The sequence below is a fragment of the Vicia villosa genome, linkage group LG7 (genome assembly GCF_029867415.1).
Source record: "Vicia villosa cultivar HV-30 ecotype Madison, WI linkage group LG7, Vvil1.0, whole genome shotgun sequence".
NCBI lineage: Eukaryota > Viridiplantae > Streptophyta > Magnoliopsida > Fabales > Fabaceae > Vicia > Vicia villosa.
The window spans coordinates 110,311,820-110,383,908 of NC_081186.1; the positions used below are offsets into that span (position 1 = coordinate 110,311,820).

At 32.0% G+C, this 72,089-nt stretch overlaps 2 protein-coding genes across 2 annotated transcripts; one reads left to right on the top strand and one right to left on the bottom strand.

Annotated features, from left to right (window-relative positions):
• Window positions 1-35,598: 35,598 nt before the first annotated feature.
• LOC131619985 (uncharacterized) lies at window positions 35,599-40,573 on the bottom strand. Its single transcript, XM_058891016.1, has 5 exons — window positions 39,994-40,573; window positions 39,872-39,922; window positions 36,459-36,663; window positions 35,872-36,035; window positions 35,599-35,780 (listed from the first exon to the last, which is right to left on the bottom strand). Exons 1-5 carry the CDS (start codon window positions 40,571-40,573, stop codon window positions 35,599-35,601), a joined length of 1,182 nt encoding a protein of 393 aa, XP_058746999.1.
• A 27,829-nt stretch (window positions 40,574-68,402) lies between these two features.
• LOC131618262 (AAA-ATPase At2g46620) lies at window positions 68,403-70,302 on the top strand. The gene has a single exon (XM_058889526.1). The coding sequence runs from the start codon at window positions 68,643-68,645 to the stop codon at window positions 70,080-70,082; it is 1,440 nt and encodes a 479-aa protein (XP_058745509.1). The 5' UTR covers window positions 68,403-68,642; the 3' UTR covers window positions 70,083-70,302.
• The last annotated feature ends 1,787 nt before the right edge of the window (window positions 70,303-72,089 follow it).

The following is a 72,089-nucleotide window of genomic DNA, read 5'->3' on the forward strand; positions in this document are numbered from 1 at the left end:
GTAATGTTTTACAAACAATTTTATTCAACAAATTATCAACACTCTGATTGCTTTCAAACAAGAACTTCATTAATTCAACATGATACATTACAATAGGACACTCTGTTTGGACACTCTGTTTGCTTTCAAACAAGAACAAGAACTTCATTACTTCAACATACTACATTACAATTGGACAATAAATACATTTAACTTTGCACACTGTGTGTTACATGAATCATGAAGAAAAAACACATAGCAACAAGTACAACAATAAGAAACTTCAGCTTCTTCCTTAAATCATCAAGCTGTTTCTTCAAATCTTCCATCTTCTTTGTTAAATCTTTCTCCATTTTCCTCATCACATAAACAACTTCTCTGTCCATGACATTTGCTTCTCTTTCGCCACAAAGCTCATCATCCCAATGAAATAGGTTACAATCATCTTCCCTCCTCCAAAACTTACACTTCCAATACTTTCTTCCAGGATTTGCAGCCGATTTTGAAACAAACATCTTCATGGACATGTTATGGTCGCATTTAGGAGTAACCTTGTTGTTTGAAGAATTGCACGAATAAGAACAAACTGGGTAACTCATTCTTGCATATTGGATGAAGAATTAGATGAAGAAGAAGTATTACAAGAACAAACCGCGCGGATGAAGATAAATTAAAAAAACGGGACTAGAACTAATGGAAGAAAAAGAACGATGGAGAAGAAGGTGAATGTAACATAGATTTAGGGTTTCCAAGGAAGAAGAAGACATTTATGTGTTAACACTGAAGGGCATTTTTGTCTTTCTACCCTATCTAATACACATGTGGCATTTAAGTTCTGAAAAAAAATTAAAAAAACGTGACAGATCAGCATTTTTAATGATGTGGCATGGAAAAGGTTTTAAGATGAATTATTTTAAAATGTTGAGGGAATTCTTGCAACTTTTTTTTTGCAGGGGGTTTTTCAAATGCGCCCTATATGGCAGGGGGCAAAATAGGTATTAACCCTATTAAATATATTGGAGTATTATAAGACAATATTTGATGGGCTTGTATTGTGTTGGTTGAAGTAAGAGTGGGAGGTGTGAATATTAGGCCAAATAAAATAATAGTATTATTTGGTTAAAGTTGAATAAAAGAAAAGAATACTTTTTGGCAGCAGAACAGAAAATAAGTGTTTGTGGAGAAGAGAAAGATACGTGGAGTTGCAGAGAAGAGGTTCCGAAAATTGACCGTGGAAAGTTGCAAAAAGTGAGAAGAGGAAAATGGTTGGAAGCTATGGCGAAGCTAGGATTCGATCGGAGAATTATAGAGTGGCCTCCAATCCAAGGTAATGGTGGGGTTCAAATTCTATAATCGGGATTATGATAAATGATATGTGGGATTTCGGGTTGCTGGAATTACTACTCTGCGTTTGGTGTTGGTTGTTGTCTGTGTTTGGTGTTGTTTGTTGTCTGTGTTTAGTGTTGTTTGTTGTGATGCTCTTGAAATTGATAAGAAATTGGTTCTGTCAATAAAATGTTTTTGCAAAAGAAAATTGTTCTGTGTTGATTTAGCATGAATTGATGTTATGTAATAATGAATGTTGTGTTAATGGGTCTGATGAAATTATGAATCGATTGAATTTTGGAACTAGTAGAAGAAAAAGAAGAAGGAGGTTAATTTTCTGGGAAGAAGGAACATGTGGCGGGGCCCACTGTTGAAAGTATTTTTGGATAAATATTTTCGGTATATATCGTATTCACAGAGATTGGTTTAATGTTACTGCCGTTCTATAGTTGTTTATTTTGAGTGAGAAAAGTAGTTGAATTTGTTGTGTGATTATAACTATGCTATTAAATCTAAATAATAATTTAAATGCAAATTATGAAAGTTTGTTAACGATTAAAGAGATATGTTGAGCTTTAGGGTTCATCAACCTATTCCTATACAAGTTGTTAATTAAATCACAATTGAACAATCATTTGAATTATTATCTTCACTTATCCTCAAATATGATTCCATGTCTACAAACCAAATTAGATAGACTTTTACCGTTATGAGACTCGATCTCTCCAAATATCAATATCGGTAATAGTAATAAAGAACGATAATTATGAAAACCCAATCACAATTCCATCTCTGCAAATTGAGATTGAATCAATATAGTAACCTAGGGCAAAAGTTAGACTCTTTTCTTTCGATCAAAGACTCCATAATGATTTAAGATAAAAACAAGGTTTCTTATTGATAATAAATTCAAACAATTGTTCATAGGAATTGATCAACGGTATTGTATATTCATAGGCTAACTACTACCTCAAACTCAACAGGAGGAATTTAGCTCTCCATAGACATGAAGAACACACAAGAATCAATGGAGGAATTCATCTTCATCAATGGAATGTCTTCAATTGGTTAAGAGTCCACCTTCAATTGTTGTTCTTAGCTTCAGGATCAGATTGCTCTCCTAATTTCGCTCACAGAAAGTCTTTCCAAAAGTCCTCTCCTTATGAGGATTAGGGCTTTTATTTATAGCCTTTTTTCTTTATAACGCAATCACCGCGGCGCGTCACGGGCTGGCGAGGCGCGAACCCAAGTCAGAAGGTCTCGCGCGTCTCGCCTATGATTGGCGCGGCTCGCCACTTGCTTTAGCCCAATTCTTTATGATTCCTCTTCTTCAGAGCTTCTACGCTTGCGTGTTCCTTCGTCTTTGCTCCTTAACCTCAATATCTGCACAAATAACACCCAAAGTGACACAAGTCGTTCTACAATTAACATCGAACCTCGAAAGTTCAATTCTAACTATAAAATCCTTAAAAATCACAAGATACATTCACTTTTAGCTCAAAAGGTAGTTAATGTAACACATGAAAACACCATTTATTCACTCCTAACACCCACCAAGCTAAGGGGTAGGCGCCCCATAAGCCCAGGTTGGGCGCCCCAGATGAACAAGGGGGTGGGGTGGGCGCCTCTACCAATAGCCTCTACCAAGATGTTATGACGACCTTGGTTTGTTTAACAAGATCATCCTACAACACATGAATATTTATCTTTACCAAATTGATTTAAATAAAATAAATATTGTTGAAAAAAGTATCTACATACAATCCTTTGAGCCACTTCGCGCGTAGCATCTGATGTGTACTTTCCGTCTTTTCTTTGGCGTGCCCTCTTCTATTTCTCGTGTCGTCATGGTGGAGATGGAGTGTGATCAAGACTTATAGAACCTCCCAGCTCTTTTCCTCCATTTGTTTTCTTTTTTCTTCAATCAAATTTTTTTCAAGTCTTTGATATCCTCCACGAGACAATGTGGATAGATATTTCTAGCTCGATTTTCCTTTACTTTTTTACTCTCTTCCAAGACTTGGGAGTGTTGCGAGACTCTACAAATTTCTCCCAAGTAGCTTTGTCAATAAATGAATATACCTCGTATGGAGGCTGTTCTTTATTTTCTCCATTTGTAATATAATCATGGGTGAGTTGTGTCTTAAACTCACTCCAACGCCCACCATAATAAGCAAGCATTTTCTTTTTCACGTACTTATCATTTGGAGTAACAATGAACACATCCTATGTTTACACAATAGAGATGTTATTAGTATTGCACAAAAAATATACTTGTAAAACAAATGATAGAATACAAAAATAAATACCGTAATATCGGTCCATAGGTCGTTCTTGAAAGAGTTTTGATGAATATCAACTTGAAAATCGCTTAAGATTTTTTGCGAAATGACGAACTGACGTTTGAGTGTTGATAGGTAAATGAAAAGTTAGAAACTAGATATAGTAGTACTTTGAAGTATTTCCTGCAAAATAAGTGTCATGTCGGTTTTACACAAAAACGATTATTAAAAATATGAAATATAAAAAAAAAAACTTCATAGCGCCATATTTTGAGAATTCATTTCTAAGATATACCACGTCGGTTATTTCAAAAAACCGAGGAGTTTAAGTATATCAAATAAAATATTAAAATAATATTTTGAAATTAGTATTATGAAATTCTTAATGCAAAATATTTTACTTCTCAGTTGGAACAAATAAAAAATAAAAATAAAAAGCTTCATTGAAAAGGCGCCAAGTAAAAAATATCTATTAAACAATTGAAAAAAAAAATGCAGCAACTAAATGTCGAAGCGAGATTCTTTATTGCTAACTTATCTCAGTTTTACTAAATAATCGAGGCCTACAAATTTTTATTAGAAAAAATGAAACATGACACTTCCCAAAACTTATTCCCTCATTTTTTTTTCATCGTTCGAGATGTAAATTTTGTCGTAAAAACGTTATTTGTTATACTGCCACACTGCCATCACACTCATTATTTTTGGCTCTTAAAGTTGAAACGCACAACCATATTATTATGATTTTGATTATTCCTCATGCAATTCCAACGTACGACCACATAATTATGATTTTGTTTCAAACAACAAAATCCAAGTCAAGAAATAGTTCGGTGCATTGCATACCACAAGTTCATTGCCACAAGTTCATACAAAATATATCACTCAAAGACTATTATAAAACGGAAAGTAAAGAGGTGGTGCAGTGCAGTGCATACCACAAGTTCATACATGGATTCAATTTGTGAGTTTTCAGTATGTCAAACATCGAAAAAAAACTACATGATAGCTATATCAATGATGTTCTAGAATAATTGAAATGAGAATTGTGGAAGCTAATATATCACTATGATAAGTACAGTGACATGAGATAAGTTTAAACAAAAAACTATTTGAGATGCATTCTTTGATTATGAAATTTGTTGTGTGGTTATAATCACCATAGCTTCTAATTAAAGTACTGATCCTCGTCATAGGGGTGGGAATAGGCTAGGCTAGGCTTTATAAGGCCTGGGCCTGGCCTACGATAAACTTACAAGGCCTGAGCCTGGCCTATGGCCTACTATAGGCTCGTTTTTTCAGCCTGGCCTGACCTTTTTAAAAGCCTGGCCTGGCCTGAAAGCCTATTTAAAAGCCTCTTTCTTATTAATGTTTTCAATTAATTCATATTACTTAAGAAGTCTTATAGGTCGCATATATATGAACATTTAGACCGACCTATTTAGCATTTTTTCTAATATATATGCATATATAGACCAATCTATTTAACATTTTTTCTAATATATATGCATATATAGGCTAACCTATTTAAACTAATTTTAATATATATATGAAAATATAGGTCGGCCTACAAGGCTTTATAGGCTTTTTTAATAGCCTAGGCCTGGCCTATTTTATTAAATAGGCTTTTAAAAAAGCCCAAGCCTAGCCTTTTTATTAAATAGGCCTGGTCTGGCCTGGCCTTAAGTAGGCTAGGCTATAGGCCCCTGTAGGCCGGCCTGGCCTATTCCCACCCCTAATCCTCGAGTATGGTCTATTGCACACAAAGCGACATCGAGTTGGTGCTTTCTTAAAAGAAATTTATGAGAGTAGTGATAAATTGTTAACACCACCCTAAATGTGTGCTTCTTTGTTTCCTTCTTCCTCTTTTCTTGACAATCAATGTTCATTACTTTTTAGATTTGTCATAATCTTTCAATCACTTTTTGTATTTCATATACCAGCACTAATGCAATATAAAATACCAGCACTTTTCGTATTTCATAATCAACTTAAAAGGATTGATTCCAACAACAGTAAAATGGTTATAATGTTATTATTGGCAGGTAACTATATCATGACTATTCATTGCATGTAGTTGAACATTTTGATCTTATATTGTGTTTTTAGGATTGTACCAATTCTGCACTTAGTGTAAAAATTGGCTTGTCATATTCAGCCCAACTTATTTAAAAAAAAAGTTCACGGTCGCGCTGTGATCGCATTAAATCTTTTGCGATTTTGGTCGGTACAGGTGTTTCGATATTGATTGTGGTTATTATGGAGTGAATTAACCACAATTTATACTTTAACATAAAATTATGATAATGTGCTAATACAATTTTGTCGTAGGCGTTTTGTAATTGCGGACCGTTTTTGAAAACCCTGATCTTCATTTATGTCTCCAATTTAGCATCAAAAGTTATTCTTTTGAAATTCCTTCTAGTTCAAGTTACTTTTCAACTAGAAAAACAAACCAAAGAGAACTAGCACTTGAATCAAACATTTTCAATTTTTTCAAAAACGAATTGAATCAAAATTATTAATTTGATATATCGGTTCGGAATTCTAAGCAATATCAAATTGTTAGATGATAGTTTTTTTCAAATCGAACAATTTGTTAAAAAATCAAACAATTATACTTTTTTCAATTTTTTAAATAGAAAATTTAAACTTGTTTTAAGTTTTTTTTTTTTTAATTTTTTATTCGATTCAATTTTAGTTTAGGGAACATTGTTGCTGGTGATGTTGTATCAGTTGAGTTTAATAATGATGCAATAAAACTCTGGCATATGCATATAGAGTTATGCAAGTATTGTATACTTGAGAAACAGTGTCATGTTCAGTTCAAGACTGGAGAGGAAAAACATAAGAAATTTTACTATTTTAGACTATGTACATTCAGATGCATGGGGGACTACCAAAGATGTTTCCATGGGTGGTTACAGGTATTTTCTGACATTCACAATGATTTTTTTCGCAAGGTTTGAGTGTATTTCTTGAAACACAAATCTGAAGTCTTTACCATATTCAAGTTGTCGAAGGTAAGGGTAGAGAATAAAACATGCAAAAAAATCAAGTATTTGAGATCAGATAATGGGACACAGTACACAGGTTTGAATTTTAAGAGGTTTTATGAAGAACATAGTATTCAAACACATGTTTTAGTTTGCAAGACATCATAACAAAATGGTATGGCAGAGAGAATGAATAGGTACTTAACTGAAAGGGCAAGATGTCTTTAGTTAAATGCTAGACAATCAAAAAGTTTTTGGACAGAGGCAGTTATCATGACGTGTTATCTTATCAATAAATCACCACGAGTTTCATTGAAGTGGAAGGCTGCATAAGAGGTATGGACATGTAATCATGTCTATCTTGATAATTTAAGGATTTTTTAGTGTCCGGCTTATGTGCATATATCCAATGAAGATCGATTCAGCAAATATTTTATTTTTGATGAGAAGTTAATGTTAAAGATGGTACTCAACAAATATTTTATTTTTGATGAGAAGTTAAAGTTGAAGCAGTCAGTTGAAACATATGTATCAACATCTAAAGAACTAACCTCCATGAAACAGGTGATTCAGGTGGATGTTGATCCGCCACCAATGGATAATTTGTAGATAGTGTCTACACAACAGGAGGAACCAGACTCTGATACTGAAACTGACCATGAACCTGAATTTTTAGGTGGAGTACAAGATTATATTCTAGTATGTGACATAGAGCACCGTTCAACCAAACCACCAGAAAGATACAGGTATGAAGACTTCGCAACCTATGCCCTTCTTACTAGTTATGGAGACCATTCAACTTTTCGAGAAGCTATAACTATCTAAGAGAAAGATAAGTGGATGGGTGCGATGGTGGATAAGATGGGGTCCTTAAGAAAAAGCAGACATGGGAGCTTGTTCAGCTTCCTAAGGGAAAATGGGACATCGATTGTAAGTGAGTGTTCAAGAGAAAACCAACATGAATAGAACAAGAATGGGAAAAGTTTAAGGCTTGTTTTTTAGCAAAGGGGTAATCACAACAGAAGAGGATTTATTTTGATAAGATTTTTCTCTGGTCATCAGACAAACTTCTATCAGGGTAGTATTAGCCTTGATAGTCAGCTAAGACATGCATTTAGAGCATATGGATGTGAAAACAATATTTCTACATGATAATATAGATGATCAAATTTACATGGAGCATCTAGAGGGGTTCAAGGTTACTGGATATGGCAGACTAGTTTGTAAATTGAAGAGGTTTTTGTATAAACAGTCTCCAAGGCAATGGTATAAGCACTTTGATTTAGATATGCTTAAGATTGAATATTAAAGGTGTGAGTGTGACTGCTATGTCTATGTTAGGAGCCTTGATGATGGCTATTTTATTTTTCTATTCTTGTATGCTGACAATATGATGATTTCTGCTAATCATTTAGATGATGTAAAAGAACTGAAAATCATTTTTGGAAAGAAGTTTGGCATGAAAGACTTAGGCGCCACTAAGATTCTTGATATGGAAATTCACAGAGATAAGAGTGCTAGAAAAGTACGACTCTCTCAAAAAAAAAAATATTTTAAAAAGGTGTTAGACAAGTTTGGCATGAGTAATTCGAAAGTTGTGAGAACACCACTGGCGAATCACTTTAAACTCTCATTGTGATAGTCAGAGTGCCATTTATTTGACAGACAATCAAGTGTATCATGCCAAGACAAAACATATTGATGTGAGGTTTCACAATATCAAAGATTTACTTGCATCTGAAGAAATATTTCTTGAAAATGTTCATACTTCAAGGAATGCAGCCGAAATGTTGAACAAGTGAGTCATCAGTAACAAGTTTAGACATTGCTTGGACTTGTTACATGTTTCTCAGTGTTATGTAGAAGGTGTATCTCTCTAGTTGTAGGGATGAATCGTCATGCAAGAAGTCTTCATAGGGATTCAATATTCGTCAAGATGGAAATTGTTGAGTATGTCTTATATATTGTTGAAATAATTATTTATAGTTTGAGAGTATAACTCATATTGTTGAGATAATTAAGAGTAGAGATAAGTGTTTGTTGAAGGAACTTATATATTGTAACACTATAATACAATCAATTCATATGACATAAATAAAATAAACTATAGTTATTCTATAATCATAAAGGTATGCACCATAAGTCAAACTGTGTTAACAAAACTAGATCGTGTCAATTATCTTTTTACTTTTCTTTTATCTTTAATCTTCTATACTATTTCCTGTTATAACATCCCACCTAAATACTAGTTGAACATTGTCCATAGCATGCACCTAGATAGAATGTCCGTCCTCTTTGATTTAAAGAAGATTACATATTCATTCTAAAAAAGTTAGAGTTTGTATCAATCTTGCACTAAAAAAAAGTAAATGAAATGATTATTAGAATCACCTTAACTAACTTGAGCGAATTAAAAATAAAATGGTTAAATATACGATGCCCCCTGCCAATAGGGCGAGTTTTGATTTTGCCCCCTGAAGTTTTTTTTTTGTAAACCACCCCCTATAAAACAAAGATTCTGTTTTCAGAAGCCCCTATCCCTTGTGGAAGAATCGAACCCACAACCCCTTTGTTAGATTTATTGCCCGTTTCCACTAGACTGATTAGTCTTTTATGTTTTATAATGAAACTGAAGTATATAAGTATATTATGTGTAATAAGTTATATATATATATATATATATATATAATAATAAGTTTTATATATATATATATATATATATATATATATTAACGTTAACATATTTTTAATATATAATATAAGTTTATATATATGTTTTAATGTAATAACATTTTATAAACTAATAATTAACGTTTTATACTATAAGTTTTATATTAACTAATTAATAATATATACTGTAAGTTTTATATATACTATAAGTTTTATATTAACTAATAAATAGTATATACTGTAAGTTAATAATATATACTACATTTATAAAATAACAAAATTTTATAAATTAATATTTTATAAAGTAACATTTTTATAAACTACATTTATTCATGTTCTAACGCATTTTATAAATTAACATTTATTTTGTTTTATACTAAATTTTTTTATATTAACGTTAATTTATATATTTTTTTTATAAATGAACAAATAAATAAATTTTTGAATATCATTTAAAAACAAACATTTTTATAAAATACATTTTATTCATTTTTACAAACATTTAACGTTAATATATATATGTGTTATAATATGAAGTTATAATACATATGAGACTAACATTAGTATATTGGAAACTAACATTTTGAAATTAACATTAGTATGTATATTAATATGTACTAAATTATATATATTGGAAACTGACCTTAATATATTGGAATATTAATTTAATATAATATTAATTTTATTAAATAATACTATGAAATAATACATTAACGTTTTTTTCAAAAACATTAATATATTAACGTTTTTTTTATAATATATTAATGTTTTTATAATACATTAATGTTTTTTTAATTATATATTAACGTTTTTTTATAATATATTAATAATGTTTTTAATATGTATAATTATTGTTTAGTTTTTTTAATTATTAATTATTGTTCAGTTTTTTAATTATTAATTATTGTTAGTTTATATTTATATATTATATAAAATATTAATTAGGGTTAGTTTATAAAAATGATAGCTAAAACGTAAGTAATATGCAACTACCAGGCATCCTTCAAATTAACGTTATATTAAATTGGTTGGAGATGTCAATAAAACGTAAGTAATATATATTAAATTGGTTGAAGCAAATTAACGTTATATTATATATTAAATTGTGTTTGAAACGAAAAAAAATCAAAAAGATGTAACAGTTCAGTTGGTGGAAGATGGATGATGGCAACATGCAAGGACCAGGTTCGATTTCTGGGTTTGATAGATTTTTTGAATGATTTTTGCTTATTAAACATAGTAAGCAAGTCCAGTCAGCCAAACAAGAAATTCAACTGCCCAGTCAGCAAAATCTCCCACGTCCAGTCAGCCAAACAAGGGATAGGGTTCGATTCCTGGGTTTGACAGATTTTTTTGACAGATTTTTTGAATGATTTTTGCTTATTAAACATAGTAAGCAAGTCCAGTCAGCCAAACAAGAAATTCAACTGCCCAGTCAGCAAAATCTCCCACGTCCAGTCAGCCAAACAAGGGATAGGGTTCGATTCCTGGGTTTGACAGATTTTTTGAATGATTTTTGCTTATTAAACATAGTAAGCAAGTCCAGTCAGCCAAACAAGAAATTCAACTGCCCAGTCAGCAAAATCTCCCACGTCCAGTCAGCCAAACAAGGGATAGGGTTCGATTCCTGGGTTTGACAGATTTTTTGAATGATTTTTGCTTATTAAACATAGTAAGCAAGTCCAGTCAGCCAAACAAGAAATTCAACTGCCCAGTCAGCAAAATCTCCCACGTCCAGTCAGCCAAACAAGAGATAGGGGCTTCTGAAAACAGAATCTTTGTTTTATAGGAGACGATTTACAAAAAAAAAACTTCAGGGGGGCAAAATCAAAACTCGCCATAGTGGCAGGGGGGCATCGTATATTTAACCCAAAATAAAAGGTAAATTTGATGTCCTGTTGCTTGATTTATGCTGGTCAACAACAAATAAAAGACAATTATTTATTTGAAGATCTAGACAAAGTTATAGGTGACGACAATGACCATATTCAAGCATATGTAGTGAAGACAAACAATACCATCCAAAGTTGAATGCTATGAACAAAGCAAATGAATTAAACCTATAATCACCTAAAGTTTGATGCAACAAAATAACCACCTCCAATACTTGCAACACACAACCACTTAATTATGATTCTGTTTCAAACAACAAAATCCAAGTCAAGAGATAGTGCAAACAACAAGCAATGGTATCATACAAAATATGTCACTCAAAGACTATTCTTATAAAATGGGAAGTCAAGAGGTAGTGTAGTGCACTGCATACCACAAGTTCAGACATGTCATTCAATATGTGGTTTTTCAGTGTCTGTCAAACTTTGAGGGTAATGGAAATGAGTAAATAAACAGACCAATATAGAAGAAAAAATAATATCAGAAACTAATGTATCTCGGAAAACTGAGAGAACCACCCATGCCATAGTTGTTTAATTAATGTGGTTTGGTCATGTGAACTACTTGTTATCTAAATGATCTAATTTTTTTTTATCATATATAGTAGTTATTGTTGACTTTATTTATGTCTTATGACTTTGAATAAATTATAGGGTTACAAGCCATATATATATAATACTAAGGTTCAATTTATCTAAACACCTAATCCCCAAATTTCCTTAAAAAACAATTATCTCTATCCATAATTATCTCAATAATATGAGTTATACTTTCAACAACCGATAATTACCTAAACAGCTCATAATCATTTCAACAATAAGTGTCATACAGGCGTGTCGCGGTATCCTTTAAGAATAGGCATGTCGCGGTGTCCGACACTTGTATGACACTCGTACGACACGTGACGGAGAAGTCTGACAAGTGTCAGAAAAGTCAGACAAGTGTCACCTAAAAAATAGATTTTTTCATTGTTTCGACACTCTTCAAATCGGTGTCGGACACTCATATGACACTCATACAACACTTGTAGAACAATTCCAACAAGTTTTTCCAAAAGTTAAAATACTTTTCAACATACCTTACACATCTTTTGTACATGTATTGAAACAATATTATCAATGAAAAATTAAAGACCTTAATTTTTATTAGAATATTTTTAACTATTTTAATAATAGATAGATAAATAAAACTTAAATATTATCATATATGTAGCTGTGTCGATTTCCTATGTTTTTGATATTATCGATGTTGGAGTGTCCGTGTCGTGTCGTGTCGCAGTGTCCGTGTCAGAGTCCGTGCTTCATAGATCATACTCAACAGTTTGACACGTTTAAATCATGGTCAAATAGAAACCTCATAAAATATTTGTCATGATTAAACGAAAATAAAATTAAAACTTTTTTAATTAATCATATTTCAACCATGATTAACCTATATTCTATCATACTATATTCTATAGTTTCTCTAAAAAAAAAAACACGTATGACATCTAGCTAAAATATCACCCAAAAAAGTCTGTCATCAAGCTAAAATATCATTGTGATAAATAAGTTTACACAAAATTTTCTAAATATCTCCATAAATTAACTGTTACTTTTCATAAAGATCAAGACAGTGAGATTTGTTCCGCATAGGACAAGGAATTTGTTTAACCGTCCACTATTTGAGAAGCACTCTTTCTTTATGAAATTTGTTGTGTAGTAATGACGATACTTCAAATTAAAGTTTTGATCCTCGAGTATGGTCTATTGCAGACACAAAACGATATGGAATTGGTGTTTTCTTCTTTAAAAGAAATTTATGTGAGTAGTGATAAATTTTTAATTATTTGATTTGACCACCTTATTTGTGTGCCTCTTTGTTTCCTTCTTACCCTTTCCTTGACAAACAATGCCGATCAATGTTCATTACCTTTTATGTCATAATCTTTCAATCATATTTTGTATTTCATAATAAACCTAAAAGGATTTATTCCAACAACAGTAAAATGGTTATAATGTTATTATCGTGGCAGATAACTACAAGATGAATAGTCATTGCATATAGTTGAATTTGTTAACAAAATTACTTGATAATCTATAGCTAGATTACTATCATGAATTTGTTAACAATGTTATATTTGATATATTTTGGTAAACCAGATTATTTGTAAAAAGAGATGTTTGTGAATTTATTGACTAGCCACATGAGAACGGATCGTCACTTAGGCCAACAGATGTTTTGGTGTATAGTTAAGTAGGATGGAAACATGCATATATGAATTTGGATGGAGTTTTTCCATAGGTGGTACTAAGGACTTCAAGTTTTACTACGGGACAAACATTTCTCGAAGTTGCTTCAAGTAATGCAAGGATATGTTTGGGTGAGGATATGTTTGGGTTAGAGTCATATCTCTGATTTGTGGTGTGTGATGTTGAAGAATTAGTTAGAGACCATAATTATAGAAGGTTTGGAGCAATTTGATCCCAAGATTTCTTATCTTGTGTCAGTGTATGTTTCTGAGATACACTACCGAAATCATCTCTTGTTTTTTTTTTTAAACAAAAAGGGTGTTTTCGAAGATGTATATCCGAAACATTTTCTGATGGTTTTTTTAAGCAATTCGAAAATGTATTTCCGAATTATGCATAACTAGAAACATAAATTAATTAGGCAGAATCAGCACCATGGAAACGTGAAAATAATTAAATCGGTAAAAGTAAGCAGCGGTAAAATGTTGAATAGATATATTATATATGTATTGAATCATATAGAACTTACATTATGCACGACAATACATACAAAAAATTGTTCGATTACATTCTAAAATATACCAAACGAATTGTCATTGCTTAAATTTGAAACTGATTCTTTCTTCGACTTCTTCATATTTGATTCTCTCTCAATCTCCGTCAACTTCGTGAATTGTTCCATTCTTTCCAAAGAGTGATCTGGTCAACTTTCCGCCTCTTTTGTGGAATGTGTTGTCCATTCCACTGACGTAGCCGGAATAGGACAACCCGATTTCAAATAAACCTGAACAAAATGTAGCGATCTAAGATACCCAATACAAATGATGCGGTCATATGGGTCTTAAAGTGGGCGACCCCGAAGTGGGAAAAATGTCTCCGAAAAATCATATCTCGTCAGATCGACACACACCATGTCTTCTGCACTTGCTATAAGATGGCCCATTTCAGGGAAACACATCCATTTTTCAAGTGGTGCGGAACTAGTAACACATGGAACAAAAGCATTGTGAATTTCATCGAATCCTTCCTTATTCCCATATAGTTGTGTGTAAGCTTCCCTATACACCGTCAACTCCGAAATAAGTGTTTGTCGCACATGAGTATGGTCAAGCATACACAACTTTCTCTTTCACCTGATCAAGAATAGTAGATTCCACGTATTTTAGAAAGTTTGGATACTTGACACACAAGATCCTGAAATGTACAACATTCTCAACATACAACTCTTCTGTAGAAGAATTTATAATATTTGCCCATGCATCCATTATATTCTCCACCACAACATTAGATTTGAGCATGTTTTTGTTTTCACCCTTGAAATCTTAGGTGCCAACCGTAGATTTGAGTTTGGATTTCACATTTTTTATATGATACCGACAAAGTAATGCATATGATGTAGGAAACACACTACCAACCACATTCATAAGGGCGTCATTTCGGCCGGTTACAATGACACTAGACATATTTTGTGGATCCTTCAACAAACTCTTGCATATGTCCAACGCTCATGTAACATTTTCTTCTTTCTCACATTCGAGAAATGCAAATCCAACCGAAAATATCTTCTCCGTAGAAGTGACACCAAAAATGTCTAGAAGCATAAGCTTATACTTGTTGGTCTTGTACATTGAATCAATTATAAAGACGGATAGAAATGTGTTGAATAACTTGATACTTTTTGTATGAGTCCAAAAAATATCACGGACACTTACTTATCATCACACGCTCTGTATCTTGAAACATAGTGGTTATCATCCAAAAGTTTCAAAAGTTGTTGCATTTCGAATCTCAGACCTCAGCTTGGAATGTTGTGTTTATAACGTCTGTTGTATACCTGCTTGATATTTGACACAATTTGTGGTCTTTTCTGTTTCAAATCTGCAAGTATGTTTCTCGGCACAACTTTGAATATCGATATTTCCGAAATAATTTCTTTCTCATCCGACTTAAGTCGACCTACAATTGGATGATCTTGTAGCTTTTTGTCCAACGCATGGTTATGTTTACCACAAATGACACTAAATCGCCACGTATCATCCATCCTACATGAACCACACAATTTAAACAGACACTCACATTTTCTCGATTTGGTGTCATCGTGTTTTAACTGCCGAACTTTTGAAACATATTCTCCACCTCATCTCGATTTGGTTATGTTGATGAGCATTGAAAACTTGATCATTTAAAAATTATTGCCCAACAACTATCTAAACAACAATTGTTTTACATTCATCATTCACCTCATTCGGCTTAGCATCATCATTCACCTTAGCCGAAACAGCTTTGGGAACACATGTCGGGTGAACCATATCTAAAACGGGCAACACAGAAAATCTGTTAAGAATTCTGGTTATGTAACAGACAGTTTCAGAAATGCACATCCCAAATAATTTAGGTGAGTATCGGAAATGCATTTTCGAAGTAATGCAGTACTTTGATGCAAAAAACAGCTCCAATGTAAGGAAATGAGGGATGAAATGATGAAAGTTTACCTGAAACTGCAGCTTTTTATGCTCTCTTTGACATGATAATACACTTGAAACTTGGTGTGAAGGCGAAAAATGGATTGAGAATGGATGAAGTTTTTTGGAGGGTTTTCGTAGGGGTGTGCAAAATAACCAGAAACCAATAACCAAATTACTCTCCAAATAAATCCAAATTTAAAAACCCAATCGAAAGTTATGTTTATAAATTGATGGCATATTTATCAAATAAAAAAACCGTACCCATTATTGCAAACCGGATCAAGTATGGGTATACTCCAAAATTTCAGAAACACGCCACAAACATAATTTATGCTTCCCTAATTTCAGAAACCCTAATCTTCAAAAATCTCAATCTTCTTTGTCTCTTTCTTCTTCATCATTCTTTAAATTTCAAATCATAATATCTTAATTCTAAAAATCACAATCATGGATTTATCAAAATAGTTATAAACTCGGCAAAATTGTTCTTCACATATGTGAAATTAAAAACGCAAAGTCGTTCTTCACATGTGAAAATAAAAACTGGTTTTAAAACTGTTTTTTTTAAAAGAAAGTAAAAACTGGTTTTGAGAAAACCGGTTTAAAATCGTTATTTTTTTTAAAACTGATTTTTGTGAAAAACCAATTTAAAACCGAACTGATCCAATCTAAATCGATTTTAAAAAAAAAATAAACTGATTTTAATAAAATAGTTTTAAGATCCAAACATATATATATATATATATATATATATATATATATATATATATATATATATATATATATATATATATATATATATATATATATATATATATATATATCAATTTGGTTTGGTTATTGATTCATGCACACCCTTAGATTTTGGTTATGGAGTGAAAATACATCTAAAAAAATACCTCTGAATGTTTAAATTTAACGTTCGAATATAAATAGTGTTTTCGGATATTCGTTTCCGAAACGCCTTAAAATTTGATATGAGGTGTGTTCGGAGATAAATTTCCGAAGAATATTTAAAATTTAAGATGTTTCGGAGACGAATCTCCGAAGAATATTTTAAAATTTTCAGGATTTTTTTCACCATTACAAAATGAAAAAAAAAAAACATCCCTTTTATTAAGAGTGTGCAAATAAACCCGTTCAATTGAACCATACTAACAAAACCCAATGACCCAATATTAGAAGTCCAAATTTTTTGTATAAAAAGTGGCCCAAAACAATTTCATTAAAAAAAAAAAATGAACTCAATTTAAAAACAATTTCCTAAACCAATGTTGTTTTACAAAATTGTAATCGTTATCATTTTAACTTCCTTCTTCTTTCATTGTGTTAAATGTTTGCTCCCTAATACCACAATCATTTTATTTTTCAACTCTTTAAAATCATTGCAAATAAAACTGATTTTATAGTAAAATGGTGTGGTTTATAAACCTTAACCAAATAAATGGATTGGTTCATGTAATTAAGGTACCATGCAGAGCCCTATATGTCACTTGTATTGAGTCAAACTTATTAATGTTTTCATTTGGGCCACAATAATTTATTTATCATAATTTTTTTAGGAAATTTTTTACAGACCTCAGCGGTGAAAACCCCTGCTGAAAACTCGAAAATACCCTCCGAAGATGCTTCTCCGAAAAAATTGGAATTTTGGTTAATTCAGAGACGCATCTCTGAAAACACAAAAAAAATGGAATTTTAATTAATTCGGATATGCATATCCGAAAAAACCCCAAAAAAATTTTTTGGGGTTTTTTCGGATATGCATATCCGAATTAATCAAAATTCCAAAAAATTAAAAATTTTGAGATATTGATTAATTCAGATATCATAAAATTGATATAATTTATAAGTTATAAATAGTAATAATGATAATTATACAGTTGATTTTTTTTAAATCCAATTATAAATTAAAAAAAACTCATAAAAATTTAATCATGATAAATTTCATATTAATAACTACTAAAATTATAACTAATACAATATAATTATAATTATATAATAAATATATTAATAATTATTCAACAAAAATTTAAAATAAAAGAGATCAAGTAAGAATAAAATTTTTATTACTTTATTCTTATTTTAATATAAATTTCGAATTACATTAATTTTTCAAATAATTTTTTTATGTATCATAAAAAAAAATAGTAAATAAGATGTTAATTTAAATATTTATTAGACTAATATTATTATTATATCTTGATTATTATAATATATATTTAATAGAAGAGAGATATATTGACTCCAAGAGTAAGTGTTGAACATTTACTCCAAATCTTAACCATTGATTATCATTAATCTAACGGCTTTAATTAATTTTTTATATAGAAAAATATTTCCAAAAATAATTAAATTTAATGATCAATTAAAACTGTTAGATTCATGAAAATCAATAGTTAAGATTTGGAGTAAGTGTTCAACACTTACTCTTGGAGTCAATATATCCCTCCTCATATAATATATTTTAATTAATACATTTAATTGTACTATTAATTGTGTTGATTCACTTGATTTTAATTTTTTTTAATAATTGTTGAATTTTTTCTGATATGCATATCCGAAATATTCTAAGACCAAAAATTAAAATATTTCAGATATTCATCTCCAAAGACACTCCCTCTCCAAAAAAAAAAAGTAATTTCAAAAATGCATCTCCGAAAACACTTTTTTCGGTGATTTCGGAAATACATCTCTAAAAACACTATTTTTTTGTGTTTTCGAAAGTGCAATTTCGAAATCAATTTTTTTCAAAAAAAAATTATTAAAATCAACAACTTATATATAGCAACATTCAAGTTAATTCCAACAATTCTACTCTCAAGAGAATGATACCTGGCATACCCCAAAATTTGCCCATACTATTTCTCTTATACAAATTCAAGTCAATACATAAAGCTCCAAGACACATTCTCCTATACAAGGCTCAGAAACTAGGGTTTGGTTTGTTCAAGGGAAAGTCAATGAATCAATGGCTCCAAGGCATCCCATATGTCTCAAAGTATCTTACATTACCTCTATGACAAGTATCAAGTCTCAGCTTAAAAGATTAATCACTCAAATGTTCAGAAAGTCAACAGTCGACTGGGTTGACCTAAAAGTCAACTGTGGGCAAAGTAAAGTCAAAACTCCTGATTTTTTGTCAAGATCCTAATATTGAAGTATCATTCAGCATTTGATCAATTATTGATCATGGTTCATCGAGGAAAGATCAAAAATCAATAAATCAAAAAGTTTCTAAATTAGGGTTTGTATAGGAGAAAGTCAACTGGACTTTGACCGGCCATAACTCTCACATGGAACATCAGAAATTTTCCATCCAAAGCTTATTTTGAAGGAAATTTAATTCTCTACAACTTTGTCTCTTACATGCCAAGGCTAAAAATGCTTCATTTAAGAGATATGAGCCAATACATTACAGATCCTCCAAAAAGGTCAACGAAAATACCTTTTGGGTCAAAGCTCATAACTTGAGCATGGAGTATTTAATTGAGATGAAACTAAAAGCATCATTTAGGGGACACTCAAAGCTTCCTAAAAATCTCAAAAACACTTCCATACAATAAAAAATGAAGGAGTTATGATTGGTTCGGTTTGGTTAAAATTCAAGAAAAGTGAGAAACCCTAATTGACCAATTTTAAATTTTTGACTAATGGGCCAAAGTTTCTTGGTTCTAAACATGCCCATGGTGTATTTAGTAGCCCACCACGCCATCTTTTCCTTATTGTCATTATTATTTATTTTTATTTGAATTATATTCATTTTAATTCAAATTTAATAAAAGAAATAATGAAAAATATAAAAAGATGCAATATTATTTGGTCTCTCAATCAAATATTGAGTAGTCATGAGGGAAAAAACGTGATAATGAATATTGGAAGGAGATTTGGACCAAAGAGGAATGATTTGAATCAATTTTAATCATAATCTTTTTTCAATATTTTCTCAATCAATCAACTCACTCATTTGGCCAAATATTAACCCTAGAAAGATGCTTATATATAAGGAGAAGAGTCAGAAGAAAAGGACACGCAGGGCTGCCATAAAAAACCCTAGAGAAATCTCCAAAGTTTACAAATAACTAGGGCATGTCTAAAAACCCGGTTCAACAGGTTTCAATGACTTTCATTCGTCCCTTTGCTTTCCTGAAGGTCCCATGAGCTTGTCCCAATCATTATTGAAGCCTTTCCTGAGCCAGAACTCGCGCAGCCATCCTTACCGGTTTGCCAATTTTTCTCGAATTTAATCTTTCTATTCATGTAATATAGATAAGTTTAATTCATATATCCATGATCATGATGATTTTTAGGACGTTTTAGTACCGTCGTTTACAAGTTTTGACACAGGAATAGGAATTTGCCATGGCTAAGGTTCAAAAACGGTGGAGCTTCGAACTCCATGTTCCGGGAATTTTTAGGACTTAAAAATTGTAAAATTGAACTCACAAGGTCCAATTTAGTGAACCTGGGCTATTTCCTCTTCGTTTTAATTGAGATTCGCAGGTGGCCTTGCCGGAGAAGACGACGGAACCTACTGTTCCGGCGGCGGAGCTTCGTTGGATTTTGGAGACTAGGGCGTGGCGCGACTGGATTCGTCCATTTAAATTTCTGGACTTGTGGGAACACGCGCGCAGAAAGGTCATTGGCCAGTCAAAGAAATCTCTCCCTCTCTCCATACCTAATTGGTCTACCAGCACCATAATGGGGCCCACGCATTGACTGTTTGAATTTCTGGAATCAGGGAGTTTGTTATTTATTTATTGTTCTTGTTGCATATAATTGTCAACAATCGCAGGTGGATGAGCTGGAAGATGGTTTTGGTTGCTCACACTAGCGTCGCGGGTTCGATCCACCATCCTTACATGTTCTTTTTAATTGAATTTAATTACAGGATCACATGCTCCTCGCCCAGGAGAGACCACGGTGCACCCTCGGTACCAGCCAGTGGATTCACACAAAGCAAGATCTAAAGGGCGAAAAACGCAAGTGTACCATGGACCATCGGAAGTTAGCCGCATAGGATTCAAAGCTAAGTCTTCTTATATTTTAAATATTTTTGTTTATTTCTTTTCTTTCTTTTCTTTTATTATAATCCTTTTTATTTATTTTTAATTGTTTAATAAACTAGTTTTTTATAATAATTCTGTACTCAATAATTTATATTTAATCGAAGACTCGGCTCTTTTTCAATAATTATTTTTAAGCAATAAAAACTATTATTTTTGTATATGCTTTTAAATTTTTGTTAACTTCGATACATTTATAAACCCTGGTTAACTTTTGGCCCTTTCAGGGTTTGTTTTTGCCTTACCCTTTCTTGTTTGCCTCAATTATTAATGTTTTAGTTTTTGATCTGCCACGTTATTGTTGGGGATTTTAATGCACTAACATTTCTCTTCTTCATGCCTAATTTTCAGGGTTAATCACGATCTTCCGACTACGCGCCACGCCAGATAAAAAAGCTAAGTTTCTTATTTATTTCTTTATTTATTTTAATGTCATTTTATTTTTATTTTAAAATATAGGGTTTGCCTCGAGTAATCAATGAATCATGCCTACACTCACTCTATTATTTTCATTTAAATTTTCAGGGTCAGTCGAAGGTTCCAGAAGATCAAGGTTTTCAATGTTTAAAACTAATTATTGATCCTTCTTATTTTTCCGTTTTTAATTTCCCCCATCCCCGCAGGTGTTTATTGTAATAGCGTAGGATTTTTATTTTCCTGCCTTTAATTTCTGCAATTTTAAAACTGCGTGGTTAGTAATCTTAGGGAGTGCAAGCCTTTAACAGAATTAGGATAACTAATTATAAGATAAATATCTGAATTAACCACGTGATTGTTGCACCCACACACCTTTAGGGTAACCTCTCTTGTTGCCTGTTGCCTTATTATCTGTTGCATGTTGCCTTTAAATTGTTAAAATAGTCAAGTCCCTCGATTCCGAGGATACCTAAAGCAATGTTGCCTTAAAGTTATTGAAACTCCCTCGATGTTGCCTCGATAAAAGATTGTCCCAATTGCTAAGGTATCCTCGCATGATGCCTAAGAAAATCAAATGACTATTATATCCTTCCCTTAGACTACCTGCCTTCTTTGTGGCAAGGGACAATCTTATGGCGAACAATTATTCTCGATGTCCCGCACATCCAATTGAAAGACTTCCTGCCCTCTCATGGTATGGATAGATCCTTTCGCCCGAAAGACTTAAAGAACGTGAAAGACAAACTTAGGGTAGGTAGTTCTTAATTGCTTGCTCCATTCAAATCAAAATCAAATGCTTTTCACACCTCCTTTCAAATACTTTCAAACAAGGCTACGCTTATTTACAAGCTAAAGTCCTTAATGAAATCTTTTTAGTATTCACACACGACACTTTTCAAACAATTCAAACAAACAAGTGAGCTAAGCAATTAAGAGCCCATGGATAACCATGGATGCAAAGGGTGCCTTACACCTTCCCTTTGTATAACTTACCCCCCGAACTCAAAATCTTTCAAAAGGTCTTTCCTGTTCTTTTAGCCTTTCCAATTGGATAAAATAAAAGTCGGTGGCGACTCATGCTTAACCGCGACATTCCTATAAAGTCAGTTCACCGTATTACAATACCTTAGATTTTTCAATCCTCAATATTTATGATTGAAGTTTCACAATAACAAAAAATAATATAGAGTAGAGTTAAACTTTAAGTAAAGTCCCTTTAAGTATCAATACTCGGATATCTATGTAAAAATAATAAAATGAAAGAGTCAAGGAATTAATAAAATTGAACAATTCATAAAATTTCTTGTAATTAGAAAAGATGACTGTTAAAAGTAATGTTTTCAGCATATATGATATTCAAGAAGACTTGTACAACATTCGATTGGGAAATCTTGATGTTTCATATTATTTTATCAGGATGAAGGTAATATGGCATGAATTTGACAATTATCGAACCATTCCTCGTTATAAATGTTGTATTCCTTGTAGTTGTAATATGTAACACCTGATGTCCTCTTAGACGTTCTGAACCTTGTCAGTTGAGATCAACTGAATTCCTATATGCTATATTATTTGTCAGTTGAGACAAATAGAATAATTAGTAAACTCATATGAGCTTAATTCTTACTCAATAGAGTTGACCTTTATTAATTTGTTAAAGAAGAAACATTTTAATAACATTAATAATTGGTCAATTTCTCTCTAGAAAATAAAAATATCCTTTAAGATATTTTTACTCTCCTTTTTCTTACCAACCACACCTTTCACATTTTGTTAGTAAGCAAGAAAGGAGAGAGAAAACAAGAGAAATAAAAGAAAGAGAAAAAAGAAGAGGAAAGGTTCAGAAAAGAGAAGAAGAAGCTTGGAGCATCAATCATTTTGCTTGAGGTGGGCTCTAGATAGTTTAGCTTTTCGGGAAGAAATTTCATGGATTAAGCAATTTAGAGTTTACATGTTTTTGCTTTAATCATGAGAATTGATAGTTATGCATGTTTTACTTTAGTTCTCTTGCTTGTTTGTGCTAATACATGATGTTGGTGAAACAAGGTGTTAAATGTGGTTGTTGTTGCTTGTGTTCATCTTTGTCATGTTTTATTACTGGTATTGTTCTACATTTCTCGCTAGGCAACATAATCGCTCGCTAAGTGAGTCTAAGAGAAACAATGACATAGTTGTTTTGTCATTCATGTTAGGAAAGACGAGATCTTGCTAAGTGAGACAATGTAAATCTTGTGGAATTGGCATTCTGCAATCGCTCATTGGGAGCTCGTCGCGTGCTCGCTAAGCGAGACTTTGCTGGAGCGTCTCGCTGGAATTTGCTGAGCGAGGACGGGAAAATTTCCCATATTTGAGCTTCTTTCTCGTCTCGCCTGGGATCGCTAAGAGAGTGCTCTGTTTTGCTGAAAAAATGCTTTTGGTTCTTGTTTCCACCATAAAATGGGAACCTTAACTCTGATAGATACGAGACACAAAGCATTAGAAATCTAGTCCAATGGACTATCATATGGTAATAAGGAACCATGATTTAAACCAAGTGATGATTGGTGGATGGTGATGAATTGTCATGTGTATTTGATGAACTACATTATGATTTATATATCATATGCTTGTGTTGATTGTGTAATAATATGATTAAAATTTTATGATGATGAGTGAGGAAAACCTAGGAGAATAATTAGGTGAATGAATTAGTAAAGATAACTAGGTTATGACAAATGACTTAGTTGGCGATATTTAGATACAAAGGTACCTCAGTGTATACCATGGACGAGTAGTCGCTAGAATTGTAGCTTAGTAACGAACTAATTTGATGTGTATGGAACATGAGTTGATGTTATTAGACTTGGTGAATATGATAACCTAGTGATTGAGGAATTAGTCAAGTATTCGTAAACAAATCTATAGTCATGTCCATCCCAAATTGCGATGCTTATGAAAAGTAAGAATTGTGATACATGAACTATTGCTTCGCATCAACCAAATGGGTTAGAGTCTCATAGTTCAACCAAATGGGTTAGAGTGGCATAGAAGACATGGACCTAAAAGTGGATTAGAGTCCCATAAGAGGAAAATTCTCGAAAGTGGCTTAATATTTTGGATGGCGTTTAATCTGTTAGATAATTTTTTTTAGATCATTTAGATAATGATCTAGATCTTAGTTTTTGATTTAGGCACCTTTGTATATATTGTGTCATAGTTGAACATTATTACTATTTCATTTCTGCATATCTATATAGAACCAGACTATTTCATTCAATTCCTTTAAGGTTTGAGTGAAAAATTAATCACTACCAAATCTTAGATTATGTTTATGAATCCTTTTCCTGATAGAGGAACTATTTTCTCATTGATCATTCAATAAGAAAGAGATCTAACAACTACTCTCATTGATCCTCATACCAATTATGGCTCAAGACCCTTTGAATCTTTCACAATTTTGCAATGTAACTCCCCGCAAGGCAAAGTTAGGTGGACCAATAGGTGGAAATGGAAAGATTCATGTAAAGGAATCAATCGAGTGTGCACTCGTTGTGGGAGGACTAACCACACTATTTTGACATGTTTGTCCAAACATAGTTATCCTCATGACTTTAGATCCAAAATCCACTTATAATGATGCTTCTGGACAAAATGATGATGCTTCGGATTAATCTTCATCAAGTTCCAAGGCTTTTGGTTTTACGCGGGAGAACTATCAAAGTATTCTTGTCTTGCTGCAACAATCAAAATCAAACTCCAACCCTACATCCAAAGCAATTTCCATCTCTCATTTTTCCTTGACCCCAAATTCATCCCCTAATGATGATGGTAAGCAATCACACCTTCAATCTCATATCTTTTTTGAAGTATACTTCCATTAAGTCAATTTTAGTTTATTTGTTAAATGGTCCGAAAATTCTAGCCAACCTATCTGGAACTATTAAGATTTCACCTACCCTCGCCTTACACAATGTGTTAGAAATACCATCATTTTATCTTAAACTCATTTCCATAACTAAATTATCTAGCTCTTATGACTATTTTGTTTTATTCTCCTCTAACTCTTGTAGAATTTGCAGACTTGTACCAAGACAATGATTGGTATAACTATGTTGGAAATAATTAGATATGCCAAAGAACCAATTGATCATGTAATAATATTTAGAGTTAAAAAATTGTTGGATTTCATTATCATATTTACTATTTAGTCAAATAGTTATTTTGATAAGCCTTTGATTAAAATTAATTATAGACTTGATATCTTGATAGAGATTATTATAATAAGAAACTAGTAGAAGACCCGTGCGTTTGCACGGGTGCCTTCATTTATATCTTAGATTATTTAATAAGGTTTGATCACTTAAAAAAAATTAAGTATTATGGTGATAGTGATTTGTGCATCCACACATATAAATTCATTTATATATATTAGATTATTTAATAAGACGTGAACACTTCAAAAAAATAGTATTCTAGTGATGATGACTCGTGCACCAGCACAAATAAATTCATTTATATCTTATGATTATTTGATAAGGCTTGATCACTTAAAAAACTTAGTATTATAGTGCTAGTGACCCGTGAAATTAAAAGTTTAATTATTTTTAATATCTTAGATAATTTAATAAATAAGACGTGATCACTTCAAAAAAATAGTATTCCGGAGATGGTGACTCGTGCACCAGCACAGATAAATTCATTTATATCTTATGATTATTTGATAAGGCTTGATCACTTCAAAAAATTTAGTATTATGGTACTGGTGACCCGTGAAATTAAAAGTTTTATTATTTTTAATAAAGTATTGCAATCAAATATTTATTTACTTACTATTAATATTATTATAATATAAATAATTATCATATAAAATACAATTAAATACAAATCTAAATTTGAAATGAATATTTAATTTTAAAATAAATAATTATTATATAGAATCTTTTGGATTAACCAAATAAAATTGAGATCAAACATAATTATTATATAGAATCTTTTGGATTAACTAAATAAAATAATTATTTATTCTGAAGGTGATTTCCGATAAAATTGTAAATATGGCCCTCCAATGTTTTTTTTTTAAGAAATTTAGTCTTAAACTTTTTATGCTTGTAATGAAATTTGTTCAACACTTTTTATTTATTTAAAATTTTCAACTTCTCATAGTTAATCTATTCAAAGTCCTTTGACTCTGATTGATTAAAAAAAGCTCATTGACTCAAAAGAAAACATGTAGTTACGTAGTCCTCGCAATATTAAATACATATTTCATTTTCATAAAACATGTACATTTTAGACTCTTGCTCCTTAAAAGATAACAGAATGATGAAAAACAACATGCGGAAGAATCTACATGTCTAGACACGATTTAAACAGTATAGTTTAGACATGTACATTTTGAACTACCTGTGTTTTATTCAGCCGTAATAGCCTAAAAAAAGTTAACAGACTGTGATAGCTTGCAACTACAACCACTGAATATCAAAAGAAAAACTATGATCAAGTTGACAAAAACTCATCATCTTCTATAGATACCTTGAAAATTCCAGCTTTCAAATTATTCCTACTTAAGGTGACACCTATTTTGAATTTCCTGATATGCATTATCTCACACTTCAACAAACACAATGAATAAAGTACTAAATTCACAGAACTAATACAAAATATGGGAGAAGTCAAGGTCTGAGTGATATACTTTCAAGAATAACATTTATCACTTTTATTTTCTCACACATTTATCATTGCTTATCAAATACAAAATATTTATGAGTACTATTTTATAGAAAAAATACCAAATACAAAATAATCACAAATTATCCTAAATGTGCATTCATCACAAATTATCATGTAATTAAAATACATGGTACATCACTTTCCCTTTCTTTTCTGTTTGACAGTTCTGCATTCATGTCCCTTGCTGCTCGATTTTCCTTAAAGCCAAGCAGCAAGTACGATACATGCCATGATGAAAGTGCAAGCATGATAGTCAACTCACCAGAGATGCAGATTGTGGAACCAGAAGAAAATGCAAAGCCGTAAGAAATATTGAATCAATCTGTTCATGAATTGAGTTCCATGACAAAAGACAACATTGAGCATCCTGAAGAAAGAGAAATTGTTGACAGCAACAACATTGATTCCTGTGGAACTATTGGCAGCTTAAAAGATGAATCAAATTGTAAGATGTCGGAACCTGATCAAAGAAATATTAGCGAACATGGTACAGTGGAATTTGTTAGTCCTGTGACTGGGGAAGGCCAAGAAAATTCATGTAATGGGGGTGGTAGGAAAGAGTTAAATGCTTTATTTTCATCTCATTACTTCATTGTGACACCTCAATTGTCGGGAGATTTTTCCATTGATCAAAATCCTGAGAAGATAGGATCAGTCTCAGACAGCAACACAGAAGTAGAAGATCAGCTAAGCACAGTCAAATACAATGTTTTCAACAGGACTTCTTTCACTAACCTTTTAGGATTGGAAAGTTCGACGCAGTTACATGAAGTTAACACTTAGAGAAACAATCCAACTGAGAATTTGAGAGAATCATATGGTCAGCCTGTAGCTGTGAGGTATGACAACCTGGAGGTGAACTTGGAAAAATCAAATGTAAATCAAAGCCATTTAGAAGCAATCACGACACAGTGCAATGACTAATTTGAAAATGACCCCCAACTAAAATTACAGTAATTCCAATACATTGTCACAAAATTACTAAAAATCATATTAAGTTAATTAGGAGTGGTATCTTTGTTGGAATACTACCATTTGTCATGGACCAAATGCAAATTTTAATGAAGCTTAATTCATGACTTTAAATTAGCATGTAATTTTGTAGTTTATATGTAGACTGGGTGACCAATTAACACGTAGACTGAATGAGAGAATTTGAGAGGGTCATGAATTTATGAGCAATTGAATTTTAAGACATACTTGTATTTTAACTTTCCATAGCTTAATATTAACCTTTAACAACAGTGGATTAAATTAAGTTATACCATTTTGGAGGAATACCAACACTATTGTTAATTTGTTGTAAATTCATTGCATAGACACTTTCGAGTTTTCGATCAGCAGTCCAAGCTGAGACTTGCGTCTTCCGTTCAGCACCCGCATCTCGCAATATACCACCAACATTGAAAAGGTCAACAACATAAGTGATTAAGCCAAACAAAAACATGAAAACACAGAAAGAGCAACAAAAGCTATTCTGTGTTAGTACACATTTTAATAAAATTTATTATTATAAATTTTAAAAAAATATTCACCTCTTTGGACAAGGATTTCCATCTTTCACCACAAGCTTTTCCAACCTAATTTATTGTACACATCAAATTAGGGATTAGGTTTTTGAAAGAAAAAAAAATTAAAATACCAAAATGGAAAGCAAAATTGAAAGCACATGTTGTGTACTTTAGCTTGTTCATGAAATCGGCACAGAGAGTTTGAATCTGCAAAAACAAATGAAGAAACACTAACCTTAATAAACTCGGCATCCCACGCCTTAAGTTCATCTCCATATGGTTTTTCATCGGATGTCGGCATATTTAGGGTTTGAATCGGAGATGAGGGAGAAAAAGGATGACCATTAATTTAGGGTTTGATTTGTTGAAGGAAGCGAGAAAGAGGGTGATAGAAGAAAGAAAGAAAGAAAGAGAGAGAAGAAATAAACAAAATTAGTTTGAAGCCAAAGCATAAATGGATGATAAGAAAGAGAAAGAAGAAAGATGATAACGATGAAGAAAGAGAAAGAAAAACTCTGAGTTGTTTGGAGAAACTCTGAGTTGAGTGATAAGCCATAGATTTGATGAAGAAACGATTTGCTCGGCAAAGAAAAGATCTGAGGGAAAACGCGCACGATTTCTGGAAACGGCAGATGAAGGCCTTGTTCAAGGTGATGCTTTGGCTTTGTCCGTTTTGCAAAAATCTGAAGTGACCTTTGTAGAGGAGTGGGGTATCAATATTTTGGGAAGGAAACGACATTTGCACTCTAATCCAAATGTTAGTACATAACTTTTTGGAATAGACCAATGAGAAGAATACAATTGGCATGGTTGAATATTTCTTTTGTTAATTACTTAGATAGCCTTTTTGCAATGTAAAAAAATTTGGATGGAAGGGTAAAATAGTAAGTTTGGGCAACATTTTAGTAATGGGTAGATAGTAGACAACTCTTTTGTTATTTTAATCTAAATCGTTGTTGATCGTAGAGATACTATGAGTAGGACATCAATAATTCATATATATATATATATATGTGTGTGTGTGTGTGTGTGTTGTGTGTGTGTGCGCGTGTGCGTGTGCGTGTACGTGTGCGTGTGCGTGTGCGTGTGATGGTCTTTATTGGATAAAAATTAATAGATCTCATTTATTAATTTACATATATAGATGATGCATATGTTGATATGATCATTGAACTGACTCAATTGAGATTTTCTAATGGTTAATATTACCCTAATCTGTCAATAAAGACCTCCCGCAACATCTTCTCCTGATCCTCCTATATCATCCTCTCTCGCTCATACCGCTCCTCCGGATTCCCCTTCTCCTGCTCTTGTTCTAATATCCCCAATCTTTTTAACAATTATCTCTTCAATTTCTCTCCTATGGTTTACTATGTTAATTGGTTTATATGATCCCAAATGTAGCTTCAATCCGACGCCTCTTCCAAGACCACGGACACGCCCAACATGCTCCTTGGTTCCAATCGCTTCTACCAATATGTCATGACGAGCTTGTGGAACGAAGCTACAAACTTTGGATTGTTCGACCAGTACATCTTATAACACATTGAATTAACTACAATTGAATTAACTAAAATAAGTAATGTTGAAAAAGTATTTCCTTACAGTCTTTTCAAATACTTCGCGTGTAGCATCTAATGTGAACAAGTCGTCTGGTCTTTAACGTGTCCTCTTCCATTTCTCATGGTGTGATGGTGGATCTGAAGTGCGATCAAGGTTTTGAGAATGATCTCCCAACTCTAGTTCCCTTTGTTTTCTTTGTTCATTAATCATTTTCTTTTCAAGTTTATCATATCCTCCACGAGACAGTCTATGTGGATAAATATTTCTATCTCGATTCTCCTTTCCTTTCTGGCTCTTAGCTAAGAGTTCAGGAGTGGTGCGAGAGTTTACAAATTCCACTAAAATTTTCTTATCAATATATGAATACTTCACGTATGAAGGCGGTTCGTCATCTTTTTTTTAGTATATTCTTCTATGAGTTGTGTCTTAAATCCCCTCCAACGCTCACCAATGTATCCAATCCATTTCTTTTTCAGCATTTTATCCTCTATAACAAATAAAAAATGTATAATAAATAAATTAATATCAATACATACCTTTCAAGTCATTGTCAACTACGTGCCAATTATTTATCAAAATATTCACTTTAGTTCTACCCTGTACTACCCTGTAGTGCCATGTAACCCTTAAAATCATCAGCATTTTAACTATAAGATTTTCTGATCCTCATATCAAAATCAATCGGGGAGCGAATACCGTTTTCGTAGGCTTTCAACCTTAGTTCACATCGTGGCACCTCTAGATTTTTTTACTTTTTGTATTAACATAGGTTGCAGTAGAAGCTGTGAATAGTTTTCAAAGAGAATATGTTGAAAGAGTTGACGTTGAAAAGAGATGATGCTCGAGTTGATGCTGAAAGAGTTTTGATGAAAATTGCCTAAGATTTTTTGAAGAGAATGATGATGAAACCTAAAGTGTTGATAGATAAATGAAAAGTTAGAGGCTAGTTCTCTGAAGTATTCATGCAAAAGATCAAACATGTCGGTTTTTAGGCAAAACCAAAGGAATATATCAATTACAAATTACAAAAAAAAATATAAAAACCTCATATAGCGCTATATTATGGGAATTCATTTAAATTAAATATCACTCAGGCTTTTAGAAAAAAATGAGGTAAATGATTAATTAAAACTATTAAAAATAAAGCATAAAATAGGTATTTGAAAATTTTGATGCAAAAGGTTGAACTCCTCGATTGGCCATTATAACCGAGGGTAATACAAATAAAAGTAAATAAATAAAAAAAGAAAAAAGGGAAAGGCGCCATGTGACTGTAAACCAATTAAAAATAAAAATAAAACATTAAATGATATAACTGGGATTCGAAGCGAACTCCCTCGTATATATATTCACTCGATTTTGGTAAGAACCGAGGGTATAGGTTGTTTATATTTTAAAAAATAAATAAATTATGGCGCTACAGGAATATATCCTCGGTTATTGGAGGGTCGAGGTGAAAGTTTTGTCATAAAAAGTATTATTTGTAAGAGCGTGAGAACCAATCGAGGCTAGTCTCCCTGCCCAGATATGTAAAACCTTAATGTCATCGACCCTCGCACGAGCCATCATTGTTGCTTTATCACGCTGCCTAGAAGCAATTATCTTGTCTGATCCTCTGGTCCTCACTAAAAAAAACTAAGGAATATAAACTACCCGATTTTTTAAAAATTTGGAAATCAACATTACTTTCATGGATTTTTCAAAATATCCGGTTAATCATCTCAACATTTTATTCTATTAATTTTTAAAATAAAAAATTTTTATGCATGTATGCATGGTTATCGAATTTTTCAAAGTATTCGGTAGAATTGCATGTATTATTTTTTTGGATTTTTCAATATATTCGATAAAGTTGCATGAGAAATATGACTTTTTATCAATTTTCTTAAAATATCTGATAAAAATATATGAGAAACATGAGTTTTTACTGGACATTTTAATGAATGCCAGTATAAATGAAAAAAAAAATCAAAAAATCTGGTATAAACTTAAATTATCGTTAAATTGTATACTCCCTTGAAAATTTTCTATATTTGTGTAGAAAAATCTAAATATTACAAATGAATAGCAAAATGAATTTTTAATATGGAAGAATAATATAATAGAAGCACATCATCTAAGGGGTTTCCATGTATGAATGAGGGGTGGTAGGACAAATTCTCTTAACATAGTTGCCTTTAAAAGCCCAAATCAACATCATTTTTAAACTCATCTTAACAAAGTTGCTTTTAAAAGCCCAAGTCAACATCATTTTTAAACTCCTCTTTTTGTTCCTAAAGCTATGGATTCAAAAGAATAAGAAATATTATAATACAACAATTATTATTCTTCATATTAGTACAACATGAATCAATATGGAAATATTAGTACTAAGTACAAAGTTGATCATCTCAACACTACCACCAATTGACACCTTCCAATTCAATAGCCTCATGCCCGAGTGGTGCCTCTTGGAGTATGTGCCCACCAAAGGACATAAGCCGCCCTAGCTTAGGACCCTTACAAATATAGCACTACATATAGACCCTCAAGCACGAGGACTCGTAAAGGGAAAATTGTTTTAAGCTTCTTCTCCCCTTTGTTTGAAATTTATGGGGAAGGGTGAATCTCTTAGTTCAAGGTGAGTCCCTTAACTGGGAGCGAATCCTTTAGTTGGAGGAAAGTCCCTCAGTTGAGGGCGAGTTCCTCAACGAGAGGGAACTTCTTTAGTTGGAGGTGACTCTCTGAGTTGAGGGTGAGTCCCTCAAATGAAGGTGGCTCCTTTGGTTGGAGGTGAGTAATCATCTCCTTGAAATATGTCCTTTGACAAGCCAGAGTGTCAACTAGGGATACAACCATTAATCACTCAGATGAACACGCTTGATCTCATTTAATGTAAGCAATGATGACTTATTTTCTAGACTCTAAATAATCCCAACACATGTAAAAAATGTGTTAAGCTTTATAAAACTTCTAGGGGAGCCTAAAAGGTTTTTAGTGGCTTCCACTTCCATAAAAAGGTTTCTTAACTCCCTTTATTTAGCTATTTACTTACTATGCTCACACGTATTCTGCAAGCTTCCTTCTGGTGTTTGGTCTGCTAAACCTTCTCCAAGTTTTTTTCTAATTCGCAACCTTCTGAAGTAAGGGTCTATTCTACCTTTTTCTCTTCCATAGAAGCTTCGCTTAGGGATTTCATACAGAAAACTGGTAATAAGGTTTAAGTTAGCATTGAGCTGAGAGAAATTAATAGTATTGTTTAATGATTGTGATGGTGGTAGTGATTTCCTTTTGTTCTTTTGCTTTCCTAAGAACAGGGAGATAATAGCTGCCCCTTTTGTCTTGTCTAAAGAGGCCAAGGATATTGGGACCTTTTATATCACTGAGGAGTATATCATATCCTTTGGGGAGGAGATGGAAATTTCTTCTTCAGAAGACGATGAGGAGGTCATTCTGGAGGCGCAATCACCATCAAAGAGGGTTACCAATGCAGTCCCTTCTGTCTCTCCTTATTTCTACTTTTACCTTCCCCTTATCACGGATATGGGGGTTATTCCCCCTTTTATCCTTTCATGGTGAAGGTCCTAAGAGTCTTTAATACAACCCTTTATCAATTAATCCCTAATAGTTGAAGCTTTATCAGGGCCTTCGAGATGGTGTGTGAAGGTTTGGAAGTCTCCCATATTGTTGGGGTATTCTTCTCGGTCAACATCACCAGACCTTCAAAGGGAGGCTGGGTAACCCTAGGCGGCATGTAAGGAAGAAACCCTTTCAAACCCCTCTCCAATCACTATAAGAATCGGATGGACAAATTCTCCCAAGTGAAAGGACGATAGGCTTAGTGGTGGAGGCCATTGGTGCCCCTATTTCCCCTTTATCCTGGATGGATGAACATGTGGCAATCACGGAATATGATGGAAAATACCTCACTCTCAGGGAGAGGAGGATAATTTGTCTCTTGGGGAAGTTTGAGGTTATATATTCTTGCACGGTGATTGAGTTGTGGCTAGAGGGATATGATTCCTTTTATGAATACCTAAGTAAGCCTTGCATAACTTGGTACTTTTTATTGGTATCCCTAAATAGTTTGAGACTCTTATGTATTATTTCACAGGCCAGACTAGTTCGAGAATGAGTTAAAGGGAAAACTCATGATGTATGAGCACAGTTACTCCAAAAGCAAGAAGCTGCTAGAGGCCCTTCAAAAGGACTGGGATTCCTAGGAGAGCAAGGTGGTTGCTGCGGAGACAATGCCAAGGAAATCACTACCAAAGAAGAGTCTATGGGGACATATTTCGAGGTTGTGCTCCGTTCCAAGCAGACATTAGAAGGAAAGGTGTCAGATGTCAATGATGACTTGGTGTTGATTTTTGACACTTGCTTTGAGCGTGTGAAGGAAAATGTGTTCTTTTTCCATCCCAAACTAGACCTAGGCATGGTAGATATTTTTAAAGTCATATGCGATTATCAGTTGATGGATGATGAGGAGTCGCCTCAACCAGAGCATAAAGGATCTCCCTAAGTGGCAGGAGCTTAGGATGGCCTCGATGATGAAGTGGAAATGGGGGGAGGTGATCTGACGGCCTCTCACTAGGAGGAATTACCTAAAGAGTAATGAATTCCAATTATAAAACATAAATATAACTTAAAACTAGATTATGTAACCTATTAATGTAAAAAAAATGAACATAAAACAATAAAGCAATAAATAAAACCTAGAACTAAAATGATATAGATAGGAAAATTAAAATAGTGAAAAGAGGACAATAATGAAATGTAAAAGATGATGGCATTTCAAATGAGGCAGTTGATGGTGTTTTGAATGGGAAGAATGAATGAGTGAGAAAAATAACTCCTTTTATCTGTGTGTGTTGTCACCAATGCAATGTCTTTTAATATTATTCGTGAAATAAGAATTTGAGTTAAATGCATGACTTTTTGCTAAAAATAAGAGCGGTTTTATTAAAAGTAATCTTCTTATCTGTGAAATGAAAACGTACATGGAGCAAAAATAAATCACTTTTTATAAATAAAATAAAAACTTCATTTTGTTGCATCATTTTGTGGCAGGTACTTTTTAAAATCACATGGAGAAAAATGAAATCATTATTTATACAAAACACAATAAAAACCAATATTTTAAAAACCGGACCGGTCATCAAACCGGCGAGGGTACTGGGTCACTGGTCCATCGGTCGAACCATTGGGTCACGGGTTGAACCGCATGACCAAACCGGATTAAACCGGATAACTCGATTTAATAAACCTGTCATTATAACAAAGCTATGTAGATATAAAACCGGTTGAACCGGATCATTCAATATCTAAAAAAATATAATTAGCACTTAAATTTTTGAAAAATATCATATGATAAATTCACTAGTTGATATATTAAATTCAAATTTAAACATAAGTATCACACATAACAAAATAGTAAAAAATTACAAAGTCTAATTGCAACGTAATCTAATTGAGTACTTTAGAACAAAAATACTCAAATATCTATTAAATTTAGTTCCAAGGAGGTAAAATTATTTCAATGTTGGGATCTCCTTCAATATCAAAACCATCTCCGGCAAAATCAATCTCATTTGCAACATCTTCCCCATCAATGATATCATTACTTTGGTTGTTTTCTCCGGAGTTAAGTTGTGCATCTCCCTCAACATCAACCTCATCCAAATTTAATTCATCTATAACAACATCAAATTAAAGAATTTAGAAATTGACATGTTTTAAGAAATTAAAATGACATAATTATAATCACAAAAATTAATGTCATACCAATATCATTTGAAATAGGTTGGATTGTCATACTAGCAAGATCTTTGCGTAATGCTTTCACCTCCTCAATGGTCAAGAATGGTGGTGAATCCTCCAACACCCAATTAGAATGATCACCAAGTGTTTCAAAATTAATAGGATCATAATTTTGTTTCTTCTTGGTTCTATAAATCATTAACGGTAATGTCAAACATAGAACCAAATAAACTTAACAAATCAAACAATAATATACATTCTTAACAAACCAAGAAATATCACATATTCTTAAATATAGAACCATAGAATATTCTTAATAAATCAAACAATAATATACATTCTTAACAAACCAAGAAATATCACATATTCTTAAATATAGAACCATAGAATATTCTTAATAAATCAAACAATATCATATATTCTTAACTATAGAACCAATATTTTCATGTCATCAAGACAAAAACAAAATAGTCTTGTTTATAAACCAAACAAACCAAACAATCGCATATTTCTTAACTATAAAACCATATCCTATATTCTTAACCATAGAACCAATAATCATGTCATCAAGTATCGAAACAATAGCATATAAAGCATAATAAGTGCAATACCTATTTTGTAGCCGTAAATTGTAACGAACACAAACGAGATCGTTAAGCTTTTGATGCTCCAACCTATTTCTCTTTTTTGAATGAATGTGTTCAAACACACTCCAATTTCGTTCACAACCAGATGCACTACAAGTTTGACTCAAAATCCGAATAGCCAGCTTTTGCAAATTGGGCGCTTCAGTTCTATAAGTGTCCCACCATTGATCTAGAATAATGCATGTGAAAAAAAACATTAGAAAACGTTTTAAAATACATATTGACATTGTACTAAAATGCTTAAAGTTTCTCATATAATTTTTGTAACACCCCATTTCTATGCGACAATTGTACAAGAATCAGAGTTTCAAAATTTCTCAACAAATAAATGAGGCGTCACATATTCACTTCATTAACAAATTACTTCATCGCATTTTGCGGATACATAGCACTTCTTTAATCAATCAAACAATTGCTCAACATATAATACTTTTAAACAAAATAATTTCTTTTATGAAAACATGGCGGAATCATAGTTCTCAATCTTTAAGTCAATAAAATCTTATTCAACTAAGATAAAACAATAAATAACATCATAAACATCATAGATATATCATAAAATCATCCCCCCGAGTGCTACGTATCAGAGCGACAACCGACTCGATTAACGTCAACTAAATCTTCATACTCGAACACCTGCATGTTACCAGTATAAAGGAAACGGCGAACAAGAGAAAAGGGTGAGATATCAAATCATATAAGTGAGCATATGATAAATTGTATATTAGGATTCAAACATATATAGTTATCACATCACCAGTATTAATATTTTCATACACTTCATACTTTCACTAATTCACAAATCTCACATACTTTTCATCGCATCATAAGTCACACTACTTCACATTCGCATCAATTATATATAAACATATCAGTCATTCACTTGCAAGTCAAATTATGATGCATCACGTGTATAAATCACAATTTTAGTCTCAAAATATCACAGCATATAAGTCACCCATCTAGTCACAAAACATCACCTGTACATTTAATTACAAAACATCACATATACGGCTAATCACAAAAAATCACATATAAGTCACACCAGACATATTCAGTTAATCGCATTCACAAATATTGACATCATCACACTACTCATAAAATCATCAATTCACATCTTCACATACCTCCATCATTTAACAAGTCACAATATACAATCACGATATAGTCACAAAATGTCACATCTATGAATCACATAAGACACATGGGACATGACTCATGTATATGCATGTGGTATCAATCGGAGCTTCAGCCCCTGTCACCAATTGCCCAATTCAGAGGCACAAGGCATAAGCCTTCGTTACTAGTTTTTCCAATCCAAGCCGTCACAGAGTATGCATATGAATGTGACTCGACAAACAAGACATACACAACATACTCATCACAATCACACGTCATCACTAGGCATACGCCCACGTCACTGATAATTACCAAGTATTAGAGGTAATTCAACGTCACAATAATCATTCATTCTTCACATAGAAACAAACTCATCACGAAATCATCATCATTATGTTTCGGCATATCACGACAAACATATAACTTCACATATTAACTAAATCATCACAACAATCATCATTTATCATTTACTTCACAAAATATTCGTCACAAGGCACACGCCCATATCACAATCATCAATTCATAAAAGATATTAATACTTCACACATAATACAACAACTTAATATGACAACAGAACAATTCCGACAATTCACCAAACCAACGGTCGATATCATTAGCAAAATAATCACCAAGATATCCACAATAATTCTTAAGGTATGATCACAATTCGATACCGGTTAATTGGGAATAATTCAATTACTTATTGATTATCCAATTCATTCGGTTACATACTCAAGATATCGTAATTTACCGATAAACCGAATAGTTAATCTAAGTTCAAGTTTATTCCAATTAAATAGGCTTATTAAAAATTAATTCAATAGTTAATTAATCGACCGATTAATATCACAATTTCGACAAAATAACGCCACCACGTTAATGTACTAATTAAACTTAGCTACCACGTCAATTTTCATCAAATTCCAGACAACTAAATATACCGATTAATTCGGCTTTTTCGATCAAACGGAACTGTTTATTAAATCTATAATCACTACTATTTTGCTTACAACTACTAAAATTATCTTTAGTGATAACTCTTGCTAAATATATATGCTACCTATTATCATAGTTGGAATTATCATTGAAATTATGACTTAACATATATTAGTATACCATATGCCAAGACTTTATCATATATATATATATATATATATATATATATATATATATATATATATATATATATATATATATATATATATATATATGGTATATTTGCTATCTTGTAACAAAATTAAAGCTACAGACAAATAGAGCCAAAGGAAAATAACAGGGGCTTTCATCTTCATATATGGCCCCCACCACACCAACATGGGACGATCGTTCCTCTCTAAGTGGTGGCCCCCGTCAACCAACTGTGTGACCTTTTATATGTTCCTGCATTTCAGATCTTTCTAGTATAACAACATAATTTCCTGACTATGAAAATTTACTCCGATTCAACACAAATCTAGCTACTCGCCATTACTTAACCACATCATCAACAGTAACGACGCACAACATCAATTCATGAATTTAATTTCTCGGCAACAATTGACACAAGCAATAGCAATAAATCTACACATCTAATTTTCCCCACATACAAGGTTTCATAAGCTCTATTATAGGAAGAGAACCCCACCCTTACCTTATCAATGGAAGCAACTCAATGGGTCCCCAATTGCATCTTCAATTTGACACCATGGATAAAATCTCTAAGCTTGTCCTTCTCCTCCAAAACTTGTCTCTTTCTCTTCTATTCTTCTTTCCTCATTATGACAACACTACTCTTAAATCTCTAAAACCATAATATAATATTTCAATTGGGCTTAGCATTCAATAACTCTTCTTTATTAATATTCACAGCCCAATTTAGACCCAATAAGACAAATAGCTCCAAATAACTAATTATATCACTTTTATTAATATTCCATCAATATAATATTTCTGACTTATAAATAATATTATTCTTAATATTATTTTCCGACTTTAACTTAATAAATCCAAATACGCTTCTTAAAATAACACCGACAATCCAAATTCGACCAATATATCATATTTCCGGTCTAATCTTAATTACTCAGAAATTTCCCAAAACTTCAAATATTATTCCAGTAATATTTCTAATACTAAAAGTATCAAAACTCTTGATTAAATATCGATCCGCTATCCCAAACTAATACCGACTAAATCGTCTCAAAATACGAAAACTTCACTAAACACTCCGAACGTCTAGATTAAGAGAATAATCGAATTTCCGGGCGTTACAAGTTTACCTAGCAAAACTTCATCTCGGTTTTCTACGGCCGTTGTCCTTCCAAAACTACCTTCACAATTTTTGAATGAAGTCATCTCAGTAGTTAATTTAGATCGCAAGTCCTTACTATCATAAGCATACTTTTCAATGACATCCAAAAGGCCTTGGGTGGTGGACTTGTTTTTTCATATTCTGGATCAAATTTACAAAATGGATTTAACCAATAACCAGCAGCATGAAGATTTTTCCGAAGTTGTGCATCCCAACGATTATCCAAGATCTTCAAATAAGGCTCTACTTTCAGCTTATTTCTTCTAAACCTCTTCTCAATCTCCTCTCTTGCTTTATACATAGCTCGGTAGAGATATCCCATAGCTGGTTTATCTTCACTATCAACAATACGCAACACACGTACAAGAGGTTCTGTAATTTTCACGATGTCAGCACATGTAGACCAAAAGCTTGAGTCTAAGACTTGTTCCACAAATTGCTTTTCCTTGACATCTTTGGATGTTACCATGGCTCTTAGTGCATCTTTATGAGATAGAATACTTTGCAATGCAATGAAATTAGTAGCAAAGCGGGTTGGAGCAGGACGGAGTATTTCTTTTCCACCTGTATTTTGTCTTATCAAATACAATGCAAAACAATAATTATATATGTATTTGATAATTTTTGAAGCATGTGACACTGCCTCACTTACTTCCTTTAATTTCCCCATGGTTTGCAACATCAAATTAATACAGTGTGCCGCACAAGGAGACCAAAACAACTTAGAAAACTCCTTTTTACATTTCACACTCAAAGTGACAAAACCAACCAAAATACTCCCAAACACACACTATAATCATTCATTTGTGGCTGTAAAAATATAAAATAGTTTTTTCAAGCAAAGCTTTACCGCAATAGCTATAGAAATTATATTGCCATTGTTCAATCATGGTGAGTTAGTGAACTGTGTTCCTAAAAAAACTACTATAATACTATTGACCCTATTTTTGAGTTGTACATTAAGCATAGTATTTTCTAATTTCTACTATTATAGCATTACAGTATTGGGCAATGATACCTTGTTTACATATGGAAAAAAACAAGAACAACTAACATGTGCAGAAAGTCACAAACACAATAGAACAATATCACATTGTACATAGAATTAAAGTGATAGAAAAGAAAAAGTATGGAAGATGAATTGTCAACGTGGTTTCTCCAAAAACTACTCCAATTAGTTTTTGGAGAAACCAACAGATTTCAACTTCATCATTGGAACAACAACAAGTGCAGAAGAATTGACATACGATAGAAGATAAGTCATCAAGAACAACAACAACTCTAGACAACAACAACAAAATCAATAATTTCAATTTCAATTTGAACACTAGACGGAACGGCGGCGCAGGGTTGCTGTTGTTCTTATTTGTATTCCACTCCTTTCTTTTCTTTCTGGAATTTTATGTGTGGCTGAAGACTGAAACAAGTTAACAAAACAATTTTTTTTATTATTTTTTTTAAAATTTAAAAACCTCAAAACGACGTCGTTTTGAGTTAAAAAAATAATAAGCAGTTGAATCACCGGTTTTTCCGGTTCGTACTGGTTCGTTCCGGTTCACACCGGTTCCATCCGATTCTGAGACGTGGGCGATCGAACAAGTGAACCTGGCCGATTCCCGGTCCAACCGATCCGACTGGCCTGTCCGGTCCAGTTTTTACAACACTGATAAAAACTATTAAATAATTTTTTAAAATATTAATTTAAATAAAATTGAACACCACTTTTAATGAAAAAAATTTTATTGTGTTTTCTTCATAGTGTTTTGGGTTAATGAACTTTTTCGCCCCTTTAAATATTTCAAATTTCATTTTTAGTCCCTCCAAAATTTTCCTTCAAGAAATCGTCCCTTCAAAATTTTTCTTCCGAACTATTGGTCCCTAACGTCAAATTTCGTAGCTAATCGGTGGCTAAAGTCGTAGCTAATCTCTAGCAAATTTGACGTTAGGGACCAATAGTTTAGACGAAAAATTTTGAAGAGACGATTTCTTAAAGGAAAATTTTAGAGGGACTAAAAACGAAATCTGCAATATTTATAAGGACCAAAAAATTCATTAACCCTAGTGTTTTTGTGTGAAACTGTTATTTAAGTCCAAATATAACCCTCCATTGATTATCATTAATCCAACGGTTTTAATTAAAGTTTTATATAAAAAAATATTTCCAAAAATAATTAGATTAAATGATCAATTAAAATCGTCGGATTAATAAAAATCAATGGTTATGATTTGGAGTAAGTGTTGAACAGTTACTCTTGGAGTAAATATAACCCTCCTCATAATATATATATATAATAGAATTAATGTATAAGTTAAAAGTTTCATGTTTTTTTCTTTGGACGGCTTTACATAAGTCTCTTCCTATAAGATCGATCGATGTTGTGTCATCGTGGTATGCTCTAGACGAATCTTTGTTCTAAATGCAATATGGATAATGAGACAGCTTTACACTGCCTAAAGACTATGAATTTGTTACTCCCTCTTAGAAATCTATTAGCATCTTAGACCCCATATTCTTATAAGAATATAGTTTATATGATTAGATTAGACATGATATCAATGATAGCTCTATCTTTTTGGCTGCTTGCTAGTAGTTATGACGCGCTAGTAACAAAATGTGTCTTGGGACTGAAGTGGTTTCTTCCTATAATTTAAAATTTATTACAGTGAATTATATTAATATGTTAGCTAAATGTTTCTCAAACATAATTTGTTTCATCCAACGAGAACGATTATGAGGAATGCACACAAATGTAGTAATATGATTTTGAATGTTGATGGCAGTAGCCTCGGTAATCTCGACGTCTCAGATTTTGGTGGATTGATTTAAAATATTGATAGTGTTTGGGTTCACGGTTTTGAGACTATTCTTCATACGGTGCTGACGACGTTATATCATGGGTTCCGTATGATCCGGGAACTTGGCATCAAAGAACAAGTGTGTTATTATGACTTTAACTCTACTATCAAACTTATCTTTAAGTCTATTAATATTTGGCATCACTATGCCGCGATTCTTCACAACATTAAAGAGATTCTCTATAGAGAATGATAAGTTTTACTATTTCATATTTTTAAGGAAGAAAATATAATAATGATGCAGTGTACTGATTCTTTGCAGAATTTTCTATTGGAATTATCACTTTTCTACTAATTAACCCATGCTTGTGAAATTGTATTTTCTAAACAATTTCTTTTTTTTTTCTTTTTTATTTGTAAACAAAAAAAGAAAATGTTAGGTGTTTTCTGTCGAAAATTTCTTTAGCCACCTCCCTATGGGGGTCACCCCCAGCGAAAAACCAAAACTACCCCTGCTTCGGAAATGAACTTCCGAAGCGCTTTTTTTTTTGAATTTTTTTTGTCTTCGGAAATGAACCTCCGAAAATGTCAAAACCGTTAATATTTTCAGAAGTTCATTTCCGAAAATATTTCTGCATATACAAATTTCCCTCCTTCACTATTTCATCATTTTTCTCCAACACTTTTCCAAACCCTCTCCAAAACCCAATCAATCTCCATCCATTTTTATCCTAAAATCAAGTTTCAAACCGTTGATCACGTTAAAGGGAGCATAGAAAGCTACAATTTCAGGTAAACATCACTTATTTCATTCCCTATTTCACTACATTGATTCAACAAAATTCTGCTGAACACTGATATAATTCGGAAGTTCATTTCCGAAATGTCCCCTGAGGCAGGATAAGGTTTGTTAGGCCATCAATGCTCCAATAAGTCTATAAATACACACTCTTCTTCATCCTCTCCACACCACAAAACACAAATGACACAAACCTACCCCCACCTAGCATTCGTCTACTTTGAAACCGGCTACCCGATGCCGTTCCAATTTCGCTTCTCGCGCGACACGCCGTTTGCGGAGTTGATACCGTCGCTCAACACGCTTTTGCACTATCCCGAGAATCGAAAGGTTGTCAAGCTCGAGTACCGCTCGCCATCGCTTAACGACGAGGGAGGCATTAAGTTCACACCTTTTGAGATCAAGAACGACGAAGATTTGGCGGTTTTGTGGACAACGTTCGACCGATTTTCTTCGAAAGGCCCGATCGAGTTGGACGCGAAACTTCAAAGATCGGCGGACGATGTTATCAAAATGTTGACTCATCCCCACCTACCTGTGATCAACAATATGTAACTTTAATTATATGTAATATTATCGTTGTAATCTTCACCCGATTAAATAAAGCGAATTGTTGTTGTTTTTCATTTTCTTCTGTCCAGACATATTTTCGGAAGTTCATTTCCGAATTCCCCAAGGGGGGTGCGTTCGGAGATGAACTTCCGAAACACCACATTTTCTGAAAAAGTAACTTTATTTCGGAGATGCATCTCCGAAATCAATATTTTATATTAAAAAAAACACGTTTTCGGAGATGCATTTCCGAAAACACATTTTTTAAGAAAAAAAGTACAGTTTCGGAAATGAACTTCCGAAACAAGGGGTATTGTGGTAAATTCACCAGGGGTGGGCAAGAAGGTTGGGAGGTGGGTGAAGAAATTTTCTTTCTGTCGCTAATTTATTTGCCAAATCTCTTTTCTTTCATAACTTAGTGTGGTAATCAACTACTAAAGTCACTCTGTCTCTAGTACATCCCTTAAAGCATAATAATCAAGAACAAGAAGAAGAAACATGATAAACCATAAAGTTAGTAAAAATGCATGTTTCATGCACTATCATCATCACTTTACAAAATAGACACATGCACTATATAAAAAGAGTAGTAAAGACGTATAGAATAGATCTTATTGGGCAGACGCAATCACAAACAATTTACTCAGCAGGACTCAGCCAACATGCCATATAAATATAATATAAGCTCTTTATAAGGAAGCTCCACCAAAGGCCAAAGACAAACCTGATATGCTGCTGATTTCATATGATATACATGAAAGTAATGTTTGTGGTCAGGAATCATATATATACTTGACTAAAAAACAAATTATATTCTCTTTTTATTTATTTAATATAAACATGGTTCTTTATTTTAGAATTTTTTAACATAATTTCTTCTATTTTGAATTTTAGTATTTGGTTTCTTTAAATAAAAAATATATTCTAAGTTGATAGTTCTCCTTAACTTCTTGTGAAACAAAGCTGAAAATAATAGTAGACCTTATGGACGGAATTAAGTATTTGATATAATTACAAGCCTCTCCAGTAGGGGTAATTAGTCACAAAATAGTTGTAGCTCTATACTTAGGGTCTTTAATTATAATTAATTAAGATTTTCTTGAGATTTTTTTTTGTCCTTTTTATAAGAGACTCTTTCAACTTTTAAAATGTAATAATTATTTTTTTCCAAACACACCTCTAATTTTATTACATATTTTAATAAATACACTTGTATACATATTAATTATTTCTCTCTCTTAAGAATAAACTTGTAAAATTGTACATATAGTCAACAAATTTAATATTTTAATCAACTTTTTTAATTCACGTAATTTAGTCTACATGGTCTTATATTTAAGGATGGAGATAATACTACATAGGAAGGGTCCAACGCATTTTGAACAATTAGTTTATAATATTTTAAAATTAAATAAATTATATATATATATATAATTATCATTTATTTTATTTTCTGTCTAAAGAATTGTAGAATTTGTTTTAAACAAACTTGAAGAAAAAACTATAGAATTTGACTAATTTTAAAAAAATTATGTATTTAAAAAAAATTATTTTAAAAATGGTAAACTATTGTGTATTTAGAGAAATTATTTAACAAAATGGCAAAATGTGCACAATTTCAAGTAGTAGAATTGAATTTTGTATTGGAAAAACTGTATATCTTAGAAGTTCATGCAGTGAGTGAGAGTCTTACGCTATCAGTTAATTGTATCATATCAATCAATTACCTTATAAAAGTATATGATTGTGAATATAAGAATATTTGGCTCACAATTGGAGGAATGTCTAGTGCAACTCTTATCAACATGTATAAAAATATCAAAAAAGGATAAGAGATAAAAAAGCATAGTTGCTGTCAAGTTGGAATATGACATCAAAATTGAGAAGGGATTGGGTGCCTTTCAAATCTTAGAAAGTTCAAGTCTCTTTTGCATTGTAAAGCAATTTATGTTCTAACTACTCTAAAGATAAAATAGATTAAATTATTAAAACGATGGAGGATCTATAAATTATTTTGTTGAAGTTAAATTTAAAGAATTTGAAATGATACTAGAAAATAAATATTTTCTGTATTTTTTTTTAGTTTAGTTTTGTTGAAAATAAAATCTTATCAAAGAAGAAACATCAAAGAAGAAAAAGTAAGGCATCAAGAATTAAGATTGCATAAGTTTTGGATATTATTGAAATCTAAAGAAGTTGATCATGAAATAAAGTACAATGACAGTTCATTATGTATAAAAATTTTATGCCAAAAAAATCTCTCATACATTCATCTCTAAGTTTTCTAAAACATTTATGCATCAAGACAATTAATGCCAAGTATTTTAAAAAGAAAAATATTTGTTTTTTTATTTGTAAATGATTGCATCTAAAACTGCCATAATCACCTTCTAGAAATCGTTGTAATTTTCAATGCACATTTCAAGAAATCGATTGCTTATTTGCCACTGCTTAAAATTTTTTGGAGTTTTTTGGAAGTGTCAATCGAATAATCCAAGGGGACAATCGACTGTGGGATCTTTTTTTGCTTTGAAAATTTGATCCTACAATGAATTGATTAACTTAAGCAATCAATTGCTTCTTTGAGTTTTATCAAAGTTTTTAATGTTGCACATAGGACAATCGATTAATCCAAGAGTGCAGTCAATTTCTTCTCGGAACATTGTAAAAAATCTGAATTATTGTAATGCATGTACATTGCAATTGTTCATGGATCTTTTTTCAACCATTACATTTAACCATAAACATTTTCCAAACATTGTTACTCATATAAGAGGCATCTTATGATGTATTTAAAGCAAGAATTTAAGATTTTTTATTGACATCTTTAATACAAAATTCACATACAATTCAAACAAATTTCAAGTGTTCATACATCATAAAACAATGAAATTCTGTGTATAAACTATCATATCATTGAAAATGTTTCTTTCAAATTTGTGAGCACTTAAGAAAATATCAATTGAATTGTACATTGAAAGAGAAGATCAATTGTCTATTGAAATTGATTCAAGAACAACTTCATATATTCAAATTCGTTCAAGTATTGTAATTGATCATCAAGTGTGTTGTGACTTAACCTGTAAAGAAAGTGTGTGTATTTTCTATAAGTGTATGCAATTTGAAAGTGGTTTTTTTGGTTTGTGTTGTAAAAGGTTCTTTGATTCGGGGAGATTCAAAGTCCGTCATAGTGTTGGTGTTTGTGAAAAGGTCCTTTCACTACGCCAAATTTAAGTTTTAGCAACGCAGCTACAAAAGCGCTTTTGGCAAAAGCGCTGCTATAGGCCTTCGCTAAAAACAAAAATAAAAATCAAGGAAAAAAAGCGCTCCTGTAGGGGGTACCTACGAAAGCGCTTTTGAAAAGCGCTGCTATAGGGCTTGTTACCAAAGCGCTTTAAAGAAGCGCTGGTATAGGGCTGGGGTACTAAAGCGCTTTAAAGAAGCGCTGGTATAGGGCTTGTTACCAAAGCGCTTTTAGAAGCGCTGGTAAAGGGGTAGGTTACCAAAGCGCTTTCTATCAAAAAGCGCTGGTATAGGGCTGGGGTACCAAAGCGCTTTTCAAAAGCGCTCTCGTAGGGTATTTACAATTAAATTTTTTAAAACAAAACATTAATTCCCAGGTTATTACGTTTTTCAGAAATCAGGATACCATTCTAGAGCTTCTTCCCCAAACGTAAACCTACCATGAAAATCTCTGCCTTCCATCCTTGAATCACCATTCCATCCTTGAATTTCGATACTGAATCTCTGAATTTCGTCTTCTCCTTCCGCCTTCGCAAACTCTTCGTCTCCTCATTCACTTCGTGGCTGAGTAATAGGGATAAAAGGAGACGCTCTCAAACTCTTCGCAAACTCTTCCGCCTTCCGCCTCCGGCTGAATCTTCGTCTCAGTCAAAGGAGACGCTCTCAAATCGTTTCGAGAATTGCTGACCACGATTGTAAGTCTCTAAAACCATCTCTCTATGCATCTCTTGCTGACCACCATTATGCTGCTTGTGCTATGCATCTCTTGCTGTTTGTTCATATTGCATTTTACTAAAGCTTAGAAGAAACCTAGCCCTGTTTCAACACTTTATTATTTGATTAAAAATGTGTAAATTACATCCTTTGTTGTAATCTGTTTTGTAATATCCCAGTTTTAAGGTGAAGAGGCAGTGATAAGTTTAATCATAGATTCATAAGTTTAATCTGTTCTCCATAAGTTGTTTTCACTTTTCAGTTTATTTCCATAAATTCTTCTGAGTATCTTGTGTAAACAGCCTATAGCTTATATGAAGAGTTATACTATTAGCGCTTTTTTTAAGTTGTTTATTCAAATAAGACCTTAATATGTTTTGGCAGAATTAACTCTTTTTATAGTCCTGGGAAAAATGGCTATCGGCATATGTTTAAATTTTTCAGTGGAACACACTATATGTTCAAAGTCCATCATAGGTTTGGTGTTTATATTATAAGATTTAAGGAGAGTCTTGGTGTAAGATTGTACAGATCATAACATAGTGAAAATATTTCACAGGGTGTGAAGGGACTAGATGTACCATTGGTTATAAAGAGAACTATTATAATTCTTATGTCTCATTTACTTTCCTGTACTTTATTTTTGTTGTGAAATTGATGCTAAGAACAAAGTATAATAGGTTTATTTTCTTGTAAAGAAAACCCACAAGGGTAAGAAAGAGGGAAGCAAGAAGAACACAATTATATTGGTTATAAATTGTTATTATTTACTTTCTCTTTGAAACAAAACTACAAGTGTTACAGAATAACAAATAATCTCTCTTTCCCTAATTAGGATTTGCAGTGTAAAATGATGAGAGACTAGTATTGTCGCACCCCAATTTTTGACCCGCATATTTCATTCATTTGATATTATCGCATTCGTATGCATTATATCATCGCATCGGTGCATATTTGAAAACATTGACTTTTTATTAAAGTCAACAAAAAAAATAACATGCATTTCTTGTCTTTACACTTTTTTTTTAATTTTATTTCAAGTTACCATTTTTTTAGTTTTTATTTTTTAATAGATGTTTATTTTTATCTTATTTTTTATAAAATAGTATAGATTTTTATTTTGGTGTGAGGCCCATTTATTTATTTTAGCCCAAGATGGTCTTTATGGTTGAGCCCATTTCTTGTGTACCACATTTTCACGTTTTTTGTTCAAGCAATTGGTCCAAATGCCAAACAGTATCGTCCAAGATTGTGGTCCCAATGCTGCCAAAATCTGCACCCCATTGTTGTCCCAAAACACTCCAAACCTTGCACAAGAATGGCAACACAGAATCTGCATCAAAAAAGCATAAGAAACAGTTCACAAATATGTTTAAATTTCATCCCAAAATTCCCCCCAATTCTACATCTAAAACCCTAATCTGAGCCTATATAAATAGCCACTCAGCACAAGCAAGAAAAGAAAAAAAAAGAAACTTCAACAAAACTTTGTTAAGTCTCTGCCCAGAATGCACCCTTAAGCCTCATCATCAAACCCACACTCCTTAAACTTCTGTCAAACCTCCAACAACAATATCTCCACCACAACAGCAACAACCTTAACCACAACACAAACCTTCAAACATCATACATAAAAAACAGAGGCATTCCCTCATGCCACCATTACACCAACCATCGTCCATGCGACCACCTCAAAGCTGACCTCATACCATAACCTGCAGTCAACCTTGCAACCAAACCGCAAAAACACTACACACTCAACAAATCGCACTCACCCCAAACAATGACAATAAACAAGTAAACATTCAGCAACATCTACAACAAAGCTCAAGCAAAAGCGGATTCGCAGAGCCAGCAAATCAGAGATGAAGAAGCCGATTTGAAAGAAAACAGAAGAACAAGGATTCGACATACCTGAGTTTGTATCTTCTCCTTTCAATCCGTTTCTGTCTTCTTTCAATTTCTGCTTTAAATTTGCTCATGTAATCTTATAAATCACCACTGTTATAATGGATTGGTGCATTGGGTTTATTTGGGGTTTAGGTTTCTCTTTCTGATTGCTCATATGCTTGATTTGTTTACTTGATGCTGATGCTAAGATTTAGAGCTTTTGCCGCTTGAAACTTGTTTTTTTTCTGTTTGTGTGTGGCACCATGAACCGATCGAGAGAGATTGATATCGAGAGAGATAGAGACGTGAGCGAGTGAGGAAGAGAGTTCCAGAAATTTGATATCTTGTTTCACGGAAGCACAGAACGAGAGAGCGGAGAGATGAAAAAAAACAGCGTGAAAACCCTTGAGGCGCTGCAATTGGGGCTAGAGTGAAAACCCAGTTTCATGTTTGATAGGAGCGACGGGTTTGGATCTTACCCGGTCCGGCCCAGATTCAAAGTTTTTTTATTATTATTATTATTATTATTATTTTCAGCCCTTAAGCGTTGAGAGCCTTCACATCCATTCTGGTTTCTCACACCCCCCGTTCCATCATTACTTCTTCTTTATGTTAGTTTTCTTTTAGAAATAAAACTATTTAACTTTTTTTTTAGAAGTTTAGGAGTAATCTAAACATTAATATATACATTTTCTTATAAAAAGATAAAAAAAAATGTTTTCTTTTTTAGATGTATGTTTAGAAATTTCATTTCAATAAGTCTTGGTCCAATGCCAAGTCGTCAAATAATTTCTCGATCCAACGTCGAGTTTCTTCTTTTAAAACTTACTTTAAACCATACCGAAAGATCGAGTGACAAGAAGTGTACACCTCTTGAATACCTCGATTCTTTTGGATTAGCACCTTTTTTTAACCTTTCTTAATCAAATCAAAACGATCAAGTGACAAGAAGTGAACACCTCTTGAATACCTTGATCTTTTGAATTAAAATACATTAACCAAATCAAAGTGATCAAGTGACAAGAAGTGCACACCTCTTGAATACCTTGATCTTTTGAATCAAAACACATTAATCGAAGCGATCAAGTGACAAGAAGTGCACACCTCTTGAATACCTTTGATCCTTTGAATAAAACTTAAAAGTATCTTTATTAATTAAATCGAAGCGATCAAGTGACAAGAAGTGCACACCTCTTGAATACCTTTGATCCTTTGAATCAAACTTAAAAAAAAATCTTTCTTAATTAAATCGAAGTCATCGAGTGACAAGAAGTGCACACCTCTTGAATACCTTTGATCCTTCGAATCAAACTTTAAAAATTCTTTCTTAATCGAAGTGATCGAGTGACAAGAAGTGCACACCTCTTGAATACCTTTGATCCTTCGAATCAAACTTTAAAAAATTATTTCTTAATTAAGTCGAAGTGATCAAGTGACAAGAAGTGCACACCTCTTGAATACCTTTGATCCTTCGAATCAAACTTTAAAAATTATTTCTTAATTAAGTCGAAGTGATCAAGTGACAAGAAGTGCACACCTCTTGAATACCTTGGATCCTTTGAACCAAACACTAAACATCCTTCATGAAATTAACCAACAAACTCGTAGTTTTTGTCCGAACTACGATCGCTCTGACTTTCCCATTGCACGAGAGAATACGTAGGCACAAGATACAAATGTCTTGGCGAGCATAATAATAAAAAAATCTTTCCTTTTCTTTCACAATAATAAAAAAACCTAAAAATCCTTTCTTTTATTTTTTCTTGATTAATAAATTAAAGAACGCAAACATTACGCAAACACTCATTCATAAAACTAACTAAATGGATCCCATCGAGTACGATGGAGGTGAGGGGTGCTAATACCTTCCCCTTGCTTAACCGACTCCCGAACCCTAATTTGGTTGCGATGACCGTCTTATTCATTTGTTTTTATTCATGGGTTTTATTCGACATTTTCCCTTTCCTATTGGAATAAATAAAGATCGGTGGCGACTCTGTTCCTCTTCGAGCGTGTAGACACCTCGAGTATTTTTTAGCGCTACAAGTATGTTATTTATAATAAAACTAACACACTAAACTAATGGGCTTTTACACGTACACAAACACATTACACAAGCTAACTTAGAGAACAAGCTAACTCAAATAATTGGGCGTAACAAATAGGCTCAATTTGACATTCTAACAATCCTAGTATACTTCTACTACAACATGTGAACAAACTTCGACAACATGCTAATTTCCTGTCAAATTGTTGAACTAAGAAGCTACTCTTTGACCCTATTATAGTTTGATCCAATTTCTCACAGTTTTATGTATTTTTATTCTAATTTCTTCATCATAATTCTAGAAAAATAAAATGGAAACATCGCTTAAGAATGAGAAAAAAATCATAAAACCTAATTCACCCCCTCCCTCTTAGGTTGCACTCAGTACGTATAATTGACATCAGAGCAGGTTAATGTAACTTTCTCCTCGATCTGGATAGCATATGGTGGTAATAGCAACAAACTCTCATGTTTTGTTGGTGTTATGACTTCGGGAAGATTTGCATAAAAATTTATTAGAAGAACAAGGATACGAAATACGGGGTGCTGTTGAAAATGGTACATTTGTTCCTACAACGAACATAAATAATGTAGAACAGATAAAGGTGAAAGGCTCTTGGAACAATGACGTCAAGCAGAAATTTTTGTTTGATAATAAGGCAAAAAACATACTTGCATCGATATTAAAAAAACCTCTATGCCTTTCCTTCCACTTCTGACTTGTTCACCAGACAATTTCAAAACCTACCATACTTAATGACTAACTATTTGATATCTCTGGCTCAGAGTATCATTCACAAGGACCATTCATGGAAGACTTGAGTTCTCTATGTTATGATCATTCTATCATGCCCTTCTTGGTGTGATTGTCATTCTTGACTTTCCATTCATACATTTTGAAGCTCTAACAAACTTATGATGTTCATGTACTTATTTTGGAATTTTATTTTTCAAAAAAAAACTCCATTATTAAAAAAAAATTAGAAACCAATACTCCAAAAGCACACGCATTCTAGTTGTGTTTGTTCAACATATTTTTCATGCTTTTACTAGTTCTATGACAATACTCCAAAATTTACAACTATATGTTACTCTTCTAGATGCAAAGAAAAACATATCTTATGGATCTTTGTTTTTTGAAATATTTTATCATTTCTTGTTTACTACCTTAGATCAAATAATCAAAGAAGACGTGAGAACTACAACTTAACACATTTGATTAATTTTTTTTCAATTTATACTTTTTCAATTTTCTCATAAGAAAGTTTTTCTTTGCTCAATACCAACGTATACGACTTTAGTATGAATGAATTTCTATTGACTCTAACCCATATTTTAACTGACTAGGCCAAAGAAATTTGGAATACATTAGAAGTAACACATAAAGGCACAGTAGAAGTTACAAGATCCAAACTAAATAATTTATCACAAAAAATTCTTAAGAAAGGAAAAGACAAATAAAATTAGTCAAAGACAAACATCAACTTCAATAAAGAAAGTTACTTTTTTTGAATACGAAAGAATGGGAGATTTCAAAAATGAATGCTCTACTCTTCAAAATAAGATCAAAGTCAACAACAAGAAGGATAGAAAATCAAAAGGAGCATATGTGATATGGAAATACAATGAAGTAAGTTCATCTTCAGACAAAGATCCAACAAACATGACCCTAATGGCTTCACACCACTCTCATGATGAAGAAAGTGGAGTTATGATCTTGCACTAACTTATGATTAATTGCATAATGCTTTCCTTGAATTGCACGCAGAATGTTTGACACTTTCTAGAACATGTTCAAAACAAAAAATAATAATAAAAATACCATATGATATGGTAAGACTATAGATTCTCTAATTGAAGATGATTTGAAAATATTGACATCTTCAAAGAACATCAACATTTATATCAACAATGACATCAAATCATGGTGAAAAAGATAAGTACTTTTCTATATGATATATCATTTCCCCTATATTATGTTTACTTTTGATTGTATTATTTTTCTTTTTGATAATGTCAGAAGAGGAGAGAAAAGATGATTTTTTTTGTTATTTTTTAGGATAACAAAGACAAAACCTAAATTGCAAAATAAAGAGGAGAAGATATGCAAGATACGGGAGCATCAAGTGTAAAAAAAACTTCCCATCAATATATTTCATTATTCTCAAAACTAGGAATAGCAAAAAGGTTCAGCCCTTGGACATGCCCGTTTTACCCGGACTTTAGTTCAGGGCTGGCCAAGGGTTTATCCCTTCACCCTCTAATAAGACCGCCCCGCCACACCCCATTTTTGCTGGCTTTTGCGGGCACAAACATTAACATAAAATTTTATATTTTTAGGCAAATAAGTGTAGTGCACGCGGGTCCTCTCTAGCCGCCCTGACTTTTAGTGTGGGGTGAGTCAAAGTTTTAGGCCCGCACCCTCAACTATGTTCGTCCCGACCCTTTTTTTTATGGGCTTTTGTGTTATGGGCATGCCCTTTTGCTACCCATAATCAAAACTAAACTAAGATAGATGATGAACCACAAAAATGAAAGAGAATCATTATTCCTTAAACCTCTACCTAACTTGATTTCGTCAATTGGGAACTCAATAACTAGCACTAATGTTTATGTCGAATTGAGGCACTCCATGATCCACCTTGTCCGTATTTTTAGAAATTGCACCAAAATCAAAACTTCTTCAAAATAATTCCATTTAACAAAATAAAAGTCCTGATTGAAATCACCCTTAAACAAGATAAGGTCCTTCTATAAGTATTTGACAACTCTTCCCAAAAGATGACTTTGTCAATAATCTACTTCAACATATTTTTCAAAACCTTAGCCACCTTCAACCTATTTAAAATATTTTAATTTAATCGTTTTTATATTGTACAATATAATTAAACTAACATTATGATAAAATCATACATATTCTTAAATTTTGACATCAAATGCTTCATTATTAATATTTTATTATTATTTTTATTATTATTACTACTATTATAATTATTATTATTATTATTTATCAGCTAATTTCTAACTAGATAAGGGGTATGCTTATTGCAGCTTTAAAAAAATAGATTTTTTTCTTTGTATTTTTAAAAATAGATTTTTCAAAATCATTTTTTAAAATATTATAAATTTTTTATATTCGTTTTTTTAAATAAAAAACTAATTTTGACATCCTATAACATAAACATAGATTATTGAAGACCAAAACTTAGTCAAAATCGTAATTTTTTCAAAAAGTTGTATTTTAAAAATGATTTTTCTGAAAATATATTTGAAATAGCTTTAAAATTAACTGATTTTTTCAAAGATAGCATCCAAGTAGCTCTGCCTGACTTGTTGAACAACATCTGCAAATTCTCTAGGTTGTAGTTGAAATGGATGATTTCTTTGCTTGGAAGCTCAAATCTAATGGTTACTTGACTGTCAAGGATGCTTATAACCTAATAATCAAGCCTTGCCCTTCGATTGATTGGAAACTGTTCTCGTGGGATATTGACTCTCCTCCTTCACACTCGATGCTGGTTTGGAGGTACATACATAACAAACTTCCAACTGATGATAACATGTTAATCAGGGGATTCTCTTTTCCATCTATATGCAGTCTTTGCAACACTTGTTGTGAATCTTCGAAGCACCTATTCTTTGATTGTTCTTTTGCTATGAAGATGTGGAACTGGCTGGTAAATATGCTGGAAACAAATGTGTTAATCACTAGCATTGATGACTTCCTCCATTTACTAAGTTTTTGTTGGTCCCCTAAAGCCAGGGTTGTTATTCACTTTTGCATTGTAGGTATTTTTTTTACCAAATTTGAACTGCTAGAAACAATTCAAGGTTTGAAGGGAAAACAATATTGTGGCAGTCTTGTGTCAAAAAGGTTTTAGCTCAAGCTAGAATTGTTGGTAACATCACTCAAAAGGTTTCCAATTCGTCCATGTCCAATTTCACCTTGCTTAAGCGTTTTGAAGTTAACATAAAGCCCAACAAACCTGTTAAAACAGTTAAAGTGCTTTTCTTTCCTCCCTCTTTAGGTTGGATTAAGTGTAATCCTAGAATTGCAGCGTGCGGGGGAATTTTCAGAGATCATAATGCCAATCATTTGCTAAGTTTTTTTCTTATTTAGGAAATGAGAACTCAGAATCTGCTGAACTTATTGCAGCAATTATGGCTTTAGAAATGGCAAAGAAGAAACAATTCAAGCATCTTTGGTTAGAAACGGATTGTAATTTTGTGGTCAATTCTTTCACAAATCATGCCTTGGTGCCTTGGATACTTCGATCTCGTTGGCTTTGTTGTTGGGATTACACGCTTCATATCGATTTTAGGATCACACACAACTTTTATGAAGCCAATTTTTGTGCGGATCCTTTGGCTAGCAATCCAAAACTACATCTTGGTTCAATCATGTTCACAATGATATTATTAGCGATTATTTGTTAGACAAGAAGGGTACCCCTAGGACTAGGCTTACTCATTAAGGGGTCTTGGTTTGGTCCCCCTTGTGTAATTGGTTTTCTTTTGTTTTAATGATATTTTGTTCCTTTGAATAAAAAAATTAATTTATTTTTTGAAATTTTGATATCCAATTTTTTTTCATAAATAAATAAAATATTTAAAATCACATTTTAAGAATATTCGAACAAAATTTTCAATTGAAACTTTTATTAAAGTTTCTTTATAATTTTTTTTCACAATATTATATAACACTAAAAAAATTATTTCAAAAAAAATCAAAACAAATAGGCCCAAGATATTAAAATCATATCTAAGTGTCTAATATAGCTCTCTCGTGAGTCATGAATACAATTTAATAATTGTAAGAATATTCAATTGTATGAGTCCATCCACATGTGGCACTTTATTTGTTCACTTTTAAATGTGTGAAATTCTAGCTGTTAGGTTACTTGTGAAAAAATTATTCTAATTTAGAAATACTATTTTTTTTTCAAAAAAACTAATTATAAAAATTGTCTATTAAAAAGTTATATATTTTATTTGAAAATCTTAACTCGACCAACAAAAATCGATATAATTATGTTGAACTAGAGACGTAAATGAATATTCATGGGACATATAGTATAATATATGTGTCTATCTCACTAGATAATTATGATATCTGCATCTGTCTCATATTCATGCAAGTATCTGCCAAACGGTCAGATTTTAAAATATCCATTGATATTTACGGATATCTATTAATAATATTTTTTGTAAAATTAATTTTTTTTAAAAATTTCTGCGATATATATATATATATATATATATATATATATATATATATATATATATATATATATATATATATATATATATATATATATATATATATATATATCTTCTATTAAAGACACAAAAAATTATTATCACATAAGAGAGAGTGATAAACAAATGATATTTAAATAATTGTTATAGTTTATTAATAAATACAAATATCCGTCAACACCAATTTTATTAAACTCGCATTTATATCTGTTAAAATATAAATATTTAAATATTTATTTATTTTATTCGTTACTAAACTACTCACCTGTCTTGTGCTGTGACAGATTTTATCAACGGGTATCTTCAGAGTACTTTCTCTTTTATACCAGGTCTATTGAACTGTGTTTTACTGAATTTTAAAAATTTGACTAACTTAAATCAAGAAGTAAACCCTTTGTCAAAACAAAGACAAAAGAATACAAATTAAAAGCAAAGACGATGTAAATTGTGAGAGTAGGATTGAACGAATATATTGACATAGTGGAACCTTAGGTCATCTCTAGATAAAAACAAAATCAAACATATTCTCCAACGTCATCGATCTTAGGACGAAAAGGGACCAATGAAATGGAAAGTTGATGATGTGAATGCAAACAAGAGGATGTCTATAAGAAAGTTTCAAATTAATAATGTGTCACCCGTTTATTCAACCCAGACACCTTTACTTGAGATGAAATTAATTTTCAATTAATTGAACACATTATATAAGTCCAAAAAAAATGAATCAAACCAAGGAGCTTTCATGTTAGTATACACGCCAATATATAATAAGTAGTTAGTTGAATGATTTTATTTTTTATATATGGAGTATTAAACAATCCAACTTAATACCAATTAACTTCATTATATAATAGGTCAAATGCATTATTTGATCTTTTATGTTATATGTTTATAACAATTTTTTTTAATTAAGTAACAAATCTATTGTTTTAGTGGATAAAAATGTGTGCGGTTAATCTTATAAATAGATTATATTAAAAAAAAATTAGTGTAGGTTATTTACATGTATATTAAAGGTAGTGTACTATTTTTTACACGGTCAGTGCATCATAGCCTTTAAAAATAAATACTTTATATGTGATTTAAAGAAAAAGTCAAACGTTTACAAAAATTAACAGTTTGGATTTTATTGACAATGTAAAACTGCTTTACACTGTCAGTGTATTTCCATTAAGTTCTTTATATATTCTGATCAATGAATTGGCATTTTATATTCGCAAACTAATTAGTGTCATAATATTATTATTGAATCTAAACATTACATAATTACAAAGAGTAAGGGTGTATTTTTGCACCATTAAGAAATAATCTAACCTATACAAGTTTAACTAACATAAACTAAATAATTTTTTTTCTAATATCCTCCCACTAGCTGGAATGTGAATTGAAACAAGTCTAATCTTGCTGAGAAAAAATGAAAAAGCTGGCTCAGGAACCGTTTTGGATCAGAGCATCAGTTACATTTATGCGGAAGATGGAATTTGAAATAATTTAATGAGGCGTTTACAATTTTTCTCTGATGATGTGACAATCTCAATCTGTTTGGAGTGCTCGCGAAAACTGGGACTGTGTGTCCAGTACACCACAGATATGTTGTCGTAGTAACTTGAAGTTGGTGAAGATGAGCTTCAAGTCCCCATAATTTTGAAATGCAATAAGTAAAGGTCGAACATCAACCAATAAACAAAGAATTTGTCACAAAGGGCCTCGTCAGAGTAATAATGGCATAACAAGTTTTCAGAACACTCATCATAAGAGAGGTGGTAATAGTTGTCATGTTATGAGCTATGGGTTGACACGTTGCAGACAACTAAGTGGTCAAATTTTGAGGAGTCGCATCATTTTTAGGCCGAGAAACGTGGGAATATCAAAGAACCAAGGGTAAGAAATGTTTAAGATGGATGAATTTCCACTAAAATTGCCGCCCACTTGGTAAACCCCATTTATAAGAGTATCAAAAGCCCCATCCAGGTTTCACCGGGCCAGGCCTAAGGTGGGAAATTATCTCTACATGGGTCGAGACCATGAGAATATCAACCCATTAGGATATTGGGTTTTAAGAATGACGCATTAATAGTAAACATCATGATGAATGATGAGATGAAGTGTAACATAGGAAAATGATCTAAGGAGGCAAGGGGATAAGATCTTAAAACATATTAATTAAGTTCCGCCCTAAATAAACATTCAATAAATTGAAAAGATCAAATGATCATAACTTAGTCAATTATTATCATCTTGAGCCCATAATTTTTGCATAGTAATCTTGGGTGAGTCTACTTTAATTCATCTTTGAAGACTAGGAGAAACATGTGAGTGGAAGATCATGTATGAAGAAGAAACACTATAGGTCATGGTAGGATGCCTAGGGTTTAAGGCATGCCATGGGTGCAAGACTGACCCCAAGGCCAAATGGCTTAATTCTCATTTTCTCTTGCATAACTTTTGTCTCTGAGCTTATTTCTCCATTCTATACAACTTTCATCTTGGGACTTTTGGCCAATTCAAGCTCTAAGACATTCATTTGACATATGCATAAAGGTGTTTGATGAAATGACCTCGCTAGAATGCCTTGTTTTTACCCAAGTTGCCAAGATCATATTTCTTAATCCATGAGGTCTATGAATCTGATTCTTTTTTCATTATGTTCATCTTGATGAGAAGAGTATTGGCTCAAAGAAAATTGGAGAATGCACGAGCCAATTGCTTGGGGCCTAAGGTTAAAGTGAGCTGCCCAAGAAAGCCAAAGTTGCTAAATTTGGCTAAGTGTTTTGTGAACTTTTTGTCCCTGCTTTTAGGAGATATAAGTTTTGATTCAAGAATCCAAATGGAAACTTTCAAAGAACACCATGAAGCTTGATCCTCCAGTTTTCCAAAGAACCCAAGATTATGCCATAAAGGTCCCTATATTGTTTGCCCCATGTTGTTGAAGATGGTACCTTGAGCCTGGAGTTTTCCCTTACCATCAGAGTTGATTTTGGATTATTTGACCTCTAATCACCAAATTGATGCACGTTTTCCATTTAAACATGATTATCAAGTCTGTCTGAGCCAATTAGAGTGTCAAAACGCATGATTTGGTGGAGTTTTGACAAAATACAAGTCCCACTTTCTTCATGATGCAGGTGTACATGAATTCACTCCACACTTGATCATTTCTCTTATATTTTGCTTCCATCATCTTCACTAAAATTGAGAATCGAATTCAGTCTTCTTTTTGGAATTGTCTCAAAATTCTTTGTTGAGTTTGCTTCCTTGTTATTTCCTGAAGCTAACCGAGCAAGAATTAAGCCTTAACTCTCCCTAAATCAAGCTCACGAACTCCATTTTCAGAGTTTTGAAAGTGAAATTCTACAGGTAGATTTCTTCATCAATTCTCTCCAAATTTGTTGCTACAATGTAGCTATCATGTCTCTGAAGCTCATTGTATTGTTTTTTTAACTGGAAGTGAGTTTCACATGTTTATTATCAAATCCCTTTTAATTTGTTCTTCTGGTTTTCTTCAAATTGACTGAGCTATGGTTTCAATAAATATTTCGCGAGGGCATGGTTGTCTTTGTCTTCATGAGATGAAGCGAATGACATAAGTCTGAGCTTTTCATTTTACCATTTGATGAAGGTGATTTCAGGGTGGCTGGAGGTTGAAGACGATGACGTGTTCATCTTCAACCAATGAGAAAAGGCCACGCATATTTTCAAATCTGTTTTTAAATGTGATCAGGTGTTTTATTCTTGAGGTCCATATCATGCACAGCGCGCTGGATCCCTTAGATCTAATTACTAATGTGTTTTGACACTAATCCAGTGGCCCATATTTTTTTCCTTTTTTTAATTTTTTTGTTTATTTGATTTAACTTCTAAAACTACTATCTCTTTCATTTTAATTCCAATTCCAAAAAAGACCATTGTTTTTGCTAAATTTTCATTTTATTTTTCTCTTTCTAATGGATATTTTTCCATATTTTTATTTTTGGTTTTACTATTTTTATTGATTTTTGCTTTGTTAGCTTTATTTTAATTAGTTTAAAATTGTTTTCTAATCTTTAAAAATTATGAAATATTTTGTCAACACTTGTTGACTTGTGTTTGACCTCTGATTATTTTTTGGGATTTTTATTTGGTGTTAAAATATCCTTTGTGTATTTCATCAATAAATTCTAATTAATTAATTATTTTTGGTCATTTTTAAATAGTTTTATGTTTCTAAAAATTGCCAAACATTTTTATAAAAATCTTAATTAGTTTTTATGATTTTATAATGCTCTTGTTGGAAATATATTTGGTGTTATGATACTCTTTAAGTATTTCATCAATAATTTCTTAATATTTGACCATTTAAAATCCTTTTTTTGTTTTCTTTAATTTGATTTTATTTTCTTTTCATATTTGTGGTTGCCTTTTACTATGTTTTTGTTCTGGACTAGCCCAATTATTCCAATTGACCCAAACCGCTCATAGGTATAAGCGGCCCAATAAGCATTGGCCCAGCCCATAGAACCGGCAGGAGGCAATCTCCCCTTCTACCGGGCACGACTAATCTCTAGACTTCACACGACTAAGGATTATTCGAACATGTTGGGAATTCGTCCCCGACAATGGCTAGTACCTTACACTCGGCTAGTCAAGACCTAGTCAACTCTTTCCTATATTTTGGACCCTGAGATCACGCCCAGACCCACAAATATAGCATGACCCATTTTACATCAAGGAGAACACTATAAATAATCCTCTACCTCTAGAGGCCAAGGTAATCAAAACTTTGTCCAAACTTCATACTTTCTGTTGTACCTTTCTTCTTTTTCTTACTTTGGCATCGAAGTGTCTTGCAGGTACAACCCCCTTTTTTCTCTCATCCTTCACCGAAGATTAAGCTACCTGTTGTCAGCCACCTGTTCAGCACCAATCGAACAGTTTTGTAATGATTTCTTCTCTCCATCTATTTTTTTTATTAGTGGGTGTAAGTCTTGAAGATCCATTATGTAGAGGTTTTTGATTTTATCAATCATCTGATGGATCATTAAGATGAAGTCTCATAAAAATAAAAAAAAGAATGCATATGGACATTTGGTTTTGTTTGACCCACCCCCTCCATCTTCACCTTTATCCCATTCTTGTCTGGTTATGTTTATTATTTGTCCCACATCCAAAATGATCATTTGTGGTCTAAACCTATGTTTACAAGCCCAGTGATGGTTGACTATTTAACAGTTGGTTCTAGACTCTTGAAAACTTATTGTGTAGAGGTTTTGATTCTATCAATCCTCTGATAAGTTTTTATCAACTTTAACCTAAGCACATTAGTCAATCATTATTGATCATTCACTTTGGAAATTAACTACTAATTACTAATTTCTAACTTTACTTTTATGATTATTATTTTTCTTTATGTTTTATTCCATCATTCATCATCCATTATCATTGTTTTTCTAATGTACTTTTTATTTTATGCTTAAAATATTAATAATCAACTTGAATCACAAAAAATTTAATGAGGACTTGGACTTTGATTACTATACCTGAGTTTGGAGGATGAACTATTGGATAGAGACCTTGACTGTGATTGTATTATGTTTATATTCTGGAAGTCCTTGGAGTTTACTCCAAGGCATTGGTTGCATTTTAGGGAATCGAAGACGTCGATGATTGCCATTTGATTGTTGAATTCTATGATGTGCTCCTGAGGATCACTCTTGCCATCGAAAGATGCCAAGGGTGGTGGTGTAAAGTTTTTTGGAACTTGATTGCCACAAATTACTTCCGAAAGAGGTTAGGATCCAAAAGCTCCTCTTTCATTTCCACCTCCTGTTAGCTCTAAGTTTGTTGCAGTGTATGAATGCTCTCCTGCAAGGACTTGTTCTGCTATCGTAGAGCTTCAATGATTGTTAGTAATTATGCCATGTCTAGCGGAGTGTGAGGTTCACTTCTTCTGGTAGATTATCCATGACATCCAGTTGCTATGAGATTAATGATTTTTGTGCGGCTTGGAAAAGTTTTACCGATACCCCACAGTGGACGTCAAATGTTCTTGCTAAAAACACCTTTTGGATAACCTCTCTAATACTAGTTAGGTAAGGTCGCAAATGTATGGAAGTGTGTTTGTTACACGCTTCATGCGATCCTAGGACTGTCTTTTAACTGTTATGTTAGGATACCAACTCGGCTATCCAGCATCTACCAAGAGTCAAGCTATATATGCATGGCTCCAAGAACCTGACGCCCGGCCTCTATCAGGGACCGAGCTAGGTGTTCTACTCCGGGATCCTGCACGACTATGTCACACATGCAACAACTCAACTCCTTGTTGGTTAAGGATATTCTTACACCTTTGGTTTCACCATCTCGACTAACACTAAAAGAGAGATATCTCGGCTGAACTAAATTTTTTGGGATATATGACAAAATATTGGAATTTATTTGGAAACACACAGAATGGATTCGACATGAAATTTGATATTTGTTGTGTTTAATATTTTAATTTTAATAAATATTTTGAATAAAAAGTAAAATTTTAAATTTAAATTTTTTTTAGTAAATTTAAAAAATTGTAATATTTAAAATATGAATTATTAAAAAATAAATAAAATATTTGATTAAGAATTTAATTGGAATGCATCGACAGTGTAAAGAAAATTGACACCGTCAGTGAATGGTAACAGTCATATTCTAAATTACGTTTGTCTTTTATTATAAAATATCTAAAATAATGATTATGAATGGTTGTGATAGATTGATTGTGTAAACTTTTTATCCTGAAATTGCATAGCATTTAATCTCTTAATTTTTTTTTTAATAAATGTAAGATATTAATGGACGGATTGATTTCCATAATTTTTTTTTTTGACAGAAAATAAATGATATTCATTCATTCAAATCGATAGAGTACATCGTTGCAATACAAATTCAAAATCGCCAAAAACAAAAAGGATGAATCTGCGAATAAATCCACAGCATCCATGTTAATAGCATAAAACGGCAAATTGCATATGCCTACAAATATTAATGTATTGACTATATTGAGATGTCCGAAATATTCATGCTTCCGGATCTGTAGCGTTGACGGCTCCAAAGTCATTGATTGAATCTGCACTAGATCGAAACTAATCTTTCAACCTGAAACAAATGAACACCGCACAAAAACGGAAAAACAAAATACCCGCACAAAGACGAGAAAACAAACTACACCACGATGACCCACAAAATCACAAAAAAGACAAAAAGAAAAGGTGTGAAAATCACTTATTTAAGTAATAGATAAACAAAAACGATTTGGAGGGGTGATTTTGGATCAAAATTGATCATAAATCACCCCTCTTTTTAAAAACGCTTTAATAAATTATTAATGAATTATTTTGATCTTTCATTAGAAATCCAATTCATATTCATTTCATTCATCCATTTTGTCTATAGTTGACAAATACTCTCTCTGTTTTTTTTTACAAGTCATTTTTAAAAAAATTGTATTTTAATATAAGTTTTTTTACCATTCCAATGAATAATTAATGATTTTTTTCATTATATCCTTAAATATTTATTATTCTTTTTTTTTAATTATTTAAATGTATCTTTCACATGTCATTGATAAAAAGATAATTTTGTAAAAATTTTCATAATTTTGTATTTTCATATAAAAGTTATTATTTTTGTTAATGTATGTGAAATGTCCAAAATGACTTATAAAAAAATAAAAAAAGTTGTTGTATGTAGCATGGTATTAATAGTGTGTTGGTAGAATTTCAGTTGCTTATTAATGGGATTTAATGGGTGGATATGCATATTCTCAAAAGGAATATCTCTTTGTTTGGCTGTGAAGATTAAAATTTTGGCTATAAAGTTCTGTGTTTGGCTATGAAGTGACCTGCATAACGAAAACAAATAGAGGAGTGGGGTTGAAGCGGTGATTTTTATTTGCACTAAATATTTAATATATTAACAAATATACAACATGTTAAATTATTTAATGAAAGAGTGGTAGCTTAAGTTCAAAGTAACTCGCTTTTAGGATCTGTTTGATAAAATTAGCAGTTGGGTGATAAGTTAACTGATAATTTATTATTTATATTGATGGCTGATAGCTTATAAGTTATAATTAATGATTAATGACTGATAGTTAATAAATTAATTAAAGTGTTTGGTAAAATAGCAGTTTAATTAGTTGATAAATGTAAAACGACATAAAAAATATTTCTTAATTAATAATTAAATATATATTTGAAACAATTAAAATTTTATAAGGATAATAATGGAGAAGAAAAAATGATAAGTTATAAGATAAAATGTTATTTAAAATAGCGTCTGAAAAATAAATTATAAATTAATAAAATAAACTATAAATTCATGATAAAAAGACTATTATCAAACAGATATTTTATTATCATATGAACTTATAAGCTATAAATTCAAAATAAAGCTCGCCAATAGTAAATTATTTCTACATGATGTTTTTTCAAAAATATCAACTTGGCCGGAGAAAATAAATAGTATCCCTTTCAATAGTATAATGGTGTACAATAGCTCTTTTATTTTGTGTGAGGTGTAAAAATAGAGATCCTTCAAAATAAAACATACCTTTGAAAAAAAAATCCTCTCAATTAGAACGTATATTAAATAAGAAAAAAATATATATTGAATCAGTGTAAAATATTTTTATATTATCAACTAATAATACATATATCGTTAAATGTTATAATTATATTAAATAAATTAATTTAGACTAAATTGTATACCTTTTTATTTTTCAATAAACAATTTGTATTTAACAGATTTCGAACTTAACACTGTATATCTTTAATCTTATCAATTAAATATAACTTTTGAATAAATGTTCTGTATATAAAAATATCACTAAATAATGTTTTATTAACATTTATTTAAGTCAAAAAAAGAAATATCACTAAATAATGTTTTATTAACATTTATTTAAGTCAAAAAAAGAAAAAGTCCGAAAAAGTTAAAGTGAATAAACTTTTATGAAATATACTCTGAGGATAGTTGTCACACCAAAATCTACTTAATCTTTACTTAGGTTAAGTTAGGTGTGTGACCCCGAATATTTTAATTAATTTTAGCTTTAAAAATATTTTTAAATTTAATTATTTTTTAAATAGACAATTTGTGTCTAGTTGAATTTGAATCAGAGACCTTGAGACAAACACACCCTCAAGACCCAAACTTTTACCACTAGACCACACACACGCACATCAAATTTAATTCTATTTGCAGAACAATATTTTTCTTGTTAAAATAAAAGTTACTTTAAAACATATGAGTTTAAAAATATTTTTTATTTTAAACAAAATATTAAAATAGTATATTAAACTTATAATAATAATAATAATAATAGTATTTCATCATAAATGTTATTTAAAAATAAAATATTTCTTTATATTCATGATAGATACTTATGAGTATAGTTATTTTTCTAAGAAAAAGAAGTTATTATTGATTTATATTTATTTAAGTCAAAAAATATTTCTTTCTTCAATATTTTTTAAAAGTTAAGATACATTGAAAATAAAATACAATTATGCACATTATAGATATACTTACTTTTGAAGTTTCTGCAACACAAAATTCATAATAATAATAATAATAATAATAATAATAATAATAATAATAATAATAATAATAATAATAATATATTTTTATTGACAAATAAATGCTAATAATGATTGCTAATTAGTCATTTTTCATTTACATTGCTAAATATTAAATGATAAAATAACTTAACCATTAAGCAAATTATTAATAAAAATATTGAAATATTATTGATAAAAAACTTATTTTTAAAAATATTTATTTTTTAGAAAAAAAATATTACAAAATATAAGAATGTATGATAATATCACTTTGGATCCTCTCCTTCAATTTTCGCTCCTTCCCTCTCCATCCTCTCTATCTCTCTTAATTTCATTCTCTCTCTTTATTATATTTTTGTTTTTTAATGATGAGTGAGAGTGAGATGAAGAGAAATAGAGAGGATGGAGAGGGAAGGAGAGAAAATTGAAGGAGATGATCCAAATCCATGATAATATTGATATATTTTGTCGAAATTTTAAATAAAATTATATACACATCAGTCCATCAGAACATACTACTACACAAAATTTTAAATTTGTCAGAATTAAACTATTATTACTAAATAAGACTTCTTAAAATATTTCATTTAAAATGTGATCAAGTAGAAACTTTATTTATTTTATCATAGTTAATAGTTAATATTTAAACGTAGTTATACACATGACCTTCAAATATTTGAGAGAAGTGTGATACACATAATTTAATTTTATCAACATAAGAAAAATGTACAATAATATTTATTAACATCAATTATTACATGAATATAATTTTTTTAAAATGATACAATTGCGTCATCATATATTATTAATAATAATTTGAGATAAAATCATGTGCATCAGTGCACGTTTTATCATTAAAATATTATTCATTAATTAAAATCATAATTTGTTTTTAAATTTAATTTGTCTATCTATAATATAGCAATATCATATATCATTAATTTGTTTATCATCTTATAGAATATAGCTATTTGTATCTGTTAAATAATAAAATTATTTTTAATTATATTTATTTGGAAAAATTACAAAATCAATTATATATAAATTTAAAATTATAAAATATTTTATTTTCATAAATAAAATCATACAAAAATAGGATAAATTTAAAATAAACTTTATTGCTTTTTGATTCATGCATCAAATTATTTTATTACATAAGTATTATAAAAAATTATTATATTATACTTAAAATATAAAATCTATATAAAGTAACATTTTAAAAACTATTAAATTTTTACATATTATATTTTTTATGCTTGACAATTACACAAATTAAAATATAAATAATTAGATTTATATTATTTTAAAAGTAATATCATTTACATTTATAGTATGACAAGTAAAAAAAATGATTATAAACTAGATATGATTTAGAGAATATATTTTTAGAGAAAGTAAATAACACTCAATCATAAAACATATTTTATGAAACTTTTTATTTTAAATTATCTAATATTAAAAATCATAATTTTAATTACATCTTATTCTTTAACATATATTATATTTATATTTAATTTAAAATATAATATTTGTACTTTTTAGTTTTTTTTTAAAACTTAAAACTAAAAACATTCCATGTATATAGTTTACCTAATTCCGCGTCGAAAGGGATTTAAGAAGGCAGATTACGAGACCAAAATTACACTAAACACGTTCAAATAGACCACCACGTACTTGTCTCTTCTGCAAACACATTCGCAGAAAAGAGCAAAATCACAATCTACCCAACACTCTCACAACAACATCATCATCCAAACATGCATATAACCCAAATCCCTAAACTCTATAAAACCCAACACAATCAAAAACAACAATAACAATAACAACAACAACACCAATTGGTCTTGGTCTTGTTATTGTTACCATGTTTTATTACAAACTCATTGGTCTATCATTTCTCGTTACTCCCATCATTTGTTTCATAATCCGATGGCTATTATTCAAAACTGGATTAATATACGCCACGAAGAAACTTGAAAGAAAACTACAAGATTGTTTCTACGTCTATCAATACCTTAAAGTCCCCGAAATCAACGAAAACATGCAACGAAACGAGTTATATCGTAAAGTTTCTCTCTATTTACATTCTCTCCCTTCTCTCGAAGATTCCGATTTCACAAACCTCATTACCGGTCATAACCAAAACGACATCGTTTTATCTCTCGACTCTAATCAAATCATCGAAGACCGTTTTCTCGGCGCTAATCTCTTTTGGTTCAACCAAAAAACCGAACCGGGTCATCAAACCGGTGTTTTCGTTCTCAAGATCAGAAAAACCGATAAACGAAGAATCCTCAGAAGCTATCTCCGTCATATTCACGATGTCTCCGAAGAAATAGCGAAACGCGACTTACGCTTATTCGCTAATATCGCCGGAGACAATAACGAAACGAGATGGAAATCCGTTCCGTTTAGTCATCCAGCGACGTTTGACACCATGGCCATGGAAAATGATCTCAAGAACAAAATCAAAACCGATCTCGAATCGTTTCTCAAAGCGAAGCCATATTACCGACGACTCGGCCGCGCGTGGAAACGGAGCTTCTTGTTGTATGGTCCTTCCGGTACCGGTAAATCAAGCTTCGTCGCTGCAATGGCGAATTTTCTTTGTTATGATGTATATGATGTTGATCTCTCTCAGGTTCGTGGTGATTCAGATTTGAAGTTTCTCTTACTCGAAACGACGCCGAAATCGATAATTCTCGTGGAGGATCTGGACAGGTTTGTGACGGAGGAATCGGAATGTTCAACGGTTACGGTGGCCGGAATTCAGAATTTCATGGACGGGATATTAAGTTCGTGTGGCGGCGAGGAGAGGATTCTGGTTTTCACGATGAGCAGTAAGGAATGTGTTGACCCGGGTTTTCTCCGACCGGGTCGGGTCGACGTTCATATCCATTTCTCATGGTGTGATTTCTCGTCCTTCAAAACCCTAGCCTGTAACTACCTAGGAGTGAAGGACCACAAGCTGTTTCCTCAGGTGGAGGAAATTTTCCGGCACGGCGCGAGTTTAAGCGCGGCGGAGATCAGCGAGTTGATGATTGCGAACCGGAACTCGCCGAGTCGGGCTATTAAATCGGTTATCGGGGCGTTACAAACGGACGGTGATGGGAGGGGTGTTGGGGATTTGATCGTACGGCAGATAGAGGGTAATGACGTGGAGGGATCTCAGAAACAAGGTTCTATTGGTGGTGGGGATGGATCCTCTACGGGTAAGGATTTGAGGAAAATTTATAGTATGTTTAGATTAAGGAATAGGAAAAGAAATCGAACGGCTAATTTAGCTCTCAATGATGAAGGTTGATGATTAGAAAATTGGGATTTTTTTGTTTATATGACAAATTAGTTAGTGCATTTTAGTGTTTGTATTGGGATTCTTTTGGAATTTTTAGGTGGAAATGTAAATATTAGAAATGATTATGGTTAAAGATCATGATTGATTGATACATGGGAAACTTTTGATGTAATAGAATAGGAAAACTTTATGTATAGTTTGGACTATAAAATTCACCTTGTATAGTTTATTTCAGAACCTTTAGAGTAGATTAGATTGTTTTTTTTAGTTGATTCGGTTAGATGGATTGAGGCACATGCCATGTATAGTTTTTACATCAATGAAAAAAAACTAATTAACAAATTGTTTTATATAGATTTCTTTGAGTTTTTGAATCACATGCCACACATTGAGTTTTTGTTCTACATGCTACAATTAAAATAATATGTATCAACTACTGAGTTGATTAAAAAAATTCGTCCATCTAATTTGGTATAAGATTTATGTTTATTGGATTTGTTGTATGGGTTTGTATAAATAAGTGAGTGTAGTATAAACTGAATAGTGCATTGATATTCTATGATAAAAAATAAAAGATATTAATGTCTAAAAAGATATTCTATGATAGGTAAATTATCTCAATTCACAATATGTCTGATATAGTACACATGCGAGGATGAAGGATATTTCCAGCCATTTTCATGATTATTTTAAGCATTATTTATACAAGCATTTTCAAACATAGGTTGGGTTGAGGTGTGACATGAGTTCTCACATTCTTTAAAAAGGAAACTCCAAGAACTACATGTTCTCACCTTCAACCAAATGTAAAAGCTATGGGAAATATGTTGTTATTCTCAACTTGCATAATAGCCATTAACAGTGTCCCTATGCACTTTCCACACAACCATTTTCCATCAATTTGTATTACCTAATAAAGATGCTCATTTATCTCATCTGTAGTTAGGAAGTCAGTTAGTCTTTTTCCTAGTTATTAGTGTTGCATTGGTTACAGAACTTCAATAGTTTTATGACTTTGTATATAAATCAATAGTAGCTCTCAATGTAAATCAGATTTTACATAACAATATAAGGAGAATTACATCTCAATTCATCTTACTCTGATAATCAATATGGTATCAAAGCAGCTCACTTCCGCCTTCTCTTCTTTTTTTCTTTCTTCCGGTGATTGCGTTTATTTGTTGTTCATCAATGGCAACTCAACCTTTTGTTGATTTTGCCACAAACCCTACCAATCCCTATTACCTTCACCCCAATGAGAATCCTTCTATTATACTTGTTACTCCTCTTCTTGATCACAAAAACTATCAGACATGGTCTTGCTCGATGAAGGTAGCGCTAATCTCGAAAAACAAGTTGAAATTTGTTGACGGTACCTTGCATCTTCCTGTTGTGTCTGATCCTCTTCATGAATTGTGGATCTGTTGCAACAATATGGTACTTTCCTGGATCCAACGTTCTATTTCGGAAATCATCACTAAGTCAATCATGTGGTGCGATCGTGCCGCAGTGGTCTGGAAGTGTTTGGAGCGGCGATTTTCACACGGCGATATTTTTAGAATCGCTGGCCTTCTTGAAGAAATCGCTCGCTATCAGCAAGGTACCCTAGATATCTCCTCTTATTTTACTCATTTGACAACACTTTGGGAAGAATTGGAGAATTTTCGACCTCTCAAAGATTGTTCATGCGCTATTCCCTGCACATGTGGTGCTGCATCTGATTTGAAGAAACACAAAAACAAGACAAAGTCATCAAATTCTTGAAAGGCTTGAATGAACAATATGCAAGTGTTCGGTCTCAAATCATGCTCCTCGATCCTTTACCTGATATTGATCGATGCTTCTCCTTGGTTCTTCAACAAGAACGACATATGCTAATTCCTCCTGTTACTGACAATTATGTTGATCAACAGTCTTCTATTATGCAGGTTCAGCAAACTACTTCTAATTATGGCAAGAATTATTCGAGTGGTCACGGCAGAGGTCGCGGAAATCATTACGGAGGTCGTGGTTCTA

Coding starts and splice junctions, on each gene's coding strand:
- LOC131619985 (XM_058891016.1), bottom strand. CDS start 40,573: ATGGGGAAATTAAAGGAAGTAAGTGAGGCAGTGTCACATGCTTCAAAA. Junction 36,664..39,871: donor CCGAGATGAAGTTTTGCTAG/GTAAACTTGTAA, acceptor GCATTATTCTAG/ATCAATGGTGGGACACTTAT. Junction 36,036..36,458: donor AATTTACGGCTACAAAATAG/GTATTGCACTTA, acceptor AATGATTTATAG/AACCAAGAAGAAACAAAATT.
- LOC131618262 (XM_058889526.1), top strand. CDS start 68,643: ATGTTTTATTACAAACTCATTGGTCTATCATTTCTCGTTACTCCCATC.